The following is a 72,089-nucleotide window of genomic DNA, read 5'->3' as shown; positions in this document are numbered from 1 at the left end:
CAGGAAGCTCAAGATGGCATGTAATAAAAATAACATTAGTAGTCATAGTAGGAAGAGGGATGCCGATATATGCTTTACCGTTCATGCTTGGAATTAATTTAGAAACCTTGAATAATTTCAAATTAATCACATTCAAATGTTAGACCTAATGTTGACCAAATGACCCACTTCTAAGGTGCAACAATTTTTAGTTAGACACCAATTGATCCCAGTTTTGCCGTCCAGCCTCTGGCACCTTTAACCAGAACCTTTTTTTCAATGAGCAAACAACAATAAGCAAACAAACCTTTGGTGTTTTATTTACCGTATTTTCACGACCATTCGACGCACCGTATGGTTGGGCGCAGTCTCATTAATGGGTGCTATTTCTGTATTTTACACATAGACAAAACGCACTGTATTATTGGGCGCAATTTTAAAGTGGTAAAACATACGCCAGCTTAAACATACGGCATGCATGCGCGCACGCTAAAAACACGTTAGCTTGTAGCATACGGTAGCATGCCAAGACATACAGATACAAGCTAAAAACACGTTTTTAAAAAGGCAACGGAAAACTGAGTTCCGTTGTATTTTATTTAGCCATCGTACAATGTACTCACGTTTTTCGATCAATCATCACCCAGAAATCCATCAAAGTCCTCATCCTCTGTATCAGAATTGAACAATTGTGCAAGTACCGGTAATCCATCAAAAACGCAGTGTTCCCTCTCGTTGTCAGTCACTCTCATTGCCATGTGGCTCCACAGAAATGATGCCGGCTTTGCAAAAAACTCGAACAACAGTGCAAGCAGACACGTTCGTCCAAGCAGCCACAATCCATTTGCAAATTGTGGCGTAACTCGCCCGGCGCTGCCTCTCACTCTTTGTAAAGTTGTGTTTGCCATCGATCATTCATTGTTCCCATGCCGTTCGCAACTTTACTTTGAACGCCCGGTTGATGCCGATGTCCAGCGGTTGGAGTTCTTTAGTCAAGCCTCCGGGAATAACGGCAAGCTCAGAGTTCATTTGCTTGACTTGGTTTTTCACCGCTGCTGTGAGATGGGCACGCATGCCAAAAGCATAACCGATGGCTTGAAGTTTGAACTGAGCTTCGTAGGCGTGTCTCTTTGTAGAATTTATTTTCGGGGGTTCTTAGAAACCAAAACCAAAGTTGTTTTGCAACAATGCACATAGCCACACTTACACGCCCACCCTTCACTCATTGGCGGACTTCTTCCCCGCATGCCTGTCACTCACGTCTGCCTTTTCTCTCTCTTTCTCTCCATATATGTATATATACACGCCCACCCTTCACTGATTGGCCAACTTCTTTGCCGCATGCCTGTCCACAGTCACTTCCGCCTTTTCTCTATATAAACAGCGTGTCGGCTGTCAGTCAGGTTTTGGAACTCAGCGCATAGACAAGACGCTCCACATCATAAGGCGTCCTGTCCATTTTGGAGAAAATTTTAGACTTTTAATGGCACCTTATAGTCGTGAAAATACGGTAATCTAAAGCAATGTATTGGCTAAGGGCGCCCTCCTGTGTCTAGAAATGTCTTTTTCATTCCTTTGTCAAGCAGAAAGGGTGGTCCTCGCTTTGTAGGCCTTTTTACTTGGTCCTCGCTGTGCCACAAGTGCAGGAATGTGTGTGTGTGTGTTATTATATAGTTTGGGTTTGTTTACATGACAGCCTATTGGATGTGCCCTATCATTCTCACATCCGCAAAAAAATGTGATCGAAAAAATGTATTTGTAAGAAATTTAATCTGGAGCGGCATTTTAAAACGGTACACAAAAGATACAGTATGGATGTTCCTTTGAAAATGGCTTTACACGTAGCAGTGCTTCACTACCCACCACGGACAAATGATATGGAATGTCATTTACTTCTTCATTCAAGAATTGATGGGTGGATGGATGGATGGATGGATGGATGGATGTGACAGCATACATTACAAAATGCATTGATGTCACCAAATGGTCCCGTGGAATCAGCAAAACATCAACACGCGATGAGGGAAGCAAAACAGATGGCCAGTGAGTGTGTCATCACTGGTTGCATCACTCTGTGGTATGGAAACTGCATTGCCAGTTGCCACCCAGGGAAAGACTCACAACACCGTCAACACAGCTGGCAAGATTTTCACTGTGCCTGCACAGCCTCACAGACATTTTAGACTTCCACGTGCCCTGCAGGGCCATGAGCATTACCGACGACACCTCCATCTGCTCACGCACCCACTTCAGTCTCCTGCCTTCAAAAAGATGGTACCAGTGCCTCCAGGCCCAATCTACAAGATTTGTTGACAGCACAATCTCATCAAGCTGTCAAGATGCTGAGTTGTGTCCACTTCTTCCCACTGGCCTTCTAAACAAATAATGACATAAAGAAAAAACACTTATTTGTGCCTAACAGATTGTGGATGTTGCTGGAATTATTGTTTTCTGTGTCTGTTGGAAGGAAATGTAAGGAGCCGTATTGAGCTTTGTGGTTGCTCTATTTCTAAGTGCTGTTTAAGGAAGTGATCGTGAAAATCATCAGGATCAATATATCTCTGCAGCACTGTGCATTTTTTACTGTTGGTTTCATTGGTCGATGAACCATTTCGCTTAGTTTGTATGTACAATAGAAATTGTGAAAGTGAATTCATGTGTAGCGCAGTGCATTAGTGGTCAGCACGTCTGCTTCATAGTCGAGAGATTCTGTGTTTGTTTCATCGATGGAGTCTGCATGTTTACACAATACCTACATGGGTTGACCGGATTTCTCCTACACGCCAAAAGTCATACGTTAGGTTGATGCAAGCCTGAATTGTTTGTCTAATTGCCTGGCAACCAGTCAAGCGAGAATACCCCTCTCTCACCCAAAGCCAGCTGGGATACACTCCAGCATACCCACAACCATAAAGCGTGATATGCAAAATAGACAGATGTTTTCACCACATTAACCCAAGGATAAAGAAACAGACATATTTTACAGCATATTTCTTACCGTGGTGAAATTTGCTTATTTTAGGAGCGGATGTGTTTCTGTCATCCCATCATATATACGGTACTGCTACACTAATGGCGAGTCCAGCTTTAGCAGGACAGTCTCATTGCAACGTTCTCATTGCCACTCAGCGACGAGTATTTGCGGCAGCCAACTGTTTGCCTCTCGTCGCGGAATCAGCTCAGAGTGAGAAAAACAAGAGAGTGATGTATTTTTCTATCCTTTTTTTATTTTCACTGGTGTTACATGTACACGGTATGTTCATAAAATACATACTGACTTGAATTTGAAAACAGAAACATCCATACAAGAAATGCTGACTGCCACTGAGAAGGATAGATAGATAGATAGATACATAGATATATAGACAAGGATGCCATATGTTTTATGTATTACCATATATGTCGGTAACAGATCTATGTACAGCCTATGCCGTTAAAGGCATCTGTCAGTTTTTAGGCTCTTAAACGCACATGCGATTGACCCAACATGACTGCCAGGCAAAGAGTATACATGATGCACGCTTGTGTAGTTTGCTGACTATTCCAAATCCCAGTAAGAGCATTTAGCCTACAGCTCACTTAACCAGTGTAGAATAATTGAGTTTCTGCTGATTCTTTTCCTTCCTGCAATATTTACAGCTGAAAAAAAAAGTTGAAGCTGCATAATTTATGGTGGACAATAGCATTAATGCGTAACTATAAAAGCCTTTTAATGTTAAAACAGAGGCAGCAGGAAGTGATTTCTTTTAATTAGTAGTAACCTAATGGACCATTGGAACAGCAATTTGCTTTCAGTTCAGTAGAACAGGGAATTTCATGACACTTTATTCTCTTGGCGTGGCATTCAAAATGCTGAGAAAACAAGGCGTAGTCACAACAAGGAAAAACTCAACAGAGTAATTTAAAATGTTAATTTAAAAGGGTTACAAGGAATGATTGGAAAGGGACATACATATAGTACATGGCTGGTGCGTTGGCCTCTGCTCTGTGCCAAATCTGTGGAGCGAGCGCCGCGGTGTCATGGAGCGACTGGCGTAAGTCTTTCTTCAATCTCTGAGTAGACTGAGCAGTCCTGGTCCTTTACTAACATCTTATCGTTCTGTGTCTTGGACCAGGCGAAACGTCATACTACAAATCCATCACCGACCACATCCTGCCCAATCGTTCCTTGCTTCCATCAAGATTCAGTCTGTCCTGGAAGCAGGACAAGCAGGTGTCAAAGTTACACTGCCCATTCCCGTCCCTCCACCAGCAACTGTGTGCAGACAGGAAATCAACGCTGTTTGTCAATAAAGTTGTATTCAATTCAATCAGTGGAAAGCAGATGTCAGCTGGGACAAAGTCCTATTCAACATTGGCATTTAAAGTCTCCAGTCTTTGTGCTGTACGAGTGGATCAAGGGTGGGCAATGTGTCTCACTGGTAGCGCCGCTCGCTGTGACTGACATTGCACTCAGAGGAAATTGAGGCCGTAGATCAGGGGTCCCCAAACCTTTTCCTGTGAGGGCCACATAACTTTTCCCTTCTCTGATGGGGGGCCGGTGTCAGTTTGTAACAGAAAAAGTGTGACGATCGTAGGGGAGCTTAAAAAATTTATTGTTTTCCAGAAAGCCACACATAGCCAAATAACCCTTTCCAGGTTCTTTACAGAAAAAAAGTCAGGAAACAAATAACACTATTAATGAAATAAATAATAACTAAATAACCCTCTCTGAGTTCTTCACAGAAAAAACAGGAAATAAATAATAACTAAATAACTCTCTCTGGGTTCTTCATAGAAAAAAAAAGCCATGGAACATTAACTTTCTGTTGTGCCATGCACAATCTTAACAGATAAAAGTTCAGCTCAGTTGTCAGAGCAGAATCTCTCTGACACATATGAGCAGTCTCTTAAAGTGCTTGTAGGTTCCAGTAGGCTTGTAGACACCGCTGTTTGCAGTTAGGGGGTTTTTGGGGCGTTTTTAACACAGTGATGGGTCATTTTGACCCGAGGACAACAGGAGGGTTAGAGGGCCGGGCCAAATGTGCTGACGGGCCGTATCCGGCCCGCGGGCCGTAGTTTTGGGGACACCTGCCATAGATGGTCCAAGCATAAGTTGTACCACTTTCATGCATATGGTAAGGATGTAACAATTCATTGAAAAAAAGACTTCAAATCGATTTCAAAAGCTTACAATATGAACTGATGCACTGAAAAAAAATAAAAGAATCAATTTGCAATGCCACGTTAACCATAGCCGCTCTCTCGTGTCTCTGCTGTAAACAAACTGCATCCACACAATGCGTAAATGACTTGACTTGACACGCCTGCGCCAAACATCATTGCATATTCCGTTTGTGGATGGCTGCAGCTCCAAACTAGCAAACAGAGACAAGCATAGTAGCAGGAGCAAGCAACTTCGAAATAGAGCACCCTCCAGCAGCTCATTTAGGTAGCAGGTAACGAGCTATCACGCCTAAAAAATGAAATGGATAACAAAAAAAAAAGTTCAGTTTGTTTCAATTTACTAACTTGTGTTTTCAGGAAGAAAAGCATTGCATGAGTTCTTTTCATGAATCCACATGCTCTGGTTTTATAATATCAGAACGAGTATGAGTCATTTGTTCCAATTGTTCCACTCTTCATGTTTATCTGCCCCTAGCAACGGTTTTTGCTTTTGTATCTGAATATAGTGACCATTATTCAACAAACGCATTCCACTTTGAAGTGTTAGTGTGATTCAATTCAAAAGGTATAATTGTCAGTACACAGTTAGCCAAATTGACAGAATGAGCCATTATTGTAATGTTAATATTGTGAATTAATTAATTAACATTAGGATTGTGAATGAAAATAAAAACTATGAACACTAAATGAAGTTATAAATGAGCTCCACCAAAAGCATCAATGAACAGCAAAACACACGACAGCATCACACACACCCATCATCAAATGAGTTCATAATGTTATGTTCGAATAAATTGGATTTTGCTTTGAGATACTATCAGCTTTTAAGTCGCAACAATTTTAATTTACTTTGTGTTGACAGATTGTTATCTGCTATCACTTGTCTCTTATCAGTGCTATGAAATGGGTTTTCAGGTGACCATATAGGTGATTTTGAAGGAGCAAATATGTCATCGTCTGGGGCTGCCTTATCTGTCATCAGCTTCGCCTTTATTTCGGATTCGTCGGCTTTTACCTGGTGAAATGTTTGGTTTTTAAGACCATGCAAAAGTGATTTGTCTCTCTATCTAGCTGAAGTAAATATGATATTCAAAGAAAGGCAATATAAGACAAGATGAATAAAATACAAATAAATGTGACTTGACTGAGAAGTATATTCAGCCTTGATCCGGTAAAGAGAACGTATTGGATAATAGAAAGGGAACGCAAAACTCGAGAGGTTGGCCATTTCACACAGTCACAATGTGTTATTTTCTTTATTTTAACATACATTTAAAATGAAAAATGGATGGATGAACAATAAATAAGTAAAAACACTAAACAAAACAGAATGGAGATAAAACGGACATTATTACGATTACATACAAAATGAGATTTCATTACAATGATAGTGAAGGGGGGATGCGGGGGATATATATATATATATATATATATATATATATATATATATATATATATATATTACAGTATATATAAACTGGTAATGAACATGTGCTTTACCTTTCTATATTAAAGTCAGAAAAATGCTTACTAAGATACTCAGTACATTGGTGTCTAAAAAAGCATGCAGCCGGCAGAAATCCCCCCCCTCCCTCACTTTACCCACTAGTTATGAGCTTATCTTATTCAAGGAAACCAAATGTGACACCTCATTCCACAGGCACAATCGTGTGCCACCGTTAGAACAAATGTGTGCAATACAGATTGGTTTGGCAGTTCACAGAAGGCTGCACCATATCTGCAGCTGACCTTGACTTTTTTTCTTCCGTGATCAAATACTTTTATTTTTAAACACTCCTGTCCCTCTTTTTTTTTCTTCTTTTTTTTTGCAGTTGCCTACATACTTTAAACAGAATACAGTATACCGGTCGGTACTGCTTTTCTTCTTTCTATAGTTAAATATTCTGGAATGTTGACAGTGCACCAAAAGGGAGCTATTCATTATCTGTCATCGTATTCATTTCTATGCTAATGTGAAGCTAGTTTCAAACGAAAATCTATTTTGAGTCCCTCAAATAAATATAAGTGGCTCTCGCACGTTGTTTTTGAGACTTACCTTAAAATGAGAGAAGACATTTCCAACCATGTGCTATTCCCAGGCCATATTCCATAAATCATAACGTATGCAATGCAAATGCTTGTCTGTTTCTCGCAGCCATCAATGCAACTTGACCCCTTTCAGCGCTCAGATGTTTCATTTATTCAACGATTCAAACAGAGAGGGTAAGAAAAGGCGGGACTGATAAGCATTGAATGATGGGGGCAGCTCAGGCTAATCAATACATTCCTAAAATGTTGCTTTGTTTTGTTTTATTCTAAAGTTACAAAGAATGAAAAATGAGCCAGGTGGGGATGAATACACAAATTAAGGACATCAGTGTATTTGATATATTTCCAGCTTTGTTCATGGTGTTGAACACATGCAGTGTCAACAGACTAAGGGCCTGATTTCAATGGATACTAAATTCACAGGTTCACGAAGACTCCAACAGAAGGTGTGCACTGCTGTTGGGTGTTTTGCATGTGACCTAAGTGTGTGACCTTTCCCAAAAAGCAAAATGGTGTGTTCATTCGAACAGTGTCATTTTTTTTCTGTTGCCCGGTTGTGTGGACGGAGGAAGCCTCCTGAGCACACAGGCTCTGTATAATCAACAGCCACGTTCTTAAGCGCTGGACATAGAGGACGTAGACGCCACCATTTTGTCTACCTTGTGCTTTTTTTCTCTGTCCATCCACTTTTGCTTTTAATTCTGGCTACTTGGTCTTTTCCTTGTCAACATTTTGGTGGCGTAGTTTATCCATGCCATGCAACTACTTACCCTGACATCTGTTTCAGGAGAGAGTCGCAGCATGCAAGACGCTGCTGATACTGTGCATCATATAACTGCAAACATCTGGAAGAGCCCAAGGCTCAAGCCTGAGTTTTGTTTGCAGATTTTAGTCCTGCTTTTGATGTGTTTTTGTTTGTTTGTTTGTTTAACTGTACAGACCTTCAGGTAAATTCTGTCATTAAATTCCAGGATGCCCTGATTTCAATGAAGAAACTAACCAGTTATTAATAGATGCACTCATCTGAACTTGTCTACTATTTTTAAATATATCACTTTTTAATTGTTCTTCTTTCAGTGAACATTGCAATGAATTTCATTTATTATGGTTCACAGTTATTTTTAACCATTAATATCAAACCTATAAATTTGACTATACATATGGATATTCCCTGTTCACATTTTTCAAAATGTGAACAGCTGCTGCGAAGATGGACAAAAGCAGAGCGATTTGGCCAACTCAGTTCAGATTAACAGCAAGTACAGTAGGTGTGTGTGTGTGTGTGTGTGTGTGTGTACGTGTACATTGTGCCTTTTGTGGACACAGTTGTATGTCTTACTGCAGATGAGAACCCATGCTCGCTTGGTCGAGAAAATACATATGCTAATGTTAGCTGATTATTTGCATTTGAGATGAGCTAATGTGTAGTTAATCGATCGGCATATTTAAGTTAATCGGCATATTTTTTTTAACCCTGCCAATTTTACTATTTCATGGAAAATCTGTGAGCTAGGCTGAGGCTCAGAACGTGAGGAAGCACCAAGATGGTCAGACATGGCACTCTTTTAATGTCGGCATGTCGTGCAACTTGCTTTGCACACGACAAGACTATCTTATTGTCAATTTTGCACACTTTGAATAGTACTGTGTGCGCACTTCTTCGTTGGATTTAGCAGGATTCTTCTTTGGGTTGGAGTGGAGGGCACTGAAAGGGGAACCAGAAAGTTTAAAATAAGAACAATTCCAGGAGAGTTGGAATGCTAATCCCGGTTTCAATAGATTCTCAAGACTCCTTGCCCAACCCTACAAGAAACCATTTTGTTCCAATCCACTTCCAGCTTGCTTATTAGTGCTGCGCCATGTACCCAAATTTAGTGACGTGTTTGATTAAGGATAGCTGCTCTCCAGTGGTTTATCTGTCTCCTTTTCATGGGAAACATTTTTTGCCATTGCCTTGGGGTCACTTGTATTACTCAATTTTGTTGAATATTCTTTCGTCAAATTCAGATAAAACTACTTCAAATGTAAGGGGGGTGGGGGGCCTCCTTAGAAACACACTGAAGTCATGAAAACTGATTATTTTCTCATCACTCCACATACTAGTTAAGCACCCCCCCCCCCCCCCCACACACACACACACAAATCCTGGAGTGTTGTTAGGGGTACATTACAGTCAACGTTTGAAAGTTATTGTCTAATTTCCACCAATTTTGACCCTGCACACATTTCTGTCTTGGAAAAGAAAGAGGGAGGATTAGCTGAAAGATGCCATCTTCTTCAATCAGCTGTGCAATCAGACACCTGCTCAGATCCTGACAGTGACAAATGTGTCTTTTAATGTCCTGCTGCATGCTGATTCCATTGTAATTGCATTTTTCTGCAAGGTAGATGAGTGTCATACAGAGTGACAATGGGTGTTATAATTAACACCGAATAGTGTGATGGTCGGTGGCTCACTGTGCTGGAAGTCTGTGGAGGCATTTAGGTTAGGTGTGCAAGGTTTAGTAGATGGGGAAAACAATGCTATCCAGTCGTAGCAATTGCAATTACAGACCATCACAATGTACAATTATTGCTCAGAGGGAATAGTTAAAAGGTATTCGGGGTGAATCCACGATCAGAGGCTCTGTTTAGTCCCCGATTTCTCCACTAGTGTCTGGTCCGCTGAATCGAGGCACCGGCGAGGACTGTAAGGATGGAATGGTTCGGAAAGGTCATCTTATACACAACTTACAAAATAGCACCTTTTGTTTAAACACAGCCATACATCAATTCTCAATTATGTGATCGATGGTTGTGTTTTCTTTCCCGGATGTATTCTATTACCGTATTTCCGGACAATAAGTCGCTCCTGAGTATAAGTCGCACCAGGCATAAAATGCATAATAAAGAACCAAAAAAAAACATACATAAGTCGCACTGGAGTATAAGTCGCATTTTGGGGGTAAATTTACGTGATAAAATCCAACCCCAAGAATAGACATGTCATCTTGAAAGGCAATTAAAAAAAAAAAGAAAGAAAACAACACGCTGAATAAGTGTACAATATGCTAACGTTACATGACGCATAAACGACAAACTGAGAACGTGCCTGGTATGTTCAAGTAACATATTAAGAGTTATTCAGATAACTATAGCATAAAGAAAATGACAACAAGTTCACCAAACCATCAATGTCACTCCAACTCACTAAAGCCAATGGAATCTTCATCCTCTGTGTCACTTTAAAGCAACTCCACCAACTCCGGAGGTAGAAGATGCAGCGCTTCCTCTTCTACGTTGCTTACGTCAGACTCATCGTGGTTTTATCAACACAGGTCTAGAGCGGCCTCTTGCGGTTTAATGTTAAAATAACATGTGAAATGATATATAATGTGTAAATAATTTCACCCATAAATCGCTCCAGTGTATAAGTCGCACCCCCAGCCAAACTACAAAAAAACTGTGATTTATAGTCCGGAAAATACGGTACACTGATTATTCAATGACTATGCTCACTTTCAGCTTTGAGTAACCCAATGACAATCGTCAAGCTATCTATGGTTGGAAACGTAAGCAATTGTAAGACTGCGATAAGATGGAAATTCAATCAATCCTTAACAGTCGCCAGTCCAACAATTTGGAATAATCTGAAAAGGAAGCCACTGGTGTTTGTGCAAAATTGTGCTATTGATCATGATGTGTTTTCGAAAGATGTTTTTGTGAAAAATTCCCGCTTGTGTTGTCAGAGAACTAACATTTGTTATATCCCATGTGCAGGATGGTAAACCAACTATGACTGGTATTTACTGGGTCTCTAATCAAGTTTTGGCTCCGCGTCAGATGCCTCGCTCCTCTGTATGAGCCCGAGGCAAGCTCGAAGGCATTCATGCTGCTTTAAACCTGCTGTTTGCCACTGGGTTTGAGGATTCTATAAAACTGGGTCAGCAGATCCATCAATATTACAAGAAGTGGGCCCTATTAGCAGATTAATTCTTAATAGAACAAAGATGTGAGTTTTATTGATGAGCTTTTCTATCCATAACCAAATACACATGTACACACATAAGAAGGTGTGGGCCATGGAGGTGGAAGGTACATACATTCATATATACACACAGACATACATACATACATTTTTTATATATACTGTATGTATATATATATATATATATATATATATTAGTAGTCCCTCGTTTATCGCGGGCGTTACATTCCAAAACAACCAGTGATAAGTGAAATCCGTGAAGTTGTGAACTTTATTTTTTTACAGTTATTATACAATACTTAACTACCGGTATATATACAATGGAATCAAAGACCAAAACCTGTTTTCAGGCCCAATTACAAAAAAAAAAAACAAACGTTCTCAACAAATGACTGTAATAATGTTTCTAAATATTGTACTGTTGACACGTGGCGCCGCGGCGTTCTGGTTTAAAGGGTTAAAAGCATTAAAAAAACGGCACTAAAAAAATCCGTGAAACAGCAAAGCTGCGGAAAGTGAACTGCGTTAGAGCGAGGGATCACTGCATATATAGATATATATGAATGGCAACAGGTGGCTACACCGGTTTATTTTAGTTGTTCTGCCTTTCTAGTCTCACAGTGAGCAATGGAAGCGGCTGAATGCCACAGTCATGTCGTGCAGAGTGCTGGGTTCTGAAAACTAGTTTTGATGAGTTGCTGACTATGTCTGCAATTAGTTATATACTGTATATACAGAGTGCGTGTGTGTGTGTATATACATATATACAGACTTTCTAGGCACCGCTGAGGCATTGAAGGGGTTGGGTTTGGTGCATTTTCTGCATTGCGTAAATGATGTTTGTGCTGGCTTCACAAAACCAGAATTTTAAAAGGAAAGCTGATTGCAGCCAAGTGTAAAGCAGTTGGGATGACATCTGCAACTGTAAGGCCACGGTTCTCAGTCAGAAAAGGGTGGAGTGCCCTCTCCAGAGCTTGAGCCCCAAGTGGAGGAGTTAAGAAAAAAAAAGTGGAGGACTTCATTTATCTCGGGGTCTTCACAAGTGAGGGAAGATTGAAGCTGTAGATCAGCAAGCAAAAATGGTACAGCGTGTGCAGTGATGCAAATTATGGATTGGTCTGTCATGCTAAAGAAGGAGCTGATCAGAAAGGCAAGGCTCTTGATTTACCTGTTAATCTACATTTCTACCCTCTGTGGTCATAAGCTCTGGGTTGTGATGGAAAGAACATGATTATGTATACAAGTGGCCAAAATGAGTTTCTTCTACAGGGGTGTGCAAGCTCTCCCTTTGATAAAGTATGATGCTGGCTCATCCGGGAGGGACCAGAGAGATGAGCCACTGCTCCGCTGCATCAAGAGGAGCATCGGTTGAGCATGCTTACAAGACACCTCCCTGATGAAGTATTCACGGCATGTCACACCAGGCAGGAGGGGGCCTTACTAGGGAAGACTCAGAACACACCGGACCTGACAACACCTTGGGATCCCCCTGTATGAGCTTCACAAAGATTCGGGTGATAGAAAATTCTGGCCTTGTCTTCTGAGATCGCTGCAGAAAATGGATAAATGGCTGCCTTTCTGATTTGAATAAACTTGGAATTTACTGTTGAGAGAGAAAACTTTGAAAGACCATCCAAATGCAAATTAACCTCAACATGCTTTTATTGGACACAGTGATGGAAAGTGTGGATGCAGATTTTTTTTGTCAAATTGAGTTGGAAAAAGTCATCTAAATATGGCTAGTGGATCTGGCAAGCATGAAATGTCAATACTGTACTCGATTTTTTTTTTTTTGACACGGTTTAACCATCGTCACATTTTGGAGCAATTCAGAAAGGGGTGGATCCCAAAAAACGCGGACAAGGATAAAAATCTCTTTTGACGAAGGGTTTATTTCCAACGAAGGTCGCAATACCAACAAAGCACAAATGGATAACAAAAAGGGCATGCACAAGGCAAGGGAAAAATGAACAACGTAAATTGCTTGTCAAAAGGACAAGAAAATCCAAAAGTGAATGAAACAAAACAAACGACCCTATAATTAAGAAACTAAAATAGAATAACTAACCAAGTCAATGGCAAGAACGAGAGCGTCAAGACAATTGTACTGAGTACGAAGAACGAGAGCAAGGCGAATATCGGAGAGCGAGATGAGCGCAAGGCAGTCCTTAAGTAGTCCAAGAGGTTGATTGCAGAATGCAAAACAGCTGCGTCACTGAAGGGAGCGCCCTCCGCTCCAGCTGCAGCTAAAAACCAAAACACAAAAACAGATCAAGAGGTGGCAACCATCTTGTCATGCGACGCTTTTCAAAGTGACACTATGGCAATTTTTAAACACCCAAACTTGGTAAATTAATCAGATGCCTGGAAAACCAGCCTTTTTTCTCAAGTGGTCAACAACTCAAATAAAAGCTTCAGGAGAGGTTATATTTGAAATAAAAACATGACATCAATATGGGGTGCCCTTTCATGTAAGAATTATAATTGATTAAAAACCAAATACAGTACCGGTACAATGTATTTTTTTTTTCACTTCTGAAGAAATTAGTCATTTGTGCTTGTTCAATTAACTGTTCATTATCTTATTTACCCCCTGAAATCATGCAAACATCAGTATGTCCAGTTAACTTAGCTACATTGCAAAATCAATTCACCAGTTTTTTTTTTTTTTTTTTTCAAAAACACAGAGAGCAAAGGAATTTGCAACTTATTGCATCCTTAGGAACAGGTGCTTCGGCAAAAGAGCATCTGACATTACAACTTAATTCCTCTGTAAAACAAAATAGAGGAACGACGCCTGCTGTTGTCCTCCACGCTTCCAACATTCACAGAGGCAATTTTACTAAGTGCCTGTCGCTGTCAGGGCTCATTCACAACTCTGTCAGACATCCCGGAGCAAACATGTCAGACAACAAAATAGACGGAAGAAAAGCTGTAGCTGACAACCATGTTTTGGAGGTTTGTGCCCAACGTGTCAAGGTCAAATGAGCCTAAAACGTGTTACTTTACTCAAGATACTTGTTAAAATGTAATTTTGCTAACGCATGTTTTCATTTTTTCCATCCATCCATATTCTGAACCACTCCATCCTCACAAGTATTGCGGGGCATGCTGGAGCCTATCCCAGCTGTCTTCGGGCAGTAGGCGGGACACCCTGAACCAATTGCAGGGCACACGGAGAAAAACAACCATTTGCGCTCACACTCACAACTAGGTACAATTTTGAGTGTTCAACCAACCATCTGTTTTTTTGTAATGTGGGCGGAAACCGGCGTACCCGGTGAAACCCCACGCAGGCACGAGGAGAACATGCAAACTCCACACAGGAAGGCCAGAGCTGGGATCGAACTGTGAGGCCGCTGCTTTCCCTTTTTGCACCCCCTATTTGAAGTTCTTGAAACTCACAAAACTGGAGTGACCTTCCTTCTTGATCTTAACATTGACCAGTGACAAGTGCTGTGGAACAAGCATACAATGAATCAAGGCGTATTCATGTCAAATTGAATTATCAGAAGAATATGACAATGTTGTACATGAAAACCACATATTTTCAACAGTTAATTTAAATTCAGGAACAAGAAATTAAATCCACAAATATTTGGTCAAAAAAGAAATACAGTAACCTGGAATCCGAAATGCACTATTGTATATGTTCACTGTCATTGTGGGATGCACAGTACATTGTTTTTAGTGTAAAGTGTTGTAAATTGACTAGCTGGACTATCTATGTTCAAATGTTTGTGTAGAGTTTTAATAACATGTTCCAAAAGACAGAAGCAGGCGGTATCCAGGTAATTTTTCTCACAGCTGCATGACACTACGTGGATGAATACTTAGACTAAAGAATGAGTGACATTCATTGACTAGAAAGTAACTTAGTTATTCCTGATATTGAGTAGTATGTTTAAAGTTAATTCTTTCACAGTACTTGATTTATGAAGACAATAAAATGTTTGTTCCTTTTATTGTGACTACATTGTGTAACAGTGACTGTGCTGCAAGTCTTTGGTCATGGAAATGGAAGGGGATGGTATATAGTCATCGAATGAGAAGGAATTATGGTTAGACAAACACGCATGAAGCAAATTGGAATACAACTTGTGTTATAGCAAATCTCATTTGAAATTGGAAAGTAGATAAAGATCTGAAGAAAAACAAAGGATCCTCGCTCCTCAAGCTGTGGTTGCATTACATTTCTCAGATGCCTTCTACCAGTCCCAGCGAGCCTGAGGAGGCGAACGCTTCTAAAATGAAGTGTCATTGCGAATTACATGAGCAGCTGAGGCCCAGCACCATCCCATCGCCTCGGTTCATTCATCCAGGTGACGCCCAAGGTAATTGCTCATGAGCTGGCACAGTTAAGTGACAGAAATCGGTGCTGATATGGTGCGTGTGTCAAAGGTAGAGGAGTGTGTGTGTGTGTGTGTGTGTTTGCTTTGAAATAAAAGGCACATGCATTCCTCCTTCATTGTCATGAGCTTCACCAAATTGCCGAAACAAACAAACATTGGTACAATCACAGTCTAAAAGCATTCCAAGTATGCGTGTGTGATTTTTGCTGGTGGTGTATTTAATTCTAAGCATTTTCGAATTATGTGCTAATGGTGGGTCGACTGGTTAGCACATCTGCCTCACAGTCCAGAGGTCATGAGTTTGATTCTGGGCCGGGCCCTTCCTGTGTAGAGTTTCATGTTATCCCTACTTGAATTTGCACATTGCAAAAACACGCATGGTTGGTTGATTGAATGCTCTAAATTGTCCCTTGGCGTGATTGTGAGCGCGGATGGTTGTTCGTCTATGTTTGCCCTGCGATTGGCTAGCAACCAGTTCAGGGTGTACCCCGCCTAGCACCCGCATAATTCCAGCAATAAAGACCATGGTGCCAATCATCAATTCACAATCAGCGTAATGCATCATAACTGTACAACAATGACATTTGTGTGATAAATGAACTGGACTCTTGTGCCGAAAACAACATTGACCCTGTGAAGATTTTTAGGACGAAGACAATGATATGGCGGCTAGGGGTGACAGTCAATGCCACAGGGGACAATACAGTGTGAGTGAAAGCCTTTTATCCCCAGTGTCACCTGAATGCGTGCTTACTCAGTCTAGTGTCGGATCATCATTCTACCCCCTGCCTTTCCTCAACATATCCTGATCTCATCAGACATTGTAATCAATCTGCCTCCCTGGGAGCGCGTGATGAGGTGGTGCATATCTCCAGGAACTCACAACTACATGATACACACTGCATGTGCATTCCAAGTCTGTCTCATATACAATATTCTAATGACAGGATGACGAAAAAAACCCACAAACCTATATGCCGCAATAGTTTAAAATGTTCACATACTACAAACTATAACCCCGAAGTATTCAAAGTAACAAAACATGACATGTTCAGAAATCACAAACCCTCCACCCTCTGGTAACACATATCAATCAAATACCCAGAACCAAGTTCATTTTAATCCCGGTATATTGTTTTATGTCCAGTGCTAAAACTAACCAAATAGATAAATGAAAGTTCTAATCATTCGAGTGTGACTAAAAAAGGATCCAGTTCAATCATTTGAAAAGCCTCACTTTGCCCGGACAGGAACCACAGTTGATCAACTCTTGCTTTCTTTTGTAGGTAGCCTTCCACAGGGATTGATTTCCTTATTATGTATAGTGTATGCATCAAAACTCTATTTGAGGCTCGAGGACATGAATGAATGAATTATTAATGTTGTTATATGATGCAAATCTAGCTGGCAGTGCCCCCCCCCCCCCACACACACACCTGAATGTCTTTCTTTAACTGCCAGTCCTCAAAGGCTCTGATACCTCCCACTCTCCAATCGGTCAGTCAGCATCAGCATATTATCTCTATATACAGTATATAGCTATTTAGATATACAGGTATATCTATATATCAATCTCTCTCTCTCGATATCTATCTATCTATCTATCTATCTATAATAGATAGATAGATAGATATTGATATCTATATATCTATAGATAGATAGATAGATAGATAGATAGATAGACATATCCTTCACATGTAATCCAATTTAATTACATTCTTTCAAGGTGATAGGTCTGTCAAAAATGTCTCTCAGGAAATCGGGGGGGGGGGGGGGGTAGGGGGGTGTCCTGGAGAGGAAGTCAATGAATAGTTCAAAGAAAATTAAAAGCTAATATTCTGAATTTAGGATGTCTTGCAGCAAGCAGCTAGCTTTTTGTCGCAGCATGCTTCCTTGGAAAGAAAATAGCTCACTGACAGTATGACAGACAAGGGCAATTAGCATGTTCTCTCATGTCGCTGACTGAAAATATTATTTATGTGACATTAAATAATGGCTTTTTTTCAGCTAAATTTCCATGAATGTTTTTATAAGCCTCTGCTTGAAAATACATAGTTCCAAATAGTAAGCTTGAAGGCATCCATGTGACCATTTTTAACGGAAAAGTTGCGTAGCTGTTGTATAAACCAACACATGATCAATAGTGATGCCGGAAACCTCTCAACCATAAGGTGGTCTTATTGATCCGTATCTTCATCAATACAGTAGGTGCCATTCGTGAGAACCGTCCATCCATCCATCCATCCATCATCTACCGCTTATCCGGGGCCGGGTCGCGGGGGCAACAGCTTTAGCAGGGAAGCCCAGACTTCCCTCTCCCTAGCTACTTCTTCCAGCTCTCCCCGGGGGATCCCGAGACGTTCCCAGGCCAGCTGGGTGACATAGTCTCTCCAGCGTGTCCTGGGTCTTCCTCGGGGTCTCCTCCCGGTGGGACATGCCCGGAACACCTCACCAGGGAGGCGCTCAGGAGGCATCCGAATCAGATGCCCAAGCCACCTCATCTGGCTCCTCTCGATGTGGAGGAGAAGCGGCTCAACTCTGAGCCCCTCCCGGATGACCGAGCTTCTCACCTTATCTCTAAGGGAGAGCCCGGACACCCTGCGGAGAAAACTAATTTCGGCCGCTTGTAACCGGGATCTCGTTCTTTCGGTCACGACCCATAGCTCGTGACCATAGATGAGGGTTGGAACGTAGATCGACCGGTAAATTGAGAGCTTCGCCCTTTGGCTCAGCTCCTTCTTCACCACGACAGACCGATACAACGTCCGCATCACAGCAGACGCTGCACCTATCCGCCTGTCGATCTCTCGTTCCCTCCTGCCCCCACTCGTGAACAAGACCCCAAGATACTTGAACTCCTCCACTTGGGGCAAGATCTCCTCCCCGACCCAGAGGGGGCACTCCACCCTTTTCCGACTGAGGACCATGGTTTCAGATTTGGAGGTGCTGATCTTCATCCCAGCCGCTTCACACTCGGCTGCGAAACGCTCCAGTGAGAGTTGGAGAGCCCTGTTTGAAGCAGCCAACAGCACCACATCATCTGCAAAAAGCAGGGATGCAATACTGAGGCCCCCAAAACGGACCCCCTCAACGCTTCGGCTGCGCCTAGAAATTCTGTCCATAAAGGTTATGAACAGAATCGGCGACAAAGGGCAGCCTTGGCGGAGTCCTACCCCCACTGGAAACGATTCCGACTTACTGCCGGCAATGTGAACAAAACTCTGACATCGGTGGTATAGTGACCGAACCGCCCGTATCAGGAGGTTCGGTACCCCATACCCACGAAGCACCCCCCACAGAACTCCCTGAGGGACACGGTCAAAGGCCTTCTCCAAGTCCACAAAACACATGTAGACTGGTTGGGCGAATTCCCACATACCCTCGAGGACCCTGCTAAGGGTGTAGAGCTGGTCCACTGTTCCACGGCCGGGACGAAAACCACACTGCTCCTCCTCAATCTGAGGCTCGACTTCCTGACGGACCCTCCTCTCCAGCACCCCTGAATAGACCTTACCAGGGAGGCTGAGGAGTGTGATCCCTCTGTAGTTGGAACACACCCTCCGGTCCCCCTTTTTAAAAAGAGGGACTACCACCCCGGACTGCCAATCCAGAGGCACACTCCCTGTTGACCACGCGATGTTGCAGAGGCGTGTCAACCAGGACAGCCCCACAACATCCAGAGCCTTGAGGAACTCCGGGCGGATCTCATCCACCCCTGGGGCCTTGCCACCGAGGAGCTTTTTAACCACATCGGTGACTTCAACCACAGAGATAGGAGAGCCCACCTCAGAGTCCCCAGGCTCTGCTTCCTCCAAGGAAGGCGTGTTGGTGGAGTTGAGGAGGTCTTCGAAGTACTCTGCCCACCGGTTCACAACGTCCCGAGTCGAAGTCAGCAGCGCCCCATCCCCACTGTACACAGTGTTAGTGGTGCACTGCTTCCCCCTCCTGAGACGTCGGATGGTGGACCAGAATTTCCTCGAAGCCGTCCAGAAGTCGGCTTCCATGGCCTCACCGAACTCTTCCCACGCTCTGTTTTTTGCCTCGGCGACCGCCGAAGCTGCGTTCCGCTTGGCCAGTCGATACCCGTCAGCTGCCTCTGGGGTCCCACAGGCCATAAAGGCTCGATAGGACTCCTTCTTCAGCTTGACGGCATCCCTTACTGCTGGTGTCCACCAGCGAGTACGGGGGTTGCCGCCACGACAGGCACCAACCACCTTACGGCCACAACTCAGATTGGCCGCCTCAACAATAGAGGCACGGAACATGGTCCACTCGGGCTCAATGTCCCCCGCCTCTCCCGGAACATGGGAAAAGCTCTGTTGGAGGTGGGAGTTGAAACTCCTTCTGACAGGGGATTCCGCCAGACGCTCCCAACAAACCCTCACAATATGTTTGGGTCTGCCAGGACGGACCCCCACCATCGGAGCCTACTCACCACCAGGTGGTGATCAGTTGACAGCTCCGCCCCTCTCTTCACCCGAGTGTCCAGAACATGCGGCCGCAAATCCGATGATACAACTACAAAGTCGATCATCAAACTGCGGCCTAGGGTGTCCTGGTGCCAAGTGCATATATGGACACCCTTATGTTTGAACAAGGTGTTTGTTATGGACAATCTGTGGCGAGCACAGAAGTCCAATAACAAAACACCACTCGAGTTCTGATCGGGGGGGCCGTTCCTCCCAATCACGCCCCTCCAGGTCTCACTGTCATTGCCCACGTGAGCATTGAAGTCCCCCAGCAGAACAAGGGAGTCCCCAGCAGGAGTACTCTCCAGCACACCCTCCAAGGACTCCAAAAAGGGTGGGTATGCTGAGCTGCTGTTTGGTGCATTTCCACAAACAACAGTCAGGACCCGTCCCCCCACCCGAAGGCGGAGGGAGGCAACCCTCTCGTCTACCGGTGTGAACCCCAATGTACAGGCACTGAGCCGGGGGGCAATGAGTATGCCCACACCTGCTCTGCGCCTCTCACCGTGAGCAACTCCAGAGTGGAAGAGAGTCCAACCCCTCTCGAGAGAACTGGTACCAGAACCCAGGCTGTGTGTGGAGGCAAGTCCGACTATATCGAGTCGGAAATTCTCTGCCTCACACACCAGCTCGGGCTCCTTCCCTGCCAGAGAGGTGACATTCCATGTCCCAAGAGCTAGCTTCTGCAGCCGAGGATTGGACCGCCAGGGTCCCCGCCTTTGGCTGCCGCCCAGCTGACATTGCACCCGACCCCTTTGGCCCCTCTCATGGGTGGTGAGCCCATGGGAAGGGGGACCCACGTTGCCTCTTCGGGCTGTGCCCGGCCGGGCCCCATGGGTGTAGGCCCGGCCACCAGGTGCTTGCCAACGAGCCCCGCCTCCAGGCCTGGCTCCAGAGGGGGGCCCCGGTGACCCGCGTCCGGGCAAGGGAAACCTTGGTCCATATATTTTTTTCATCATAAGGGTCTTTGAGCCGTGCTTTGTCTGGCCCCTCACCTAGAACCTGTTTGCCATGGGTGACCCTGCCAGGGGCATAAAGCCCCAGACAACTTAGCTCCTAGGATCATTGGGACACACAAACCCCTCCACCACGGTAAGGTGACGACTCACGGAGGGGTCGTGAGAACCGTACTTACGCGAAATATATTCAGAAAAGTAAGAAAGAAACACGCAGGTAAAGAACATATGCCACAAAAATATATTTCGCGTGAGAACCGTACTCACGCGAAATATATTTTTGTGGCATATGTTCTTTACCTGCGTGTTTCTTTCTTACTTTTCTGAAGACTTTGTCAATTTGAAAACATATCTATACTTTGTACTTTGTACAGACTTGCATTTTTTTCCATGAACGGTGTAAAAATAATATGGAAATGGATATAGGTCAAGTAAACTGGGACAAATAATGTTGGTTCGAATCTTGGCTCCAGCCTTCCTTTGTGGAATTTGTAGGTTCTTTCCATGCCCTCTCCGGGTACTCCGGTTTTCTCCCACATTCCAAGGGCATGATAGGTTTACTGGACATCGCATATTGTCACTCGGTGTGATGGTGAGTGTGAAAGATTGTTGTTAGTTTATGTGTGCCCTGCGATTGGCAAGATTTTTTTTAGGGGGGGGGGGGGTTCTAAAAGAAGACTTTGAAGTCTTCTTTCATCTTGGAACAAGCACGCCTGCTGCCATTATTGCATCCGTATAGTAAAGAAAACATCCAGATGAGGTCCCTAATCAGAACATGGATTCCCTGACTCAATCATCCCTGTCAGAAGGAATGATTATGCTACCATCATCTTTATTAAAACTCAGCCTTATAATTAAAAGTCATTGTTTACCTTGCAGGGGCAGCATTGATATGCGTGGCTTCAAACTATTTCTGGCATCCCCCCCCCCTCCTCCCACTCTTTCTTCAATTTGCTTCTGCTGCAAGCTAAGAGGCTGTCATTCACTTCTCCTTTTGGTTCTGCTCTCCCCTGTCAGAAAGGCACTATGGGCTTGAGGGAAACCTCAGACGACACCCAATTATCTAATGTTTACTGATAGTACCAAAATGACCGTTGATGGACACCTTTGATGTGTAGAAGTCCTTCCCAGGAGGCGAGCTCGTGGCAGAAGGGGAGTACAGAGTAAATGAAGGGGGAAATAAGGGTCATAGATGGTAAAATGAGAAGGACAGAAAAAGCGAGGAGAGAGATGCAGCAAGGTGAAAGGGAGAGAACTATCAGTGGGAATTTCTCAGGTTTCTAAGGCTTTGGCAAAATTGCGGAACAGACGTAAACTATAGGCTTGCAAGATTTTTGTTTTACACACTTTTCAGAGGTGGGGGTTAGCTCCTTTGATTTGAAATTTTAATGGGGCTTTTTTGCAGGGAGGGGGGCATTTTACTTTTTGATTGGGTGCAGGAGTTCATGCTCATGTTTTTGTTGTTCATTAAAATAATTGTTCATTGTTCAATTTTGAAAACTAAAGGTCTACTCAAATAAATCTGTTGAAATATTATGGTTTTTAGCGTATTATTTTCTATGGATTTTTTTGGTGACAAAATAAAAATAATCTTTTCATTCAGGTTTGCATAAGATACTTTTGTTTAAATTCCTCCGATTTCCAGTGAATTCTCATAATTTCCCCCAAATTCCCATAGATTCCCATAGAAACTTTCCAATTTGGAATATTTCCAAAATTGCCCATCTTAACTTCCCGTGGGAAGCTTCCAAAACGTTTTCTGTATAGAAAGCATAATCATTTTTTCCCCACCTGTCAAATCTGTCCAATAAATGTCATTCATCATGTCATGTAAATCAAATACTTAATTTTTCGCCACGCTGCAACAACCACGGATGCCCATCCTCATATCATTTTGACCATTTTGCCCTGTCCACCTGTGGGCACCCAGAGAAGGTAATTCCGACTCCATCCATCCATCCATTTTCTGATCCGCTTATCTTCACAAGGGTCGCGGGGCGTGCTGGAGCCTATCCCAGCTGTCATCGGGCATTAGGCAGGATACACCCTGAACTGGTTGCCAGCCGATCGCAGGACTTGAAAACATTTAGCGAATACCCTCTCCGAAGATGCTTTGTGACCCTGACACAGATGTGTTCAAAATGCTTTTTATTTTGGGTTGAAGGAAAAAAAAAAAAACAATTGCAAATAGTTTAAAAAAATAATCAAAAACCCAAATAGGTTTCCCAGGGCTCTGTGAGGGAGATTGTTGCTGAAGCAGTTCCTCCTTATGCACCATCTTCGTAGCGACGTAAGCGTTAGCCAACTCTCCTGCGAGGTCAACCAGGAAGTCCGGCCGCCTCTCCTGCTTGTTGACTGTGCCGAGAATGGTGGTTTTCCAGGCTGAGAGATCATCGCGCAAGTGACAGTGATGTGATCAAAATTGTCCTTGATGACAGTTCTGCCGTTGTCCAGGAATGGGTCCATGCGCCTCATCACCATGTCCTCAGACAGTTCTCCCTACTTGGATGACTAGTGTCCAAGATTTGGTGGGACATTGCAAATGTTCTTTGATTTCAAGCCACCCCGATTTTAGCTCTAAACGTGGTCTTGTTTCATTGTGATGTACTGCAAAAAAAAAAGCAGCGGGTCTTTGATGGATACAGCTGTTTATCAATGGTGATGTGTGTAGGATTTGATGCAATTGGTGACAAACGATCAGAAATTGCAGCAAGTCTAACGGTCTCTCCTCACTCACTGCATGTGTACCTGTCATCAAAGCGGAGGTGCCGCATGATCTCTTGGTCGTGGTTTTGAGGTTTAATCTCAGTGATCCGTGGATTTCCCGCTTTCGCTTACCAGCTATTACGCAGGGATAGACGCTTCATCACCCCCCACAAGTTGAGGATGAGCGATGAATGCCATCAGTTCAGGAATCCCCACGAACAAGTCCACCTGCCCCATTTGCCATGCGTGCTGAAAAGGCCATCCTTCAAAGCTGCAAACAACAGTGACGAAACAGAGAAAGCTAAGTTAAATGACTCAAGACACTTCTCTTGGCATTAGATGTTGGCTCTCCATCGGCATCATATGGCTCTGCTCGGGTGAAATGAAAACATGTTCTTGATCTCACACCTCAAATTTTGCTGTAACTGTCGGCACAGTTCACGCAGTCTCTAAACAAGCTGATGAGTCGTCTCCTCATCTGCAAAATAAACAAATACAATATATGAGCACATGGAAAGTCAAACTATGACATGAATGCACGTATTGTTTATATTATGGTGTTATGTTGCTGTATGTACTGTATGTTATACATACAGCACATTTGACAATAAAGTTGTATCCAATCCAATAGTGGTAATATGCCACGGTCGTACGCCATTTGATTTGCACGGAGCTGCACAGGGCGGCTGCGGACAACTCATCTGGAAAAGAACCACAATATGTCGAGGGGCCACTGTCCATCCAAAATATACTTTTTTGTATCGTAATATTGTCTAAATTGTCTTCTCAAATAAAAGATAGCCAGGAAACCTAAATCGAATGTTTGGTACACTCACCTGAAGGTGACTCAATGTCCAAACTTGGCTGAAAATGTGTATCTTCTCCATCCGAGTCAAAAGGTTTTATTCCATTCAGAAGCAGTTCCCACGCCTGTTCGGTGTTGTAGCTTTTCCACTTTTATTGTCGTATCATGGAGAGGTTTGTTCACCAGACAATTTATGAGGTCACTGAAGGGGTAGGTTATGTGAAGCAAGGTATTTATCCACCCAAGCACAAAAGCGATTGCATCTCATTTGAGAGCAATCTGCATACATCGGGCTATTTCGATGGAATCCGACAGTGCAAATATACCTTCTCCAACTCTAGCATTCAAATCAAAGCTGACACCACAACAGAGTTAAAATTGTGTGTAGGGTAGAGATGACCTTCCTCACTGGAAAAGGAAAACAAATCTGCATCTCATGTCAGCACCCTTGGGGGTGAAGCGGGCGGGGGTGGGGAGGGGGGCAGTCATTGGTGTAGGAGAGCTGAGTAGAGTTTTTGACTGGTGTGTTAGAAGTGGTTTAGGGTTATAATAATTCTATGGAACACCAAAATGCATTGCCCAAAATTCCAGTCTCTTTTAATAGTTTAGACATGATATCGGTAGTGAAAAGAGATTATTCAAAGGAGTTGGAGTCAGTGGAAAAATCTCAAGCACTCCTAATTGCAATTTCAATCCAGTTTTCTTTATTTAAGTCCGAAGACTATTCCTATCTTCCATACAGAACTGTTGGTGAACTAATGGTAGTCAGTCTTGCACAAGTCAGTCCATCAGTTGATTTCATAAAGGAGTGGTGCAGCAAAAAAAAAAAAAAAATCTAAAGCACACACGAGTGGAAGATGGGCAGCCAGGATAATGGCTATGAAATGAAGATGAGATTGTTTGTCACGTTTTGCTTGGTGGTAGTGGGTTGGATCATTCTGTCACGTGTAGTGAGGTGGTAGGTGGAAGGACCCCAAGAACCAGGGAGGCAGGAGCGGTAGGGTGGACAGACCAAGGTGCCCATTTAACAAAAATATAAACAGGAGTACACTGGGAAAAAAACCTAAGTAAAGTATACAAACAAAGTCGTGAAAACCACAGGAGACCAAAGTAACAAACAAAACACAACAGGGGCACATAGACACACGCAATGATCCGAAGAAGACCGTCAGAACCCAGGGAACGAAATACAAGCAAAGTGACAAGACAACGAGAAACACCTGGACAAGACACAAACGGTTGAGGGAGCTGATTGGTTAAACACAAGGGACACGGATGACGAGAACACATGCAGACAAAAAGGCCACATGAGGGCACAAAACCAAATGTAACTGAGACAAAAACATAACGTTGAAAATGAATAAATATAATTTCATTGAAGTTGTAAATGTTGGTCAGAGTGTCTGATAATTTTTACAGTAGGCCATCAGATAAGGCATTGAAGACCGTGACTGCACATCGCTAGACATTTCCAAGTTGGCATAATTGATTCAAAACAAATTGTGGGTGTCGGATAAAAGGAAAAAAAGCAATAATACCCAAGCAAAGGCAAGGTCTTTGTTGAAAAGGACAATCTCAAAAACAACTACTAGCTCTTCTTTTTCAACATAAAGGGTTATTTCAAAAAGAACCTATCATAAATATGTGATATAACGACCGATTATCGCAGTGGAATTCAGGCCATGTTCACTCTGCAGCTCGATACAGATTTGCCCATTTGCAACACACATCAGATTTTTTTTTCTTTCATGCAGTCTCAACAGTAAAATTCAGATGGTTTTTTTTTTCAATTTCAACCTGGTCCTCTTCCATATGTGGAAATAAATATGAATGAGACTCATCTGCACTCTGAACACCCATCCGCACACATCCAGTCTATACGCCACCAAAGGTGCCCACCTTGCAGACTAGCAGAGTGCTTATGAGACTAATTACTGAATCTTTCGTCAATCTATATTGTTTTAAGTAACAGTGTTGACTTCACATTCATTTTTTTTTCAACCCAACTTGAAACATGAAAGACAAAATTGACACTTGTGATATCATCTTTAGTAGATGTCTGTGATGTGATGTCATCTTTCGGAGACATAATATGAAGAGATCGACAAGCGTAGTTTCATTTCTCCAAAATATTTCTACCTCCTGCATGTCACATAACGGATGTGTTTCATTCACGTTAGAAGTCACATTTGTTTTTGTCACGTGAACGAGTACATAAAAATATTGCGCTTAACCAAATACCTGAATTGTGCATCACGCCCTGCAGCATGAACTTGCCATCATAGAACATTTAAATTGATTCAATGTCTTCTCATGTGGGACAATTGCAGTTCATGTGAATGTGCAGTCAAACCTAATAAAAATGTCAGTTCAGGTATTCATTGTAAAATCCCCGATCTGCTGAAATTTGCGGTGTGTTGTAAATTAATAACAGGTCACCACCTTGGCAACAGTCTTTGCTGGCAACACTCAGAGCGGCTGGAGAGGACTGAAAGCCTCCAGACAGGATATTAGGTGTGTTGTTACACAACAAAGCTTAGACAGAGTTGGCAACAGCACTTAAAGAGCAAAATAAATCTAGTAGTTTGTTCTGGGGATTTTAGGCCTGTGAGAAAATGTGAGTTCTACTATACAACAAGGCCGCGGGAACCTCCAAGGGACCAATTTCTGCCTGTTCTGCAGTCCTCAGCTTTGGAGTTAAACTGAGGAGGATCGGCAGACAGCATAACAAGATGTGTGATTCAACTAATTGGTCTGAATGTTAACACTCAGGCAAATGCCATTGTTTGGTCTCTGCCACAATCTTCGCACCTCACTGACCTACCTCCCAGATGTTTCTTCACCTTTGACCGCTACACAGTCATGTCTGTGTAGTGGTCTCACAAGCCCTCTGGAGGCAAAGAATTACAGAACTGTAAGAGAATGTCCGCGAAAGATCTACACCAACTCCATTTATTTATTTTCTTAACTTTTTTCTGCCTTGTTCAGACTTGTACGTTATTGTCTGGAGCAGGAAAAGAGAACCGCTCACTCTTGAGGATACATATGAGCAGGGCCATCCCCTCGTAAACACGGAATTTTAGGAAGGAGAGCAGCAATGAGGAGACTCAACATCCGACCAATCAAAGGGAACACTCCTAGAGAGCAAGACTCGATGCTACGTCCAAACAATAACACGAGTTTGAAAAAAGACTATATGGCTCCATACTTGGCTTCCTGGCAACACTCTTTCTCACACCCGATGATGTCGGCCGCTCTGTCATGAAGCTTGGGAGCACTTATCCACATCCTGCCGTTCGTCGTAGATGATTGTCATTACTGTATTATTATTGTTTTATTACTGTTGTCTTTTATGTTTTTACATCCACAGACCTGATTGCACTGTGAAAAAGCAAATGATCACTTAGGCGACACTTGGATAACTGAAGCACTTAGTACGGTAATACGTCATTTACGGTAACTTGACGGAATTTCAGCAGACTGTGAGTACATTTTAAAGTTTTTCATGCTATCGATATGTGTTAAATTAGTAACCGGAAGTCAGCAAGCCTCCTACCCTAAATGCGGAAATGATACATGCATACGATCCATTAAGTCCCAAACTAAGACTTACGATGATGCTTTGTCAAATTAGGTTCCTGACAATGTTCACTGGAGGCCATAGCACATTTTTTGATGATTGAAAGCTCCCCCCAATTCCTCACGGCTTCCCATCTGCCTCACCCTCCTGTCACAGTACCAAACCAGTGGGGTGGAAAATTGTGTCTTGTCATTTAATTCATTTAAGAAGAATGAGTTATCTCCACAGAATTAATCTTTAAACTTCACTCTGTTTAAGTTCAATGCTCAGCTAAAAACAAAACAAAACAACAACAAAACAAGCATTCATCTTCACTCTCTGTAGATGTGTTTAAGTTAGACATTGAAGGGAAATAATAATAATAACAACAATAACTATCAAGTATTTCTTTTACATTAACATATGGTGCATGTTTTTGGAATGTGGGAGGAAACTAGAGTACCTGGAGAACATCCACACAAGCACAGGCAGAACATACAAACTCCACAAAGGAAGGCCGGACCCGGAATCGAACTCTGCACCTCTGCACTGTGAGGCCGACGTGCTAACCAGTCGAGCACCGTGTCGCCAGTTCTAAACACTTAAAAAAAATGAACACTAATCATTTAACATTTTTAAAGAACTGAATAGTTTATACTGTAGATCCAGCACTGCGCAAAAGACTTGGGCCACCAAAAGATTTGTTTTTTTAGCAATGTTATCATTCATCATACTGCAGATAACCAGAAATGAAATTAAATGAATCCCAAAAATTGTTAGGTTACATATGATACAATTCTTTACATTTTTAACAAAATCACATTTTATTTTCATCAATTACATTTTCAAAATAACAGAAATGTCGGGGGCGGGGGGGGGGGGGGGGGGGGATGGCCACTGCAAAAGTCTGGACACCTTGCAAAGATTAAATTGTGTTCCGTGGGCGATAGCTAACAGCTAAAAAAAAAAAAAAGCACTTCCCTTCATCTTCCTCTCTAACTTTTGCTCCCTGTCGAGCAAATGAGATCGTCTGCAGTTGAAACTAACATGAAAACATGAGATGAAGAACGGCTGCACCATAATTCTGAGAGCGACATAAACTATCAACCTGGACCACATTGTTGACATTGAGAGGTTTGCTACATGTTGCGTCCATAAAGGCGGCAAACTCAATTGTAAATCCAGAGAGATGGTGCATTTACATCAACTACAATTGTTGTAAACATGCTAGGATTGTTTTAAGACGTTGAGCATCAAGCTTTTGACTGCAAATGTCATACCATTCCATCTCGCCAGGGAGTTGACTATTTTACTTTTTCCTCGCACACTCTCCCAATTCTCGCACATCTCAGTCAGAAGGAAAGGAAAGCATTTTGATATGCTCGTCAAGTACCTTAGTGCAGTTTATAGAAGCAATGAAAATCTACAAAAATATTTTAGATCCTGGGGCTGTCTGTTCAAAAAGCTTCATTGAGTCATGGGATCACAGGCAGGAAAACACAGGTGAGGAAGGCCAATCAATGTGAAACCTAAGAGAGACATCCCTGACTGCCAATCAACCTTGTTTGTCCCCTGTAGTCTCATTAAACAGAGTGGATATTCGACAGACATTCGCTTCCTATCTGATTTCTAAATACAGTGGTCACTTTATATGCACACTCAAAAAAAGGTACATTTGTAATGAAAACACATACATCAACGCCAAAGGGTATTCATTAATGTCGAGAGGGATAAGATGGGCAAGGGAGTCTATGAAAAAGGGTTACTTCTTATTATTAACCTTTCTGAAATGGCTTGTGAGCTGAGTCTTTATTGATGACCGGGGTTATGAAGCCACAATCATTTCTCTCAGAGGCTGCAATGAAAGGTTAAACTATTCACATTCATTAAGCTACAAGGTTTCTTATCGGCAGACTTAAGCTTCAGCAGAGCAAAGATAGTAGTCATGAGATGTTGCCGCAAGTTATCAGGAAACCATTTTGAAAGACCAATGGAATCGAAAGTCTCTCACCGTAGCTATGACAAACTTAAAAAAAAAAATCAAGTCAAGTCAAATTTATTTATATGGCACGTAACCCTTTCATGTACCATGTAACCCGAGAACATGAAACTGTCCACTGTGGTAACCGCCATCCCTGAAAGAGTTAATCACAGAAAAGTCTCAAAGTGCTCCACATGCCCACAGTTGACAAATACTTTTTTTTTTGTACCTTTCATTTGTTATGACAAAAACTCATCATGTGGAAAGGTTTCAAAGACTTTCGGGAAGCTAGAAAATGAAATATTCATTCATTCATTTTCCGAACCGCTTAATCCTCACTAGGGTCGCGGGGGGTGCTGGAGCCTATCACAGCCGTCTTTGGGCAGTAGGCGCGGGGCACCCTGAACCGGTTGCCAGCCAATCGCAGAGAAAATGAAATAATCTCATGGAATGGTCATCTATCTGTCTATCTAATCTCTGCGGAATTGTGCAGAAGCCGTCAGAATGGGAGTGGGCAACTCCGCTCATCGACGGCCACTATCCTGCACGTTTTCGATGTTTCCCTCGCCCAACATTCAGGTGATCAGGTTTTCAGCAAAATCTGCAGAATTAGGTGTGTTGGAGGAGGAAAAAATTGGAAAACATGCAGGGTAGTGGTCCCCGGATTTGCCCACCTCTGGGTTTGCATGTCTGCCTCACAGTTTTTGTGCTTTGGATTTGAATTGTGGGTGCTCAGGCTTCTTGCCACATTCCAAAACCATCCACCTTCAACATCCATAACAGAGAAAAGACCAGACAAATATATAAAATAAACATGGTATTGATCTTTTCATTTTATTATATTCATGGAATTGAAGTAATCCAAAAGTAAATATAAGTCATCAAGTGGCATTATTTTAATATTATGGTACTGTACTTGGATTACATTACTAAGTGCACCACATTCTCTCACAGGTATCGAACAAGTAACTGTATTGGAATACATTTTTAAATTAACCCTTCCAACCCAGCTCTTTACATACTTGAAGCTGCTGCATGAAAGTGCATATTTGTAGCGAACATAAACAGACAATAAAACACAGATTTAACTCAATATGTCAGATGGGTCATTCCCATAGAGACAATCCCAAGAGACACATGCTATACAAAACATATTTGATATGTAATAAAATGCTACTAAACTGGTAAATCATCGATTTTACTTTTTTTTCTCTGACACAATACCTGGTCTCCATGGCAACACCTCACAAATAATGGACTGTACACTACTTTCAAGATGTTTGCCGTGGCAACTACTTGTCATCCAATTAGTCTGGCATTGCCATGGTCACTTAACGGTTTCCTGCTGGCAAACCAGAAAAGAGACACAACAAATGTCAGGAATTCTCAAAAATCTGTTTATCTTGAACCTGCAGGTGAGTTTCAAGTTGAAATGTGGTTCAAGTGTATAATTTGTAGTGTTTTGTGTTAATACTATATACTGTCATTTGGGATCAGGGTAGTGATTCCTTGTTTTCCACGCTACACAGCTTCGGATAACCACCCTTTTTTCCAGGTCTTAAGACTCTGTATTGCCACACTGCATAGAAGAAAAAATGACATTGCTCTCTCCGGGGTCAGGAAGGTGCCCGGATTTCATTTAACATACATCTGTCAAGGCATGGAGACCCCGACTGTAAGTACAAATAAATATAATCCGTAGCTCTATGCACAGTCTTTCAATTCTCTCTTCCAAGATCTCATGGTTGTTGGATCTTGCATCCACCCATCCACTTTCCTCATCTGCTTATCCTCATGAGGGTCGCTGGAGCCTATGCTAGCTGTCTTCGGGCAGTCGGCTGGGGAAACCCAGAACCAATTGCCAGCCAATCACAGGGCACACAGAAACGAACAACCATCCGCACTCACACCAAGGGACAATTTAGAGCACTGGTGTCAAAGTGAAGGCCTGGAGGCCAGATCTGGCCCGCTACATCATTTTATGTGGCCCGCGAAAGCAAATCAAAGATGGCAACTCTTATGATGCTTGCTAAAATGTCTACCAAAATTTAAAATTCTAATTTGTAATAAATAAGAGTGATATTGTAAGCATTTTCTTGTGAACAAACACCACATTTCAGTAACTCAAACAACAGCTGAATAAACCGTTATTCTTGACTTCTTTACATAGTTTCAGTCATAACGAGCCCTAAGGGAAACTGCAACTAAGATCTGGCCCGCGAAAAAAATGAGTTTGACACCCCTGATTTAGAGTGTTCAATCAGCCTTGTTTTTTTGAGAAGCTCTCATTATTCCATACAGGGATTCTAGTGGTTTGATCTAAAAAACAAAACAAACAAACAAACAAAAACCAGAAGTTGTCAGGAATGGTGGCAAAGCAAGATGGCTGGCTCCTGGCTTCATTTGCCAGCGACCGATTAATACTCCACACATATAGAAATTCATGGCCTGAGGGTCCTCCCTGAGAGGGGACCTGTTCTGCCTCTCGTCCAGGCTAGTCTGCTAAAATGTGGCGGATTGATCTTTGTAGCTTTAGTTGAATCTAGTCGGTGCCACGTAAGCGGCTTCTTATCAAATGTAACATTCATGCCGCTAACTTCCTAACTACAACACCACGTGTTAGTCTGCTCCAAAGTTATTATGATAATATCTGTTTTTTACTTACTGGTGAAAAAGACATTACAAAGTTGATCAAGTTGTTCCTGCTGTAATAAATGACCACCGTACATCTGCAAGCCAGGTAAGCGTGCTTGTGCACGTTGGTGAGGAGCGTGACTTTGGTCAGAGTCTCATGGTTAGTGAAGTGAAATTTTGCAAGTAGTTTAAAAACTGCAAATTCCCCCTTTGAGGTAGGTTTGAAGTCACGCTTCGGTGTTTAGCTAACCCTTTGTTGGCACAATTTGCACACAACCGTACACAGCTAGTCGTAGAAAAAAAATCACTTGTGTCTTTATTTCCCTGAAAACTTTACTGTTCAACATTTAATTGTATATTGAATGTCCTTGATACAACAGATGACTGACTATTCGTCTTATTTCAATTTTTAAACGTTATTTCTCCATGCTGTGTATAGAAACACAAAACACTCTAAATATGTGACTTGAGAGGAATATTTGCAATTGACCATGGTCATTTACCTGAGCAACTAATGCAGCTTGTTTTTATATCCCGGTATATCTTTTTCTCTTTGCACCACATATTTGCGACACTGACAGAGTCGCTTCTATGGCTTCTTCCTATCGAGTTATTACATCTGCATCCACACAGGCAGATTACATCTGTTTTACTCAATGCTCTCTCACACATTGTAGCTCTCCTGCACAATGCCGTGTTTCATTCCGCAAAAGACCCAGTGCCATTTAATGCTGTTCATTCCCTATCATTGCATTCGCTTTCTGCCTTCATTTCACGCGCACGCACGCACACACACACGCACACATACAAAATCGTAAATCCACATTGTTGCTATTCCGCCAAAAGACTGAATTATGTTGAGGGCAGTTAGTCATTGCACAGACTGTTTGTCTTTGCTTGAAGCAGTTCAAAGCAATGAGGCTGAAGATGTGCTTGTGGATTATGTGACTTCCTCAAACTCTCAAGGCCACTTATTCTGATTCGGGCCAAGGATTGCTGAAGCCCATGCCAGCGGAGTTTGGGTGAAAGTTGGACTACATACTGAACTGGTCGCCAGTTGGTCGCAAGAGACGGACAACCATTCACACTGTCAGTGGGAAGTGAAGCCACGCTCCCTTCATTGAAGTCAGGTGAATGTAGCACTACGCCATCAGTGACGTAGCTGCGGGAGTGTGAACCTTCATTCGTGGCATTTCCCAACAGCGGGGCTGTTTTCTTGGTTCTTCAAGTTTGCCGAGGCCATCGTTATCCCAAAGCCACACAGCAGAGTTTTGCTCAACAAAACAAACAATTCCTTTTATCAGTTTAAGAGGCAGTTGTTTGTGCTCGCAGTTCCCTGTGCCACTGCAAATCTCCTCTCAAATCCTAAGATTTCTGTGTAATCGGTTCTGTCAACTCAAGCTGTCTGGCTGAGGGAAAAAACAACAACACATTAAAAAACATTTTTATGAGGAAGTGACCTTTGTGGTCTGTGTAGGAAACAGATTTGGAGACATACAGTAGTATAAATGGAGGTTGACTATGTAAACCAATCTGTATTGCATTTAATGATGTGCTATTCAAAAATAAGACTCATGCTTTGAGCAATAATCGATTTTTTAAACTCCCCCAACACGTGTTTTGTTTTAATTCTCAATGTGTGGCATTTGGATGTCTCGAGCCATCTTGCATAACATCGCGTTTCAAACGTGGGAGGGCACAAAACAGCTCTGGGTGTGCTGAAATGACCCGGATGTTGGGAAATCCAAAGTTTCTAGTTTGCTCGTAGAGATCCCCATTTCTTCATCATAAAATGTTCTCAATTATTCCGATAATGTACTGTATTCATTTTGAACCAAACGCTAATAAAAACAAGGTAAATATAGCTTGGCTCTGGGGCCAAGCTATATTTCCATTCATTTCAACGCTCTTGGAATGAATTCCACTTGATACAGGAAAGTGTTGCAATTTTTAAGTGTACTAGAGAGCCGAACAGTTCTTTTTTCATTAAACCCTAAGGAAACAAAACCTACATGTACTGTATAGCATTATAAATAAAAACATATATTCCACCATGCAGAACATTATAAAGTGTACTTTATGTCCATTGTTGTTGACGATTTAATTTGTTTCGGGAAATATCCGTTTCCCTGCGATTGGTTCAGGGTGTCCCCCGCCTATTGCCCCAAGACGACTGGCATAGGCTCCGGCATGCCCCGCGACCCTTGTGAGGATAAGTGGATTCGAAACCGGATGGATGTAAATATTAGTACACTGTCTTCTCGCACTGTGTTGGTTAGCCTTGGATAGTTTATGCAACATTACTTGTGCAAATATTTAAATGAACAATTCTAGAGCATAATGTAGAAACTCCGGGATGAAAAAAAAAGGTCTGTGTCAATCCAATGTGTGTCCTGGTGGCTGCGCTCCTTCGAGGGCAGCATAGATTTGGAGAACAAATGCCCCGGGTTATGTTCTTCATGCATGGCTCCACCTCCTCTTCTTTCTAGGCTACTTGATCTCAAAGAAAGGTCACCGTAATGGTCAGGGTCATTCTCCTTGTATTCCTTTTTTTTTTTGCTTGCCTAGAGAATTATGAAAGAGTAAAACCATCAAAGTGTAGATTAACTACTCTACAGTGCGTTTTGTGTGTGTGTGTGTGGATTCCATCCCGTGTTGGCCTTGTCTCAGAGTCATGAATACACATCAGTATTGGAGCTTGTTGGAGGGGTCGGCAGTTCAAAGCGATAATCATGTTTCTGGGTTTGAAATCTCTCCAGCTCTGTTTGACATTGGCTGTGATGTTGCCCCTCATGGAGCAAGCAGGGCTGCCATAATCACCCCCACACTCTTCTCACACTTCAGTCTTTGGAGATGGCCCTGAGGGTGCCTTAACAGGCCTGCAGGCTGCTGACATGTCCGATTGATCTCGGAGCAACCTTTTTCCAGCTTCATCTTGGGCATTTTCATACTGTTTAGCCCTGCGAAGCCAAATTTCCTTCTTCCCACATGGCTTGCAGATATCTGGCTATGTTGTTATTGCATTTGTTCTGCATAAATCATTTTATCTTCAGCAATCATTTCCTAAACATTCTTCATAAGGCTTTGAGAACTTCAATCCAATTTCTTGTTTTGAAACTGCAGCCAAAACAGAATGGTGCTGGGGAAACAACGTCCCCATTAACAATTTCTTGAGAAAATCAAGATGATGTACTGTATGTACATGCATGTTGCTTTACAGCCACCTTTAACTCGTGGCAAAGGTTTGAGGAGATATCAAACTTGTATTCGTGATGGAAGCGATGCTAACATGCAAGAATATGCTTTGTACATGGGAACCCCGACAGACACTTATTGCACTGGGTGGACTGGCAATATCTGGCGTATTCCCTACAGATGGTGACAGAGGCTTCTGATTAATGTTCCTGCGAGCATCAGTATGTGGCTGTGGTGAAAACTTGCGATAAAAAATGTTAAAAAGACAATTTTTCTCACCACAGCATTGAGTGGATCGAATAAGTGCAGCTTTAGGCAAAATGCAACAACCTCTTGTATTCAAACACATTTTATTCCTTTGCTCTCATCGTTCCTGCTTTCTTCAGCAGCTTTCAACAAGATAAGAACAAAATTAATAGTGGGAGTGCTAATGAAACTAATAAAAAGTCTATCTGGTTTCAAGGTGGACGAGAACAAATGAGTAAGACAGTGTAGATTTTTTTTTTTTTGAAAGGCCTTTGTTTCTTTTCTGCTCCTTGTCTTTTTATTGGTTGCTTTGATAGAAACAGTAAAATGTGCTAATTACTATTTGACTCAAAAGGAACACTCCTGGCAAATTTCTGGTTTATACACGATTCTTTTGAACAAAACCATGCAGATAGGCCCTTTGGTGGCCTTCTGTAAAAATCCCTGCCAAATAGATTTTTTCTTTTTGTCACTGGCACTCTTTTCTGAAAAAGTGAATAATAAGGAATACTTACGCCAAATGACATGATTGTAGCACAATGTATGATGGTTTGTCCAACCTGCCCGACTGCATTGGCTCCCGGTCCACTTGAGATGTGATTTCAAGGTTTTGCTACGCAGCTATAAAATATTAGCAGCTTCCTATCTCGTTGATTTTACGGTACAGTAAGTTCTGTCCCAAAAGCTTCGTTCACACTACGCTCATCTTTTGGTGATCCAAAGTGCCAAAAAGAAGTCCGCACATTCTAGAGCGTTTTCAATTTGGGCACCAGCGGACTGGAACGCCGCCACCTCATTGGAAATGATTGACTCAACTTGAGAATTATTTGCATTTGGTTGAACGAAATGTTGGCCTGTTTGAGTGCCGCTGCTTTTCTTTCTCCAGCACCCTCCAGCTTGGAGTGGGGACAAGGTGACGATGACCCGATTTGATGTCGCCGTACGGATTCTGCATTGACTGATTGACTTTTGTCCCTTTGAGACTTCCGTGATTTAGGGCTATGTAAATACATTTGACTTGATCAACATGTTAATGTAAACTTGCAGAATGCCATGTCAGGGCATTTAGACTGGCACTGTTCATAACTATGTGGAGATTAATTTTACACTCCCTTTTCCTCTACCGTTTGAGCTGCTTATAGTCGTAAAATATTGCATCTCAGTTAAAACACAAAGATGACTGAAATATTGAAACTCTATTTTTACCATGTATTCTCAATATGTACAGTACATATGCAGTATCATCCTGCCTCATCGATAAATGCTTTATATTATAACTCTATCATAAAACATTTGGATCATTGTCAAATGTGTAAAAAAAACAGCAAAAACAGACAAGAAGGCGTGATCCAAAGGGGTTGACAGGCAGGCAGGAGTGAGGATGGAGGGATTCCAGAGGCAACTCAGCTCTCCTCTCTTCAATCTGATGATCAATCTCTTAACTTTTGTTTCTCAACAAATCTGGATTTCCCTTTTTTTTTTGTCCAGCAAAAATAGCGAGTGAATTCAAAGACATTGTCTGGAGGGGAAAGAGTTCATGACTTTGCAGACTCTTCGAGCAGCACAACTGATGTTTATGCCATAGTATACCCGTAGCTCCCACAATGCAACGCTACCAGGAGGCGATCTCTCAGGATCTCCTGGCTGGGGTATTCGGGCAGTTTCAGCATGTTGATACTGGAAATGGGAGACATATCAAGGAAACACGGTCAGAATGGTAGAACTCAGATCATAGCAGCATATGTGCAACTGGAGGACTGCTGGTGTCTCATATCTGTCCAGAAGGGGGGAAAAAAAGTGTCCATATTTTACAATGGATATTTAAAAATAAAAGCCTCCATCTGCTGCTTATCCGGGTTCAGGCTGTGGGGGCAGAGGGGAAGGGGGAAAGTCTGGGCTTCCCTGCTAAAGCTCTTGCCCCCGCGACCCAACCCTGGATAAGCGGTCGAAAATGGATGGATGGATGGATAACATGCACGCAGTCACACAAATCTTTTTTTTTTCCATTTCCCCCTACACTCTTTGCTATCAACTTGGGCCCGGTCCGCAGGCTACCGGTCGATCGCGATCGATTAGTTGGGCACCCCTAATGTAGACGGATGTTTATTGAATACAACATGCATTTATAATCTATTTGGAATCAAATAACTGCACGTGTCAAATTGAAGATGCTGAAAATGACATCACCATCACATGGCTCTTTCCCCTATCTTTACATGATGTCCCAAAAGAGATTAGTTGGTCCACTTGATTCAATGGATTCGTTGAATTTTTATTTGTCTACAGGGTAAATCTTGCATTTGTAGACTATGAAGGGACATATAACTGGAATACTTTCATGATTAAATCAATATAACATTTAACAGAGTACCAAACATAATCCAATAAATCACGTTATTATCATAATTTACAGACCATAACCGATATTTCTTAGGCATTGCGATCTTTTTTTTTTTTAGATGAATTGAGTACTCAATGATACCGAAAGTAAACGATATCACTTCTATTTTTGATGAATACAATTTCTATTAAATCAATGACAGATACTTTTAAAGAAAGACTTGTCTTTTATTTTTGACAAAAGGCAGAATTTTGTCATTCTGCAAAAGAGCATTTGTGTCCAAAATAAAACGGAAACAACTACCGTAACTCTAAATTCAGGAGACATTTGTAATAAATTAAAGTGTAAAATAAAGCTGACAACTACCTGACTTTTAGTCTTTGGTCAAAATTAATTCATGTGTGTAAATGACGACATGACTACGCACTTATGTCAAGACAAAGCATGCGCAGATCAGATGCGGCAATCAGTGACTTTTCTGGAAGGCATCTACGTAACTAGGAGTGTTCTGCTTGTTTGGAGGCAAAAAAAAAAAAAGTTAACCAGTGTGAATGGGAATTTAAAATATGTTTTTTTTTGTATTTTTAAATACATCTGCATGACATGTTTCTTTGCAAATATCTCACATTATATTGTGGAGACCTGTGGTCAATATATGTAGAATTGTACATATTTGTTTTTATGGCTAAATGTAGCTGTTCTCGCAGGTCCGTTTTGCAATCCGGAAATTACGGTAAAAAATGTTCACATCTTGACTGTTACTCTGGGATTACCTTAAAAGCCATTTATTTCAAAGGGGACTTGAACAATTGGTAAAAAAGCCGCAGTCATTGTAGGAATGTAACCCTCCTAACACAGATCCACACATTATTAAACAAAAGTGGACTGGGCTGAAAAGAAGTGCAAGGCGGTTACCAAGTGCTGGAGGTAGGCAGGAGGTTTGAGGTGTATGGCACTGCAGCAATAGTGAACTTCTGTAAGCCGCTGCCTCCCATCAAATAGGCAAAGCCACCATGAGGAACTCTGGAACTGATAGTGAAGGATGAAAGTGGGTCAAGGACATTCCTGAAACAGAATCTAAAGCAATTTTCTGAACAGACAAGCGTCAATGGTGCAGACAAACCTTCCAGTGACAAACTGAAGCATGAGAACTCGTTCCTCCTGAGTTAGTTGCTGCACAACTTTCCAAAACCACTGTGAATGATGACAATAGACAGTTTCGTGAGCTGAATGCTAACAAGCAAATAGTAAATTAAAGTCAAATGTGTTCACGTTTCCCCCAACAATCCTCCACATTTCATACATTCAAATAGTTCCTCATACTGTATTGTTGAAAAAGCCCTGAGCTAAAATAAAATGTTTTATTTCATTCATTGGTTGTGCTGCAGCACCTCTTTAGCGGAAACTTCGGATTTAGTGCTTGCGGGCTAAAAGTCGTGTGTTGATTTTGACAACAGCAATGTGACACACGCACACACGCACACACACACCGGTAAAGGATCCAACATATACTGACTAGGCATGGGCCGATATTAACTTCTGACGATATCATAACCATGATGAAAAATATCACCTTATCACTGTATTAAAATGACAGTGCCTAAAATGTTTTTCAACAAATACAAAAAATTGGGTACATTAAGAAACATGTCACATGTTACATTTAAATAAATAAATGTTAACATTGTTCTTCTGTTTTAATTACATTTAGTAAGACACAGTAAGTCCCATCACTGGTGAGCTATTTTTCGAACAGACCTGTGGGCTACTCTTCTTGTCCTTTGGGCACCATGTTGTTGTTGTTGTTGATTTTTTTCAGGACAATGCACATGAATTAACAAAGAAAAAAAGACTTGTATGTTGGAGTTTACAGAAGGAGCTTTCGCATTAGCCCCGCTCCACATCAACAAGGCCTCGCTTGGCCCCGGATATTCTCTTTATCCATTAGACTTTTTCGGGGCCAAGCGGTTGCAAAGGAGCCAGTTTTCAGAACGATCTCGAAGATGGTTCTAAGGCGTCGGCTGTCTGGGGCCGTGTCATCACTGCTATCTGATTGGCCGACAGTGATGCAGCAAGGAACTCTGTTCCACATGCCAATTTCCTGATTTTAGACGAGCAAGTCAGAGCCGCCCGCCAAATTCATAAAAATACAGTAATATACATAATAGTGTTTTTCAACAACGGTGAATCATACTGACAATGCCATGTGTACAAATGAATGAAGCTTGGGTACATTTTTTTACAATTGTATGAACTGCTGGCCAGGTCCCAATCGCTTCTCCAGCTACAGCCAGGAGCCTTGCCGCCTCTGGCTTAACAGTCGTACCTTCAGCCTCGCGGATGGCGGCTTTAGGCGACCGTTGGAGGGCTTCGGGCGCCAGACAGTGAGGACGATGAGCCACTGTCACGGAGAGGTGGCCATATGAATGAGACTGAGCTCTCCATTCAGAATAAATGAGAGCAGGTGGCGAGCGTTGCGTGCCGCTTGCAAAATCCCAATCGCACCGTTTCATCTATGCAGATGAAATTGTAACTATGGTTCAATGTTGATGAAAACACAAAATACCGTACTTTCTGCACTAAAAGGCGCACCTAAAACACTTCCATTTTCTTCAAAGCTCACAGCGCGCCGGAAATTCCGATGCGCCTTGTGTATGGTCATTACGGTAATATTTCGACCCCAAAATGGCTCCTTGCTAGAGACATGCTTACAACGCAAAGTTCAACCTTAAGGCGATTGGTTACACAGTTGAAAACGGAAATAGAGCAGCGGCAAGAGAGTTCAACGTTAAAGAGTCAATGTTATAACATGCTGTTGGTTAAGTCAACTGTGTTGCTGCTTTATTAAATAAGTTTTACTGACATCTGAACGTTCTGTTGGCATTTCCTTGAGTCTAGTGGATGCATTGTAGATTGTGTCTTATAATGCGTTGCGCCCAATGTATGAAGAAAAAATAGGCCATTCATTGAAGGTGCGCCTCATAACCCAGTGCGCCTTTTAGTGTGGAAAATACGGTATGTCTAACTGTATTGACTGTATATTTCGCTTGAAAGTGGGCGGGCAGTGGGCGTATGGCTAGAAAAGTTGGTTTCATGATGAAGTAAAGGATTGTTTCATCAAATCAAATCAGTCCAAGATGCAGTAGTAAATAAAGAGCTCACCTGGATGACTGGCTCCTGAGGGTCGTAGCCGCTGGTGTACTCAGTGTTCCTGCACCAGTCCTGCACATCAATCTCTGGCATCCCTGACAGGAGGAGCTCCTGCACACAAGCACAACATGCAGTGAGGGAAATTTATTTTATACGGTGATTAGTTGCTTGTACGGAACGTATCATCGCCAGTAATATGTCACGGCCATCTTTGTATTTATGGAGCAATTCAGCATTCACTATCAGAGGTATGTGAATCATCAAAAATAAGCTGTACATCTGATCCGGCTGTGCTGTTCACACAAGCAACAATAAGGTGCAGCTATGCCGTTCAGGCTTTGTGCCGCAAACAGTAGCAACGCAAAACAATATTAAGATTATTAATATGAGAAAGCACACAAGAACCACAGGCCGAAGCAGAGGCCCGTCACTGCGTGTCGTGGGATGCTATGCCCATGCTGCAGGACAGCTTCATATAGAATATACTTCACATGTTCTCAGCTTTTTCTCTAAGTAAATATGGAATGTTACACCAAGACTGACATCAGTCCAGTCAGAAACCCTGAATGAACACAGAGGTAAAATCTCTTCTGAAAGCCAGGGTTACCACATTTTGGTCAAATGAAGAAACTGCTCTCAGACCAGCCAGGAAGCAGCTGACTGCAGGCATCAGGTAGTATATTTGGAGAATTCATCCATCCATGCACACCTAAACCGCCAATCCTCATGAAAGTCGCAGGCGTGCTGCAGCCTATCCCAGCTGGCTTTGAGCAGCGTGCGGCTACAACCTGAGATGGTTGGCAGCCAATTGCAGGGTTTGGCGAATCGAGGGTGGCAGGGCTCAGTGGTAGAGTGGTCGTTTCCCAACCCAGAGGTTGGTGGTTTGATCCCTGGCCATTGCAACCATGTCAAAGTGTTATTGAGCAAGATACTGAACTCCCAGTTGCTCCTGATGCTTTGTCCTCAGTAGGTGAATGAGGTAACAGAGTGAAGCCCTTTGAGTACCTGAGGTAGAAAAGCGCTCGGCAAGTGACAATCCATTTACCATTTAGCAAATAAAAAGCCATCACATGATATTACGCTCTCTCCTGACCAATAATCCCTCTCGCACCATCTGGCATACGTGACCCAAACGGCGAGTAATTGTCCACAAAATATTTAAATTTGACCAAGATTTAACAGATACAATATTTTAAGCAGGGCGGCCTGGTAGTCCAGTGGTTAGCACATCGACTTCAGAGTGCAGAGGTACCGGGTTCAATTCCAGCTCCGGCCTCCCTGTGTGGAGTTTGCATGTTCTCCCCGGGCCTGCGTGGATTTTCTCAGGGTACTCCGGTTTCCTCCCACATTCCAAAAACATGCATGGCAGGCTTGTTCAATCAGCCTGCCATGCATGCATGTCTAAATTGCCCCTGGTGTGAGTGCGGGCGTGCGTGGTTGTTCGTCTCTGTATGCCCTGCGATTGGCTGGCAACCGATTCAGGGTGTCCCCCGCCTACTGCCCGAAGTCAGCTGGGATAGGCTCCAGCACCCCCTGCAACCCTAGTGAGGATAAAGCGGTTCGGAAGATGAATGAATGAATATTTTAAGCAGCTTGTAGATTGGTAGGTGCAGTGAAATGAAGAAGCTATAACAAATAAACTGCAGTCTCTGTGTGTGTTCATGGTCGTGACCCTACGACAAAAATATTCGGGAGATACATCAACACATTGCATTTTGTCGTTTGCAATCGGAATTCATCAAATGCAGAATAAGACCTTGCGTTTTGTTTCAAACTGACGTATGTCAGTAGCATTCAGGGTAGCCATGAATAATTTTGTGCTGTGGAAATATAAAACAGGTTTTACAGTCAATACTTTGAAGAGGAGAAATGACAGCGTGACCGAGGTGTGTCTAACAAACGCAGGGTGGAATAATACAATTGATCCATCTGCGAGTGGGAACACTAAATCTGCCGACACACAAACATCTGATAGAGCTAAATAAGGAGGAGGGGCTTCAAGGTGACCTCAGTCTCCTGTTTCCACCCCCAAGCTAGGCATGGCTAATCAGTCCCTACATTAGAGGCAGGTGGAACAAGCCAGCAAAGCAAAGGGGTTCGAACAAGCAGAATGTCAACTGTAACAGATGAGCAGAATAGAAAAAAGAGGCAAGGACAACTACTTACCAATTCGTATTCATCAAAAAGCTGAATTAGCGAGGGCGGGATGAAAGTGTGGAATCCTTGCAAGAAGGCGTTTATCTGAGGCTGGATGGCCCGTGTCATTCTCAGCTCAGTCACCAGCTGGACATACTCAGCCTGGCATGCATGCACATACAGATAGACACGCACATACAAAGATTAAAGTCTTTGGGAAATGTACATAGACAGGTGAAAGACACAAGGCTCATTGTTACCCTGTACTTTCCGCAGCTCATACTTTATAGTACAGTGCCATCAAGAGAAAGAAAAAGGTACTGCCCATGTACCCAACTCCCATTGGAACTTCACACAGTCTTTGATCATCACCTCCAAGTTTCATTCTTATAGCCCGATTTTATAATTAAAAATTATGTATTCAAGTGTTCATGAACTATAACAAAGAACACCAACATTGACAAAAGACCTCCTTCAAAACATTCGCATGTGATTATTTGATAGACGACTAAATTGTACAAATCTTGAATTCTTTATCTCAAATCCTTTATGAGAACTCAAACACTGAAAACAAACACAATACCTCACATACATCAGATAATTAGAGTTATACCCAACTGCATAAATTATGAATGGCTGAATTCGCTTTTCCTCCTCAAAGCTTAAAATAAATAAAAAAATCAACGGTTTCTCTCATTTAGCATTTTTATGTAATTTATTTGGTGGCGGGCTAAAAAAACAACAACAACAACAAAAAAAACTACCGGTTATATTAATTAACAACTGTCCTGCCACTTGCCCATAGAGTCCAACCTCCTGGTGAAAACTAATAGACAGTATCGATAACTGCCAAAATACAAATTCCTTGTCTTATGAAGAAAATTTTGCTTTTGGTGTGCAGATTGGTTAACTATTATTTGTGGATGTGGTTCATCACTGTACCTTATTGTCCTGAGTCACAACAATGCTTATGCCTCCTGGTTTGAGTGGAACTTCCTCCATGGCACCGAACACGTCTGTTTCCACAGAAAAGGTGAGCTCCAGACCCAGATCACTGATGTCATTGTCCAAGATCCACTGCAGGTTCTTTGCATACTCGGGATCAATGGAAGCCACATCCTGGTAGTTCACCGGGATTCCTGAAACAGCCAAATACACACATGCCCCAAAATATAAGTCACATTAGCAGTCATTTAAGGGAAGCTAGACATTTGTAAGACTGCAACCCCTGCAAAAATGGCGGAGAATTCTGTTATCGTTTTATTGGTATGAGCTGGACTGGAGGGAATTCGGTTCTGTCCAGAAGCTTGTAGTCACAGGCATTCCCTGACAATGTCAACTGCCTCAGGAGTGCGGGACATCAACAGGGAGGTGAAGTCTAATGATAACATCTAGTTTCATCTGGAGATAGCCTAAGGTTGCACTCACACGAGGCGATTTGAACCGTACGGGATTAGGATCACCCCCTCCACCCCCAACCCCGACACATACACACAAACACACTTCACAACAGATTAAATTTTGTGTTTGATTTGAAAGAAGCAAACCAATGCGGAGAGATCCTGCAATTCTAAAAGTCTGATGGACTACAGATATTTTTATGTTCATACTGTAGAAATTGTTTTACCCAAGATGTGTTTGTAGAAGGAACGGGTGAAATAGATATTAACCAGCTGCCTGTGATACAGAGCCAAACCCAAGATCTGGCCAGCAAATCGGAAGTAGTTCAGGTGGTCTGGGTTTACTGATGAGTTACTGTTGGGCTGGAAAGTGGTACCTGTAACAAAACAAGCACACAAATATACTCCGTCATTCAGCCCAAAATCTGTCTCATTGTCATTTGGAACACTGTGTACCATCAGCTGACTGAGTGAAGAGAGCATAGTCTGGATTGATGATCTCATTGGACAGGATGTCAAACCATTCCCGAACAACACCCTGACCCTGTAAAAAGACAAAATAGACAAGACAGATCTCTCACCATGCAGCATCAGTGATGATTAATCGATCAATCATTTATTTTCTTGCTCAAACAAAAACCAAAAATATATGAATGCCACCATCTAAAAACCCACCATCCCCTCCTCGCCATGAAATCGGACAGCAATCCCTTGTTTCAGTTTCTCGTTGGTAGACTTTGAAACCATCTCACAGCTGCTCCGAAATATTGAGTCTGCTTTCAGGATTCCAAAAGGGATTTGACAAGAAATGGAAAAATAGGGGAAATACACACGTCAGACAATTACTGAAGCCTAACAAGAACATAAACAAAATTCTTTCATAACATTTCTAGTAATTTGCCTCTCTTCGAGGGTAAAAATGATGAGAGAAACATATCAGTGTGATGCAGTGCAGTTCTTCTCCAAATTCCAACCACAAGAATCAAAGAATCAACCAAAACTGAGCTTTAACTTTACATGGGCAGAATTTTTAAAACTCTTGAATTAAATTTGTTAATGTTTTCTCAATGTTGTGGCTGGAACAGATAAGTCCAAAAGCAACACATATTCATTTTGTTGGGATGTTTCTTCCATAGAAATGTCTGGGCTATGCACCTCGATGGATGAGAAGGATATCACTCTCATTGACCGGACGATGAACCATGTCTGAGTCTGGCTGTCCGGCCAGAAGATGCTCGTAGAACCACTCACAGCGATCCTTGAATGGCTGCAGTAAAGAAAAGAAAACACAACAAATCACAGAGCAACTTCCCCTGTTAAATGTATTTCCACTTCCAATTGTTTTCAGATCTAAGACTCTGAACTTTTAGTTTCAACCAAAAGCCTAAAAGGACTTCATTAGGGAAATACTCCTCCGTAATGCAGTGTTGAAGCTGAGCATTATTTGCATAATGTGTGCCTTTGTTCTCTAAGTGGGAGAGGTAGAGCGAAGGGAAAGCATCGCAGCGAGAGTGGCTTTTTCTCTTGGGCTGTGAGGCGTACCGAAAGAGGAATCAGGTGAAATCAAATGATCAGGTTAAAGTCAGTAATTAAAACAGAGGCCTGTTCCCAGGTGACTCATAATCCATACCGAACAAGGACTGAATACTGCAGCTCAAATATGAATACTGACAAGCAAATAAATAATTAAAAAAAATTTTTAAACAGCCACATATATAGAACTTGATAGTGTTATTAATGTGGATATCAATATCAAATGCTCGTTTAAAACAGCAACACAGTTCTTAGATATATGTTATAAATGTAATTCCGTCAAGCGATTCCATTTTTTAAACGGATTAATCGCAATAGCTTCCATAATTGGTCACGATAAATCACATTTTTCTACTTCTACTATTTTCTTACGAAGCTCCTATCTGACATTTACTTGAATGAAATCTTGGAATAAATGTCAAATAGAAACTACTATATTTAAATTCAAAGAGTGTTCTTGTTTTCTTCGTCCCTGAATACAATATTTCTCTACTAAACACTTTAAATCAGTGGTCCCCAAAGACCTAATACTAGTCGATGTCTTCAGCTAACAGCTATTGCTTACGGTCCTTGCTTATGCACTGCGTAGTTATGCCAATATACGCTATGCCCACCAGGAGTTAAAAGAGAACCATGGCGACTGGCACCTGATACCCGTTTCGGGAACCAGAAGTGACAGCGAGACCCAAGTGTACAAAGTGTCTCCAAGGCAAGATGTCTGGTGCATAGAGAGACTTATTACATAACTTTGACTTTTATTTGGAAAGTATTGCTTAGTTGAGGGCGGCCCGGTAGTCCAGTGGTTAGCGCGTCGACCTCACAGGTCGGGTTCGATACCAGCTTCGGCCTTCCTGTGTGGAGTTTGCATGTTCTCCCCGTGCCTGCGTGGGTTTTCTCCGGATACTCCGGTTTCCTCCCACATTCCAAAAACATGCATGACAGGCTAATTGAACACTCCAAAAAAATTGTCCCTAAGTGTGAGTGTGAGCGCGGATGGTTGTTCGTCGCTGTGTGCCCTGCGATTGCCTGGCAACCAGTTTAAGGGTGGTTTAAGCCGCCTATTACCCGAAGACAGCTGGGATAGGCTCCAGCACGCCCCGCGACCCTTGTGCGGATAAAGCGGATCAGAAAATGGATGAATGGATGGATGCTTTGTTAAGCCAATGTACCGTATTTTCCACACTATATATATACTATAAGGCACTTCGGAGGATAAGATGCACCTTCAATGAATGGCCTATTTTAAAACTGTTTTCATATATACTGTAGAGTGCACCGCATTATAAGGCGCATAGAATAGAAGCTTTCGTAGTGGCTGCTGTTGCATTATGCATCCACTAGATGAAGCTACGGTAAAGGGAATACAATACAACTTTATTTATATAGATATTCTACAACTACTGCAGCTGTAACAAAGCGCTTTACAGACCATTTAAAATGTGTTTTGTTCAAGAAATCACAATATTGATCCATATATGAAGCGCATCGGATTATAAGGCGTACTGTCGGCTTTTGAGAAAATTGAATGCACCTTATAGTGCGGAAAATACGGTATCTGTTTTACATTTGAAAAATCGAATTGCTTACCAGCAATTTTTTTTGAAAAGTACGAATACTGAAATGATACACAGGCTGATTGGACAAACTCCAATTCCAATAAAGTGGAGATGTTGTGTTAAACATAAATAAATATAAAATCCAATGATTTGCAAATCATGTTCAACCTATATTAAATTGAATAAGTAAAGATGTCTGTTTACTGTGTCTTTCTTACCTGGCCCTTAATGATATGCATGAACCGTGACATCAGCTCTGGACATTCCAGCAGGAAGTGGAAGTGGTTAAAGATTATCTTTGGATTTCTATGAAGTGATAAGCACACATGAGCAAAGACAGAAATAAGATGTGAGCAGTGGGCAAAGGGACAATAGCTGAAGTAAACGGATTGACGTTATATACTTTTTCTTTTTTTGGTCCTTAAATCAACGATAAAGAGCCTGATGTGTGACTTGGTCCTACATTGACTCACCTGTTTACAAAACATTTCAGCACCTCATCATGCTTGCAGACAAACTCAATAAAGTGGGGAGATGTCATTCTGGGTGAGGAAAGAGAACAAATGAGTCAAGTCAAGTCAACAGTATTTATAGAGCACTTTCGAACAGCCATCGCTGCATACAAAGTGCTGTACATGGAGCAATTTAACATGCACAATAAACAGTAAGACAAATCGGTAATAAAGGCGGTAGAAAGCACCAAACAGTAAAACCAAGAACAAATCTAAGTCATGCCGAGTCGAATGCCAAAGAATACAAGTGAGTTTTGAGGAGGGTTTTGAAGATGGGCAGCGAGGAGGCTTGCCGAATGTTCAGTGGGAGGTCATTCCAGAGAGAGGGATCAGCAACAGAAAAGGCTCGATCCCCTCCGAGCCTCAGTTTAGTTCTTGGTACTTCTAATAAGGTCTGGTCCACAGACCTGAGGCGCCGGGCAGGTGTGTAGGGGCGGATGAGCTCAGAGAGGTAAGGTGGCGCGAGATTATTCAGAGATTTGAAAACAAATAAGAGGATCTTGAAAATAACTCTAAAATGAATGGGGAGCCAGTGAAGGGATGCCAGAGTAGGAGTTATGTGCTCCCTCTTACGGGTACCAGTCAAGAGGCGAGCAGCGGCATTCTGGACCAGCTGAAGGCGCTTAATGGAGGACTGGCTGACTCCAAAGTAAAGGGCATTGCAGTAATCGAGCCGGGATGTGACAAAGGCATGAATTACTGTCTCAAAGTGTTCATGTGAGAGGAGAGGTTTTATTTTGGCCTGCTGTCTAAGGTGAAAGAAGCTGGATTTAACAACGGCACCAATTTGCCGATCGAGTTTGAAATCACTGTCCAGTTTAAGGCCCAAGTTTGAGACTGTGAGTGAAATGAGTGAAAAAGGGGAGCGAAATGGACAGCAGCAACAATTCTGTGGCAGCCTCTGCTTTCCAATTAGAGATATATTACTCATCTGAAACAGCCAAATGTCTACACTGAATATGATGCATTGCCATTGCAGACAAAACTAGACCAGACTCCTAATCAAGAGCAGGGGGAAAAACACATCAAAGACAGGAAGACAAGCATCTTATTCCGGCAGGCATGTCAATACTGGAATTCCATCGGCTGTTAATTAAGTATACGTAATGATCTAATGGAGCGTAATTACAGACTGGGGGAGAGTTTAATGTCATAATGTGTGGAGGTAAACAAGGACATAGATAAGACAACTCAAACAGAGGGCAAGGGGAGGGGAAAACAATATTCCAAGTCCTGAGAGTATTCAAAGATGCAGTTGTGCCCCTCTCATAATAGCAATAGAGTATCAATGGTAGTTTACCAAATACAATCTTCAAACTGTCCATCATATAATTGTTACAATCCCCTAAGAGGCCTACTGCTTAACATTTAATTTTAAAGACCACAACAACACTCCACTAACTCCTTATATCGTGAAAACTGTCCAGTCTTTACATCACAAGTTCACCATCCCCTGTGGAACAGCAGTGAATATTCAGTAATTGTTGGAGGTTAGCTCCTTCCAATAAAAATAACGTAAAAGCTACTCTTCATTAGCATTTTGAAATGGGATGAAATCATTCTGCATAAATTAGTTAAGACTCCAGTTCAGAGATTCATTGTTGCTCAACTGGATCATTTACAACAAAAGAAATGCCTGCACTGTGGTCTTAATACGCTTCAAAACCGCCCCATGCGTTGTGTTTGTCAGTCACAGTTCTTTTATCTGTATTCTCTGCGCATGCACAATTTGCATTGTATTTGTATTAACATATCATCACTGACAACTATTGATCATTTATTTTCACGCTTGCCAAACCGTCTGTGTTTCCTCTCCATCTCTCTCTCCTTTTTGTCACTCTCATCTCAACCTTTTGTGGCAGATGGACGCCCTTACAACAGAGGTGTCCAAAGTCGATCCTCAAGGGCCGCTGTCTTACCTGTTTTCCAGCTCTCCCAGGAGCAACACACCTGATTCAAATCATCAGGATCGTTCTACTGCTGCTTCAGAGCTGGCTGATAAACTGATCATCTGAATCAGGTGTGTTGTGATAAGCTGATCATCTGAATCAGGTGTGTTGCAGGCGGGAGAGCTGGAAAACAGGCAGGACGGTGGCCCTCCAGGCATAAATTACTATTAGTCTGCCCTACAATCTTTTGTTCGGGTCCTGTTTAAGATTCTATGTCCTTGCTTTTGTTTTAAAAGTGCTTGCTCATGAGACGTTCAGTAGGCTTTCTTTGGTTCCGGTCTTGTCCCATACGAAAAATGACTTCAGGTCACTTCTGTTTTTTGAGCAATGTTGAGCTGTCAGATCGAGCAAAACCTCTGCCCGCCTAAACATCGCGCACTGTTGGCAAGAGGTGAAAAAGTGGTGTCCACTGCTGTATTTAAATTTTTGGCGTGATGATTGTTTTCACCAGTGAACATTTGGGAGAGCCGTGAAAAGGCAAATTGAAGTTTGAAGTGTTGGAATTGTGTTCGTGAAAGACAAACTAAGTCACGTCGATAATTTTGATGATCACATTACATATGTTTAATGAATCAATTTGCATACACCCCATTACGTAATCCGCAAAATGAAGAGCACGGCAATACTGCTGGTTTGGCAGAGGCAATCTTGGGTGCACTCAGTACATCAAGTTCCGTATCTGTTGAAAACGTTTTGGAAACAATGTTTAATTTATAGTGGTTGATGAGTATTGCTGGTGTTTGTTGTTATGCTGTGGGCCAAAGTGTGTCCCCTACGTTAGACTGGGGCTTTCACCTTTACCTTGTGTAATTCTGCACCACTACAAGTCCCCTACAGTAAAAACCATGCCTTCTCTGTCGATTGGTAGTCATTGCAGGAGACAAACCCTTGTGGCATCTGGCAAGAGCAGCACATGTAGAAGGCCTGGATCACAGCGCTGAGCCGATTGGCGGTCATGGAGATAACGTCTTCCCCATCAGCATACACTTCTGTTTCCATGACAATCTGAGGGTCCAGGGAGGTGGGGAGCTTTGGTGTGGTGCTAGAGTGTTCGACTTCCCGCTGCTTTAGAAGCAGGGAGGCTATCTCGCTGTTGGAAGAGCTGGATGAGGGATTCCTGTTTCTGTCTAGTTCGGTGGAGATCAGTACGAGCCACTCGTCCAGAGAGTGCCAAAGCAGCTCCAATGGCTGTAAACACAAACAAAATGTGAGAGGTGAATGGGATCAACCAAAAAAAAAAAAAAAAAAAAAGCACAGGGAATGTTTCATGACAATATTATAAAAGAGGAACTGATTTTGCTTTCAGGGTATCTTCAGGTATCACAGCTGAATTCTAACCTTGAGTTCATTTTTCATCATATCTGAATTGAGAGCATTCCAAAGGAAGCTCTTTCTCCATTAAAGGCCAGTGCTAAAACATTTTCAATACTAACAAGGTCCTGAAGATTACCTGTCATGCAGCACCACCCCACACATTTTAAAATCAAGATTTTTGCAAATAAACAGGGGAAAAGAAAAAGAAAATCACATTTATTCCTAATGTTGTGAACATTTGTAATCATACTCAAAATGAACACAAAGTCAATGTTGCTCTTTTGGTTTCATTTAATCCAGGGCAGTACAACTGGATAACAACACACTGTTCCTCTGCTAGACGTCTTATCATTTATTTTTGTTTGTTTTCAATGCATGTTAACATGTATATATAAATTCTTATCAGGGATACTTAAAGCCAGACAAAACACCAATGCGTTTTAGCAATGCTTGAAAAATGTTGCATCAATTAGGCTGCAATGAATAGTACTAATATAATGGGAGTGTATAATTCCCATTGAAACGGCGCATGATTACAACTGAGGAGAGAGCGGCTCGAAATGTCAACTGTTGACATACCGCTGACATGGAACATGGATGTGATTTTTGACACCAGCATGTGCAAGCATCTTGGAGTGCCAAAAAGGAAACAAGACTGTGGCAACCATACTCGGTGCCAATTGGCTGTTTATGTATTGCGCAACATTTTGGGACTATTAAAATCATGCTAGATTTAACTCATCTTATATTCTTAAAAAAATATAAAATAAATAAAATAAACCCATGTCTGATTTATAACATCATAACTACACATTAGCATTCATATCCATGTAAATAATGCTTAAAATAATGACAGGAGTGCTCCTTTGACCTTCGATGAATTTTTTAAAATTAATTAATTACTTGATGTTTTAATTCATTCATTCTATTTCCTATACTGACGAAAAAAAGCAATTGTGTCATTTGAGTGTAACAGAGTACTATGAGAGCACACCTCCAAAAAAAACAAAACCAATTTTTTTCACGACATTTTTTTTTTTTTTACTGTCAATTTGCGTGAATGTGTTTGTGTCTATAAATATTCTGCAAGGCTTGCACACACGTGCCGAATGGTGTCTGTTAGTATCTTCACACGGAGAAGATACCAGTGCTGGCACCAGAGACAGCCAAACCAAAGTTCTGACATTAGGTCACCAACATAACGTCCTTGTGGCATCAAATATGTATGTTGTATGTATTTTTACCATAACAAATTTTGACCCAAATGAGGGCTGAATACTGACACTTTGCTTAAGTTTGAACTACATTTGTTGTCCACTCAATATGCACCTGCCATTCACCTACAAAACTTGATTTGAGAACAATAAATTAATACATTATGAATGACTGTTGTGTTACTGGCTACAATGCATTTTGTGCAATCATTCTGTGCAGAAATGCCAAAACACATGAGACACTAAACGCTGAACATTTCCAGAACATTAATGTTTCATCTGGTGAATCCAAAACTCTGATCACAACTGTATTGAGCAGTCAATAAAATCCAATGCACGCGACTCCTCAAATTGCCGTCAATGAGTATCGTGGGTTCAATCTGGACATTATTGTGCCGTTATACTGTACAAGTTCACTGTGATCAGTTAATACAAAGACCGATGGATGTAGATGATGAACTGAAGAAATTTGCACATTTTTCATTTAAAAAAATGGAGGTTGTCCCTCAGATTTCGTAAATGGATACTTCTTTAAATGTAAAGTTTTTCATAATGCACCGGGAGTTGCTTTGCAATTGTATGTGGATAGCATTAAAACAAAGGGGGAAACAGATTGTGATTTACAGTTATTAGGCTTTGATTTGACCGGTTTGGCCCACTTGACCTGAAATTATGCTCTATGTTGCCCCGGAGGGACAAAGACTTTGGACACCACTGGATTATAAAATGTACATGGATACTTCATGATATGTTTCTTCACACGTGCGGAAAGGTGCTATAAAGTTGACAGCTTTGCATTGCCACAAAGCCTTCACAAGTATTTTTTCGGAGGCTCTTTGAACGCTATTTTAATTCTTAATCAGATAGAGTTGTGAATAGAATCAAGCAATCATACAAATCAAGGAAGACAAAGCTTTGGGTTAGGCGATAGGACAACATTTAGTGTTTTTTTTTTTGTTTCATCTTGTTTTTTTGATTCTTGACTGATGGCTTGCAGTTTTATTTCAATTTGGAATAATGCTGAATGATTGTACTTGAGCTAGTACTGTAAAAAGATAAAATACGGCCCTTATTGCCTAATCCAAATCTTATTTTCAAATGGTTGTATTTGAAAATAATCAATGCAAGAGAAAAGAGGTTAAATCAAAAAGCCCAGTTCATTGATTGTATGAAATGAAAACTCCCAATTAGGGTCCATTCATAAAACGATTAAATAAAAATGAAGGAAATGGAAATGTCCATGGCTCACATCTAATATAGCAGAAGCTGTCCAAGTGTCTTTTGGTACAGCCTCCCCTGGTCTCATACGCATCTGCAACCAGCAGTAAAATGCAACCAGATGACAGTTATTGGAGGATATTGATGCATAATGTATATAACATGAAAAATTTGTTACTACAGTATTAGTAATGTTATAATAAACATATTGGATGCTCAAATGTTTGCTTCCATGTGACAATGGTCTCTGGCAGTTTAACAAGCGTTGAGTATCTGAATGCGGAAGTCTCTCTACGGTTTTGTGTAGAAATCATTTCGGATGACTCCACTTGGTTCGATGACAACACTGGAGACGTTTTATTTTCGCTAGGTCGCTACCACTGTATCGCTGAACTCTCGACGTGCATCAGCGCACCGTCGCTGTCAGACGAACACAGAGAAGCTCCACCCGCTTTATTTATAGACACGGAACACTGTAACCTTCCACACAAAATAGTTCCAAACAAGTAACAATCGCGTCAGTGGCATACATCGTATTCGACAGGCTACCTGCTCTTTATTCACCAGAGGCTCATCAACCTAGTCTCTTATTTCTCTCCCGAAACAGTGTCTTCTCCCGCTTGGTGTACCTTCTTAGCCTTCTCCGCTACGTACAATCTCTGTACACTGCTTGTAATGGAGGTTCTCGCTGGCAATGCGTAGTGGAGTCTTTAAATGCAATGCGAATGATTTCAGCTTGAGTCGAGCTGTGGACAATGTTGACAGGCTTGCATGCAGTAGCCATACATTTAGCTATGGCTTCAGCAAATTTGTTCTTCGTCGTGTCATCCATTTTCATCGCTTTGAAATGATCCATAGCTGTCTGTCTGAGACGAGGGGGCCTCGTACTCACGTCAGCTGTGTGCTTGGCCATTAAGTGGTATTTCAGACTCGACGTGCTATGATGATAGCTCAGTTTACGACTGCAAAACATACAGGTAACTTTGGTCTTGTCAGTGGAGCAATCTGGCAACTTTTTAAAAGTAAACTCTTTAAGTATCCATTTTCGGTGTCTCGCTCTGCCGTGGCTGGCAAAACAAACGTGTGTGGACCTGTGCAGCGCGCTTGTTGTTTTGTTTCTGGTTTATTTATAGAGCAACGTAACATCCGCTGTGACGTGTGACGTGTTAATCTCGCGAGAAAAAAATTTAATCCCGTTAAAATTAATTGAAATGAATGCCAATAAAAACGCGCTAAACTGACAGCTCTAATATATACAGTATATATATATATATATATATATATACACACACACATATTTTTTTAAGTGTTTTGTGAACCACCTATCAAGCAACCAGTTAACATCAGTAACATGCCTCCAACCTATGTTATGTAGTCTGCTGGGATCTGATCAACTTTTTTGTTTTTTAACAAGAAACTGTGGATCATTCATAATCACAGCATGTACAGTTATTGTCAAACTTGTAATATAAATAAGGAACAATATACTCTTAGATTAAAAATGGCAACATTTTATCTGCAGGTTGTTATAGATTCCCAAACACAATCATTTGGTCCTCTTACACCAAAATTCGATTTTTCAAGTATTCTTGGAGGTACGCAATAAGTCATCTTTCGCCGTCCTCAGTCTGAACATGCTTTGATACTTGGCAATGAGGGCTTGCCAAATGAGAGTGCTTTACTGCCATCTCTCGGTCACAAGTATACTGATGCGCACAGACACACACACACACACACACACACACACACACACACACACACGCACACACACACACACACACGCACACACACACACACACACAGTGGCCTTGAAGCAGCATGTGTGTGACAGCAGGCATACATTTAGGACATGTAACACTTTACAGATTACAGTACACTGCACCACCAGTACAAGGCACCAACCTTAAAGACCTGACTACGGGGAGTCTTGTTGCCGTTGTAGCCCATATCATTGCCATTATTGGGTGACGAAGGCCCCAGGCGGAATACATGGCAGAAAATGCGAACAATCCTCAATAGACTCTTCATCTGAGCATCATAGCTGCTGGATAGGCTGTGGGAGGAAGGAGATAGGATGATATCATGAGAATTTGCTGTTTACGTAATTCCTCAACGAATGGTCGAAAGCATTCATTTACTCATTTGTAAAGAGTGCCAATTATTTACTTGGAAAAGGTGTTTATCTGAAAGGGTGCCTGTATGGATGCAGATGCTTGTGCAGGCATGAAACCAGGTATGCTGCTCTCGAGATTACTATGGGATTGGAATCTGTTTTGCATTAACCCCTTCTGTGCAGGTATCTTATTATTCTACAAATAATTGTAACCCGACATGTTGTTTCTGCAAATGCGAGGGCTCCAATTACACTACCTCAATTCCGTATTTTTAATTCCTACGGTGCCGTATAAGGACCAAGCTGATTCTGTGGGTTATACAAAAAGTTTGGTTTGCATCTGTTCATAGGCACACGCAACTCTTTTTCTCATTTATTAATGAACCACGGCAGTGTATAATAGTAGCACCAATAATAGCCATGGAGCATTAATGCTAGCCGGTGCGAACATGCGCATTTGCTTATTGCTTGCTTATGCACCACTGGTTCTGCAAATATTCATGACGCTCACCAGGAAATAAAAGAGAATGGCGACCAGCAGCACCTATCTGATTCGAGTGCCAGAATTGATAGCGTGGCCAGTGTAACTTGTCTGTATCTCTGCAATGCTAGTGGGTCAAGAGAGCGTTAAACACGTTAGTTTATGTGCATTGTATCAGATTTATTTATTAGGGCTTTGATTTAGGTGAACGTTAATGAGATTAGTTGGAAAACAACCATTGCTGAGCCAAGGTATGTATTTTTCATTACAAAAACTCACGGTTAGCCAGTAAACAAAAACATCAAAAAAATATGAAGACTGTACTGAAACAATGATCTTGTCTACTCTCATTTTAGTCACGAATGCACTTAAATGCACTTCAAAAGGATATACTTCAATTACCTTTGCTCGAAAATAATCACTATATCAGTGACTAAAAAAACAACGGAACTATTGTTTATTGTGCTACTGTCTGGGAATATATCATCAGAAAAAATTGTCATCATGACAGGCCAAATTTGTTGTATTTATTATGAATTGAATGATGGTATGAGAAGCAGTGAACTTCACGTGGTTTACACGACAAGAAACTATTCCCACAATCGCCATCAACCATATTAGTGCGGTATAAAAGGAGAAATGACTGGCAAATCACATGCTGTATTGCTGCTATGACGTCACATGATTTACAGAACTCACGGCCATATTAGCGTGGTATGGACCCACATGCAGCGGAAAACGCAAACTGGAGTGTGCATATCAATTAGGGCACACTTGACTCATGCAAAACTGTACCACGAATTGAAAATGTGGCTAAAAAGGTATTTCTTAATTTTATGTTGGTTTTCTTTTTTTTTTTTTTTAATGCTTTGGGTAAAAAAAAAAAAAAAAAAAAAGAGGTATTTGGTGGTGTCGTTTGTTTAAGTAAACTCAATTGAGATAGAAAGAGCGTATGAAACCAAGTTTCTCGGATTAGTAATAGACTCAAAACTATGTTGGAAGCCACATATCGATAACGTAAAAAGAAAAATAGCCAAAACCGTAGGGATCCTCTACAAAACCAAGGAAGTGCTAAATAAGAGATCTTTGTACACATTATACACTTCATTATTATTACCATATATGACCTACTGTGTGGAAATATGGGGAAATGCCTGCAAAACAAACACACTCCCTATTCTCAACCTACAAAAAAAAGCAATTCGAATTATTAATAGATCAAAATATACGGAACCCACAAATCCACTATTTATCAAATTAAATACGATGAAATTTTATGACCTGGTTGACTTTAAAATCGCCCAATTAATGTACAAAGCACACAATAACCTGCTCTGCCAAAACATTCAGAAGTTTTTCGAAATTCGAGAAAGCAGCTATGATTTAAGAGGTACCAACTTATTCAAAAAACTCAAAACAAGAACAAACATCAAGCAAAGAAGTGTATCTATCAAAGGTGTTAATCTGTGGAATAATCTCGAAACGGACCTGAAAATGAGTAAATCGCTTGCTGAGTTCAAAAACAAATTCAAAAAAATAGTACAAACAACCTACATCAATCAGAGTTAAAATGATAAATTCAAAACATTAAATATAATGATAAATCAGAACTAAGTTGATAAATAGAGAAAGGTATATAAATACCATTATGAATACAAGAGAAAATTGACACAAGAGTGTCAGGGTGTGGAAGTATATAATCCCGATACAAACCAAAAGTTGTAAAAATATCACAGTTAAGGGTAAAGTATGAGCCTTAATGGAGACTTCTTTCTTCTTACTTTTTTCTTTTCTGATTGATATAAAAATGATTTATTAGATACAATCACATAACGGGGTAGGACTAGATACGCTTTTTACTTCTTCCTACTGCCTTGAACATAACTGTGTTGAATGAAGATTGATTTCTTTCTTTTTACTTTTTTTATCTACCTTATTTTCTGTCAAATTATTACTGTATATATGTTTTATGTTCAATAAACAAACAAACAAAAGTGGATGCTCTGGAATCAACTGAGACATCTAGTAAAGGACATTAGTTGAAGATGCATTTTACTGTCTGCATTTGTAAAATAATCAGAATATACAGGTATTTAATTTTGTTCAACAGTCGCAAAGCTATTGACTTAGATGACTTTAAAATCCTACCTGAGCAGCTTATGTCCATTAGTGGTGGCAACTTCAGCCAGACTCGTCAAGATTCTCTGATAATTACTGTCACTCTGCTGAGACACATGCTCCAAAACCTGCCTGAGCTACACACACAAATTTCTTTTAACATGTACTCGGGAAGAATGTTGAATGAAAGAATTCCCCAGTCCCAAATTTATCCAACCATATTCTCTTTTATGTCGTCATTCTGTGTCATCTGAATGAGTATCTGGAAGAGTCTGCTGTGGTGCTGAATGAGGATTTCACAGGTCTCCCCGTATCCACCCTTCCAAAAAAAAAAAGAGAAATGTACAAACAGTCGCAGAAACTGAACAGAGCAAGGGAAATGGGGAGCTGGGTAAGTTGCAATGCTAACCTGCACACAGAGATCGAGAGGAGTGATTCCATTCTTGTCAGCAAGGTATTTGGCTCCACGAGAAAGCAGGATCTGTGCTGTGTCTCTTTGGCCATGACTGCACAGTTATTTGAGTATAAAGGTTAGTGTACTCACCAAAACTGAAATACTTCTTTTTTTTTTCACAAGAGGATTTTAATTGAAGATAATATTTCTATCAGTGCATATACATAACATGAACATGAATTGACTGTTGGCAAACCTGCAGGCAAAGTAAAGAGGTGTGGCCCCTGAGACGTTTGGTCGGTTGATGTTAGCTCCACTGTCCAGGAGGCATAACACCGTCTGACAGGACATGACACACATTGGTCATACTTGGGGAATTTGGGAGAAGGATAGAACTGAAGTATTGCCATTTGAGCTGGGAAGAAAATATATATATGGGGGCGGGGGCATCAACATTTGATTATTTTTAAAAAGTCACTCACCCTGATTCGCAGGCTGCCGAATTACAATTGCCAATTTGGGTGCAGATCTGTGTGTACGGTTTATGCAACGGCACATCACTAATCACCGTCACGACGGGGCCAAATTCATAATGGTTTGTTCACAGACACATATTGAGAAATAGGCATCTCACTAAAGATGTACTCAGTTGTGTAATTTCACACTTAATCGGTGGGTAGGCACTCAAAAAAAATGTATGAAGCAATTAGAATTTCCATATGTACCCTATAAAACTAAGGCATATAAAATAATGCTATCAGAAACATTTAAAACTTGAAAGTAGCTTACAGTTTTGTGCCCATTCTGACATGCTACATGCAATGCAGTTTGCCCCATGGCATCTTCAACATCGACGTTGGACACATGCTGGACAAGATCGTACAGCAGCTCAGTCCGCCCATTCACTGCCAACCAATGAATCTAAATCAGAAAGGCGCACGAACAGACAGACAGTGAGAGAGATCTGTCGACTGGTGAGTAGATAAAATAAAACAACTTCAGTGACCGCATTTTCTACCCAATAAGGAGCACCTAAAAGCATTAGATTTTCCCAAAAGCCGATGCACTCGATAATCCGATGCGCCTTATATATGGTGTTAGGTACAATCTCTCTATAGTCCCCATTGAGTTGTTTCCCTGTTCATGTTCTTATGCCACCTAGTGGTGATTATTAGCAGGAAACAATTGTAACCTAATAAGGGTTCTGCCCAACACGAATTGACATGTGCATTCGCGAACACACTCAAACACTTTGAAGAAGATAATACCAAAAGCATAGTTAATTACTGACATAACGAAGGAAGAAGGAGACTTCTAAGGATATTTAGCCCCTTGTGGATGTGAGCCCACGAGGTTTGTGTGCCTTTTTGTTTCATCAATTGTCTTCATAACTTTTGTCTTTTATTTATTGTTTTGTAAAGCCATATGTATTCATATGTTTCATGTCTGTGTTTGTGACTAGTTCTATGGCTTTATTACAGCTGCAGCGGTTGTGAAGGCTCTATGTAAATAAAGCTGTATTGTATTGTACTGTATTCCCTTTAGCGTAGGTCTATCTAGTAGATGCCATTATTGTAGCTTCTATTCTATGGACCGAAATAGGCCGTTCATTGAAGGTGCGCTTTATAATCCAAAACCCCTTATAGTGCAGAAAATACGGTAATTAAATAACAGCGATGATTACTCGGATTTTGACATAAACCAGATGATTATGGGTCACTCACAGCAGTCAGTCCCTCATTGTTGCATATGTTGACGTCAGCATTATATTCCAGTAGTTTGCCCATACATTTCTTCTGGCTGAAAGAAACAGTTGGAGTTCAGATTACCAAAATGTTCTCTGCTTTTAACAGAGATATTTTCTCTACTTAGTATATTTTTACACCCTTCAATCAAGCACTGATTTGCCGCCCTTGCCCTCACCATTTTTTTTCCTTTTTAAAAAAATACGAAGATAGGTCGGACCAGGAAATGAGAGTATGTATAAGCCAAGATAAAATAGATTTTGAAATTTGGGATTTAATTCTTCAGGATCAAGACAGATTTATTTGAATTCTTTCTGTCTTCAAACTTTAAGAATGAAGGAATGTAAGAATGTAACTAAGAATTCAAACCCAGTTATGAGTTGTCATTTTCTTATTGATGCTGGATAGCAGTTGTCCATACAGTTTGATATTTTGATCCTTAATATATTTTTATCAAAAACTATCAGCTTTTTTTCTTTTGTTCTCAGGCAGATTCTACTCTTACAAATCACTGCTTTTCTTTTTACCCTCCAAAATTTACAGTACTCCAACTGTTGTCTTTTTCTGTTTTGAGATTTAACTGTTGGACTGTATACTAGTCGTTGTTGTTTTTTTGTTTGTTTTTTGTTTTTTTGATTTTAACAATTATAAAGGACACAGTTCATGTCAATTCTTAGGATGTACAGCAGGGGTGTAAAACTAGTTTTTATCACGGGCCACAATGTCGCCATCGTTTCTCTTGGAGGGCCATCAAACCATATAAGGAAGTAAAAAATAATGATTTATTCAACTATTGTTTAAGTGACTATAATGAGGGGTTTGGTAACAAGAAAATGCTGACAAATTATCTATTACATATGAGAATTTTAGATTTTGTAAGATTTGAGCAAGCATCAAGCATGGATGACGTTTGTTTTCACAGGCCACATTAAATGATGTGGCGGGTCAAATCTGGCTCCCGGGGGCCTTAATTTGATAGCACTGATGTAGAGCATCCTCCTTAAATTTGGAATATTAGTATGGAGTATGAAAAATTATGGACCTAGAACTACCAATTTAACCAATAGAAGTGCCGGTAATCCAAAAAAATTCAATCTTGACCGAGGTTTGAATAATCTGGCTCTTAATTACAGCTATTGTTCATCCTGGGATGTTTATAAGTGAATTCACAGGACTTTCATTCAAACACCAACTGAGTGACTCTTACCCATTCCTGGCAGCAAGATGCAGTGGGGTACAGCCTGAGATATCCTGGTAGTTTGGGTTGGCACCTCGCTTCAGTAGTAGAACAAGACACTCCACTGATCCACAGCTATGTTGAGACAAAAATAATAATAATAATGTCAGCAGAAGGTCAAACAAACATGAAGATTCAAAAAGCACTAAACTAATTAAAAATTGCATATGCAAAAAAAATTATATATATATATATATATATATATATATACTGTATATATATATATATATATAAGACCTGTAAAACGATTAAAATATTTAATCTAATTAAAAATGCAACTGTCATAATTACAACTGTCACTGCACCGCTGAACTTTCGTTGTTATGTCACCGCTTCAGCGCACCGTCACTGTCAGACGAACACAGAGAAGCTCCACCCGCTCTATTTATATGGACACGGAACACTGTAACCTTCCACACAAAATAGTTCCAAACAAGTAACAATCGTGTCAGTGGCATACATCGTATACCTGTATGATACAGGTAACTTTGGTCTTGTCAGTGGAGCAATCTGGCAACTTTTTAAAAGTAAACTTTCCATTCATAAACTCTTTAAGTATCCGTTTTCGGGGTCTCGCACTGCCGTGGCTGGCAAAACAAACGTGCGTGGACCTGTGCAGCACGCTTGTTGTTTTGTTTCTGGTTTATTTATAGAGTAACGTAACATCCGCTGTGACGTGTGCCGTGTTAATCTCGCGAGAAAGAATTTAATCCCGTTAAAATTCATTTAAATTAAGGCCAATAAATGCGCTAAACTGCGCTAAACTGACAGCTCATATATATATATCTTCAATCCAGCTTGCAGTTCCTTTTCTCACATTTTTACATTCCGTTTTCGTTTCAACCTCAAACTTCCTTCTGTCAAGAAATGTCATGAAAATTTTGCTTTTTTGTAATCATATACTGTAAATTTACAGAATAGCATTCTATTTGAACAGTACATTGAGGCTATAGTGTAGCTCTTATGAAATATTTTCCCTAGTCTTACATTTATAAAATAAATACAGGCACTTTTTGCAGGTTTTCCATTGAACAGTACTGTTTGGGTTCAGCTCTACTCTTAAAAACAGGACCACGAAAATCTGTGAAAATCAAACCATAGTGAATACAGAATTTGGAACAAGGACAGTAAAAAGCAAGAAAAGAAAAGTAAAAAGGTTCACAATGGATGAACATTAATTATTTTGAAGTTTTGACACGGGGAAAGACCTGGCTTCCTGGCTCCAATAAACCAAGACAAAACTCCAAAAGACTAGTATTACAGTTTCAATTTTTAATTATCACCACTGGCCTATTTCGTATCTCTGACAGGAGTCAAAGCGTTTTGGCTTCGCCCACCCAGTGTACTGTCACCACAACGGCAAAAAAACAAAAAAATCGGTGAACCAGAGAAAACAAAAATGAGGAAGCCCCGACTCAAACTGTGAAGATGAGAAAACTAAACACTGAAGATCTACATTTTTTAAAATTAAGAATAAAACCCGCTGCTATTATTCAAGTGTGCGTCTGTATTGTTGTTGACGTTTCAATTTGCATCGATACTGTGATAATGGCGTGGTAATTTTGGTCCCGATAATTGTGACGTGAAATTTTCAAAACCCTTTCATATCCACAAACTACCAATTATAAATCATTCGTACCAAGACTCGTATTGAGCCTAATATGTGCTGAACAGTGGGAAAAGTGCAATTTGACAGAAAGAAGAAGGTCTTACTTGGCAGCAATGTGAAGCAGGCTTCTCTTTACACGTCCAAAGGCATAGTTTACATCAAACTTGGAATTGAGTAGCAACTCTGACACTGACCTTTAGGAAGGGCGGGGGGGGGGGGAGATTTTGTTTTCTGAGGTAACATCACACTCTCGACTTCAACGTGCAGAATAAAGAGACCAAAGATAGTGAGATACTGTACAATGGAGCTATCGTGGGTAAACCTGTTATGTAACAAATGGGTTATATTATATGTGTCAACACAACAATAAGCTGTCGATGGATTTTATATTTGGTGAATTGCATACCTGTGTTGGTCAGCCATTACCATTGGCATTAGTGTGTACACTGCAGTTTCATTATCTGTGGACGCAAAAATGAAGAAAGGAGGAGAGAATTGTAGATGTCACTTCAAATCAGAACGATGCAAACATTGCTCATCCAAGTTTATTTTCTGCCATGGATGACACAGTGTGACAGCATGAATCCAATCTAGGGGAGTGCTGACGAGTATCGATCGGTCCCCAGGTCATTTGGGGTTGTGTCGCACAGAGAGTGACATGAGTTTTATTTTGCAACCATATGTGCCGATATCAAAACGCTCATTTCTGCCACAAGACATCGGTTTAAAAAAAGCCCACACACTTCCAACATGAGTAAAAAAGCTAATTCAAAAAGGGGAACGGGTCAAATGAAATAGAAAGAGTCTACAGTTCCCAAGAAAAAGAAAACTCCATCCTTACAATATCAGCACGGTCGGTGCACGTTTATTGCAAGGGTGATATGCATGCATCAAATCTGCTTTGAGTAATAGGTAAAGAAACTGTAGGGCAGGGTGATATTGTTGAAAAGTATATGCCAATATGAGTATTTCATATCAGTCAGTGTTGATATTTATTGAATGTTAATAATGTATTTTTTTTTAACTCTTCAAAGTAAGGACCCGAAGAAAAAAGGCTGAATTTAAGTTCGTATCACACTCAAGACCGTTGGCTAGGGTAGCTAATGCGCGTTCATGTCAGCGTTTGTCTTTGTTATTCAAGTTCTCAAATGTCTCAAACTTCCTCCTGCTGTTTGCCAGGCATTCGCATAAATTTAGTTTTTTCTTGTTCTGTCAATAAAGTATAGAAGAACATCTGGCAAACGTTTACGACCTTGAACGAACACTGTATTCATCACCACTCACAGACGTTCGCTCCTCAGTGGGATAAGAGCTTTCGGTAATTTTATTTTTAAGTACGGTACACTGTAGTTAACCTTTTAGTAAGAGGTCAACACAACTATGAAAAAGGCAAATTACTTGGTCAATTTAAAGATTAAATAAGCAATGTGCTGAGTTGGGCTGGACGAATCACAAATGTACATATTTTATATTAGTCTATCAATAATTGTTTTTTTTACATTTATAAAAAAGAAAACCAATTACATTGATTAATGACTCAATTAAAACACAACTATCAAGAAAAATACCATTCAAAATATCTTTTTTTTTCTCAAGGAACGTACATATATATAATGCATAATGTACAATGTTGTTAACATCTATGCTCCTCCAGCAGTGCACTGTAAATGCTTATTTGTGGAAGACGCTACTCCAAAGCAGTATTGTTGACGCAGTTACATTAACCTTCATTTGTTGTTCATACAATGCGAACTAATACTCTCTTGGAGTGCATCCATTACAGTGCATGCACACAGCCCATTGTAGCCTTGTCAGTGTTCTGGGGCAAGATATTGAACCGCCATTTGCTCCTGATGCTGCTGTTGTTGTTCTAGGCCAGGAACAGTTGGACGCTCAGGGCATTGCGAGTCGGCGTATTGTCATGATGAAGACGTCACAAGTTGTCCCGCCACAACACTCCCCTGTTCTTAGACACAGAATGAAGCAAATGTCGCCAGAGCTCTTTAAATATGTGTGGTGAACCTTTTCTATCACACCTTATATTTATGTTTGTTGTGAATTTTATTTGGTCTCAATGCCAGTCCATCAAAATATGTCTCTACCCGAAACTGGTCCATGGCGCAAAAAAGGTTGGAGATCGCTGGTGTCAAGGATATTTGATCAATATGATGAATGCATTACGGTTGGTCTTACATAGCACCTTTCTGTATCAGGTGGAGGGAGGGACAAAACAATTGATTCATTTTTTAAAAGATTGTGTCAAAATGATTGTTGACTCATTGTGTCCTGACGCAAATGAGTCAAATGGCCAACAACCGGCAGTGACAAAGGTGATTGCGTCCCAACCAGTTTTTGGTAAAAAAGAACATTTTAGATATGGGAAATTGAGCAAAGTCCAAAATGACGCATATTTTGGCAAATGCTGCAGACTGGATTATTTTGGTCATTAGGAGATCGCAATAGGGGCTCAGAACATTCACAGAGCTACGAGATTAAGAAAAATCAGTAACTCTAGTCAGGAATTTTCAAAAATATATCAGAACCGGGAAAACGAGTGTAAGTTTTCGAGGAAACACGTCAACAAATGTCCATCACACACTGCTTAAACCCCGATACTATTAAATATTCTCAAGAGCCATTTCAATAGGTGCAATAACTGTATTGGGGGGAAATATCTGCTTTTGGAGGGACACATTTATTTTGTCTCGTCATTTGTTGCCAATGATAGCGACTAAAAGGCAAAATTAATGATACTGTACAACTGGATCGGAGCACATACACTCGGCATTCATATACTGTACAGAAGAAAGCAGTAGAGTGACGTCACTACCTCCACCTGGTGACCATTGCCAAAAGCGCCAATGCGTGTGTTACCTTCGGGGAGTTCCACAGTCCTGGCACGGCGGAGGGAGCGGGTCAGTCGGTTGAGCTGTACGTTAAGCTGCTCCATCGCCCGTTCCATCATAGGTGGGCAGTCCGCTCAGAGAAATTGCGGGGAACCACCGCGTTGCCCGATAAATTTATCTGTTCCAAATTCGAATAAATTGTACCTGGGCGTCGCCCATGGGCGCTGCGGGGACAGGTCTTTTTCCTGATTCACTACACTGCTTTACAGTAACTCATTATTTCCCTGCTGAGCTGCCTTCCTTCACGCCAACGTTTACTGCCCAGTTCCATACTTCCTGTTATGATGACGTTTAACATTCGTAGTCTTCCCTGGGTAATGTAGTCTTTCATGGTTTCTCGGTTTAACGTTTGTGTCCGTACAGGGTTCTCAATTTCCATCCTCTCATGGCTGCCAACTTTATCAAAAATACTGATCATAATTCAAACAACCAATAACTATTTATTCATGTTCCAAATTGAAGTGAAGTGCGTGTCTAAGTGGGTGGGTGTGTGTGTTAAAATATATTCCCAAACAGGTCCACATTAATAAATGACACACAGATTAGCATATGTGGATTGTGGAGGTGGGATGGAGAAGTGTGGGGGGGGGGGGGGGGGGAACATTGCAGCCCAGATGCAGTGAGCAGGTTTCGCAAGTCATGGAGGTACCCCCGCATCCCCTCTGCAATTGCGCTGTAACAGAGAAATGGAGATGGGTTGGGGGGAAGCCAATGCAAAGTGTAAGGTAGCTAGGATTTGCATTGCATTTTTTGGTTTTTTTAAATATCATACGAGTGCGTATGCGTGAGTCTGTGTCCCCTGTCCCAACCTCCATGCTGCCAACACATCATATTGTTCCCGTGGAGATGACCACTGTTGGCTCCCAAATAGGAATGCGGGGTACAGGCGGTTAAGGGGGTAGCGAGATAAGGGGGGCTCCAGCCTCTCAGCATCATCATCTAGGAGATAAATCAGAGTTGTTTTGGAAACAGGTTGGAATCCCATTCGCAAACTGTTTCGGGAATCACATTCAAGGTGCGATTGACTTCACTCATTGCCTGAGTTTGAGTGTTGATCACCCGCCACAAACCATCAAGCATGGCTGGCCACTTGCCCATATCCAATGAAGCTGGCCGCGGATTTTGTGATAAATCAAAACACTCCTAGCTCCAATCAACAGGATATCTGTTCCAATAATGTATGCATCTTCTCCATCCTGCACAGAAAGTAACAACAGGCATACTATCGCCCAGAAGTCCAAAGTATACACAACAGCAACAAACAGCTTTCCCCTTTTCTGCCCTTTTCATTCAGAAAATTGTCGTGAGAGATCAATTGTCTTGAGAGACCAGCTAATCAATTCCATTGTTTAATTTTTGGAAGAAAATGCAGCAGGAGATTGGAATGAAGCCAGAGAATAGGGAAGGTAAGGGCAGGAGAGAAACATATGTGGCGCACACAGAGGATAGCTTGCCCACCATAAAAACCCCTCACTTCCTTCAGTCAACAATCAAGTATGTGCCGCTTACCAGAGGCTAACTTGGTTAGTTATGACTGATCTGTGTATCCAGTGTTATGACGGAATATTTTCCTCTTGGGAGGGGACAGTGTGCAGAGACGACTGACATCAAAAAACACTGAAACTGTGCTAACTTACTGGCCTTGTTTTTAAGATAATGTTGTCCTGCCGTGACATAAAAGCGGAAAATCTTCATTCAATTTAGCTGCCACATCATGGGTGGAGAAAATAGGTGGGTACGGAGAGGCGGGGGAGATTATTATGTACCCATACTGTTATGTCACAATCCCACAAAATTCAGAAGAGCTTTGTCAGGAAGACATTTTCATAAAAGTTAGACAGCTAATAGAATTTAATAAACTTTAATTAACAGGCACTGCACAGACCAAAATATTGCTATTTATTGAAAAATGTCCACAATATAAAGAGTGATGACATCCGATATCTAAAACAAAATACATTTCAATTTACAATTTTACAAACAAACATGACTTGTCTAAATTGTTTCTTTCATCTTTTATTCTTGGCATCGATAATGTAATTTGTCTTGGATGCTGTCTTATTTTCTTGCTGGTGTGTGTGTGTGTGTGTGTGTGTGTGTGTTTGTTTCCCCCAGTTACACTTCCTCAGTGGATGTGCCGGAAGGACGGCAGGGCTTGTTGGGAGGAGAATCAGCAAAAACATCATCCTCCATACCTTCTTCAATCGGCTTCATTTTTGCAGAGTCCTTGACAACTGGTGATTTTTCTAGACAGAGACAACAACACAAAAAATCGTATTTTGATATTAAAACATAATTTACCATTTGTTGCAAGAGCATGACATCTTAGAACAACACAAAACAAGGTAACCCCTTGTCAACACACCAAATAATTCACATTTCAGTGGATTAATATTGACAATGTGTCCACTTCTCGATCTTGGAACATTCTGTTTGATTCATCAATTAACATATTTTCCTCATTACAACGTTAAGAGCCTTTGTGATAAACAAAAAGAGCTCTTCAGTCGTAAAAAGGCTTTTGAAGGGCAATAATCCTCTGTGCTTTTTGACAGAGTGGCTTCACTTGAAACAAATATTTGGTTTAATGTGTGTAAGTGCATAAAAAAGTGCATAATGTATCCATTTAAAAAAATGAGAGGAAAATTGCGGATATCAAAATTTACCCTAAGTGTGTGGATCGCCAGGGCGTGTGGATACAGACATCTGTTTATCGCACAATGCACTACTTTCACGTTAACCCACAATAGTCATAAGTGCCGTTGTTTATATTGCTTTGATTTATATATTTATGCCTTTTTTATACAGTCTATTTTCGGTGCCTTATCTTTAGCTTTGTGTATTTTAATGCACAGCATGTTTGCACTGAGGATTGAGAGGAAAGAAATTTAATCTGTGCTGTATGTTGCACATTGAGCTTATTTGACAATAAAGATGACCTTGACCTTGGTTTTAGCCACCCCTGGCCACCACGTAGACCCACCCCTGAATATTAGTCGGTCTGTTGGTAAACAAAATTGCAAAGTTAGAGGTAATGAAAATAAGCACAAAATGACAAGAATACAGAACAATATTAGGGATTCGGAAGAAGTAATGAATAAATGACTGAGCTAAAAACAAATTGTGGTGGAGGGGGTGGGGGAATTGTGGGGGAGGGGGGCGGGGATAATCAGGGCAAACATTTAGGAAAACATTGTTTAATTCGGTATCTCTTATTAATTCAAACACTTAAATTGTATAATATGACTTACAGAGACTGATTTTTTTTTTTCGAAGCGGAATATCTTCGATTAGCCATATTCTATGTCTCTGGTGGTGTCCCATGAACACCTCACTGTGACTTACGGAGGGAGGATCCAGTAGATCCTCCTCTTAGGATCTGATTAAGGACATCATCACTGTCACTGGTGCTGGCCATGCTGTTCCGCATTTGCATCATAGATAGCTGGGAACAGAGACTGGGCTGGCGGTCCATCTTCTTCACTGCCTGGGAACCAACAAAATAATCATTTTATCATCTGCCATACAATGTTGAATTGTTCCCAATATTATTGTACCGACCTTGTCACTGAGTGTGGGGTCATTGAGAGAGTAGAGCTTGTTGGTAATGTCTTTACCAATGAGGTACCTAAACACCTCATTAAGGAATGTATCTGATTCCAGGAAGTAGGTGAGTCTCTCCCGAGACCAACACAGAAATTTGCAGTCGTCCTCTGCCATAATGGTTACCTATTAGTCATATTATAGAAAGAACGGAACAATTCATAAATGTTTCACCCATTCTTAATTTAGATGGAAAGAGGAACACAAATCAAAGAACTTCATTCATCACTCGTTATTATAAACACATTTGTTCCTTAACATTCGCTTTCAGCATTGTTGAGAAGTGACAGTTTCACCAAAGTTTCTGTGAAAGAACAATTGAGACTTGAACCTGAGCAATATATATTATATTTTTATATATTTTTATATATATATATATTTTTTTGCAAGGATATATGTCATAATAATGCGTTTGTATATGTATGTACAGTTTATAACCAACAGATATGGCTCTCCAACTTTGTCATGGCACACATGAGCAAAAGATCATTCACATCAGAATCACACCTAGGCAATTTCGGATGTTTCATTAATCTGCCATGCATGTTTTTGAAATGTGGGGGTAAACCGGATAACCCACAGAAAACCCAAGCAGGCACGGGGAGAACATGCAAACTACTCCGCTGGAATCGAACCCTGCACTGCTGCACTGCGAAGCAGACGTACTAACCAGTCGAACACCATGTATATAACTGAAGGAAATAGAACATTTAGAATACTGACAAGTTGCACTGTTTATATAGAGGACAATACCGGTACATCTTATGTGTTTTTCATACTACATAAGTGAAGGGTTAGACTTAAAGGTAAAATCGGTTGGCACTTTTATTATAAATAATGTAATATAGACTTGAAAAAATGTGTTATTGGTAATTGTACCCATGTTTATTGACTTTTTTATGTACATCATATCAAAATGAAAAATATGGAATACCTGGAACTTCTCTCCTCTGTGCATTAAAGTGGACCGAAACTCTGGGGAATCAATAAATGCATTGGTGTAGATGTTGTGAAGAAAATGCCCTCGATAGGATACTTCCATCCTGTTACACGGAAAGTTAAGGTCAGAATGAATACTAAAAACTAAAAAGACAGTACAAAACTATGTTTAGCTTACCCCGTTTCCTTCTAAATATATTCATAAACATGTTCAAAGGAAGTGTTTTTATTCTTTCTTAAATATCTGTTTGATCTCTTACTACTTCAGTAAGGTTAAGACACCCAAGTCAGCCATGAAACGGTACATACTTCCCTCTGAGAAGAATGCTGAGTCGTTCGTCCACAGAGGTCTTGTCCTCTGCGGCATAGGCCTGCCCTTTCTTCAGAGCCTGTATGGTGCAGAACTGACCCGTGAGTCGCTGAAACAGAGCCTCATTGACATGTAGGGGTTCAAACATCCGCTTATACACGGACCTCAACTCCCTGTCGATCTTAATCTGAGAAAGCAGAAAAACAGTCTACATTTATTCTTTGCATAACAAGGTCTTATCAAAGTG

The 72,089-nt window shown here is 41.2% G+C and overlaps 2 protein-coding genes across 7 annotated transcripts in view; both read right to left on the bottom strand.

Annotated features, from left to right (window-relative positions):
- Nucleotides 1–36,151: 36,151 nt before the first annotated feature.
- hace1 (HECT domain and ankyrin repeat containing E3 ubiquitin protein ligase 1) lies at nt 36,152–67,263 on the bottom strand. 6 transcript variants are annotated; one of them, XM_086113476.1, is made up of 25 exons: nt 66,959–67,263; nt 64,491–64,545; nt 64,189–64,278; nt 62,446–62,550; nt 61,218–61,293; nt 60,283–60,414; nt 59,750–59,832; nt 59,509–59,605; nt 59,317–59,418; nt 59,130–59,236; nt 56,290–56,440; nt 54,419–54,481; nt 51,528–51,829; nt 48,654–48,722; nt 48,399–48,486; nt 46,247–46,358; nt 45,767–45,867; nt 45,548–45,635; nt 45,319–45,468; nt 44,634–44,830; nt 43,722–43,853; nt 41,568–41,666; nt 39,529–39,599; nt 39,321–39,434; nt 36,152–37,741 (listed from the first exon to the last, which is right to left on the bottom strand). In XM_086113476.1, the coding sequence occupies exons 1-25, from the start codon at nt 67,047–67,049 to the stop codon at nt 37,639–37,641; spliced, it is 2,778 nt and encodes a 925-aa protein (XP_085969602.1). In that variant the 5' UTR covers nt 67,050–67,263; the 3' UTR covers nt 36,152–37,638. The 6 variants fall into 6 exon arrangements, with proteins under 6 accessions (XP_085969602.1, XP_085969603.1, XP_085969606.1 ...); XM_086113477.1 differs by having other exon boundaries at nt 45,767–45,864; XM_086113480.1 differs by lacking the exon at nt 43,722–43,853.
- Nucleotides 67,264–68,872: 1,609 nt separating this feature from the next.
- popdc1 (popeye domain cAMP effector 1) overlaps nt 68,873–72,089 on the bottom strand; it is a 5,312-nt gene continuing 2,095 nt past the window's right edge. Inside the window, exons 4-8 of the mRNA XM_086114691.1 lie at nt 71,842–72,029; nt 71,528–71,636; nt 70,552–70,719; nt 70,336–70,477; nt 68,873–69,236 (exon numbers count right to left, since the gene is read on the bottom strand). Of these exons, the coding sequence (XP_085970817.1) occupies nt 69,106–69,236; nt 70,336–70,477; nt 70,552–70,719; nt 71,528–71,636; nt 71,842–72,029 (738 nt within the window). The 3' untranslated portion in view covers nt 68,873–69,105. The remainder of the gene's footprint in view (nt 69,237–70,335; nt 70,478–70,551; nt 70,720–71,527; nt 71,637–71,841; nt 72,030–72,089) is intronic.

Source organism: Hippocampus guttulatus, chromosome 6 (assembly GCF_054856545.1).
Source record: "Hippocampus guttulatus isolate MCC_2025c chromosome 6, RoL_Hgut_1.0, whole genome shotgun sequence".
Classification (NCBI taxonomy): domain Eukaryota; kingdom Metazoa; phylum Chordata; class Actinopteri; order Syngnathiformes; family Syngnathidae; genus Hippocampus; species Hippocampus guttulatus.
Note: the sequence above shows the minus strand (reverse complement) of the source record. Positions and strands in the feature narration are given on the sequence as shown.

Bases quoted from the DNA above. Each gene is read 5' to 3' on its own strand.
- hace1 (XM_086113476.1), bottom strand. From the start codon at position 67,049: ATGATGGAACGGGCGATGGAGCAGCTTAACGTACAGCTCAACCGACTG. The intron at 45,636-45,766 runs GTGGGTTTTTAG...GTCTTTTTACAG, and splicing joins TTCATGGCGAGGAGGGGATG to GGTCAGGGTGTTGTTCGGGA. The intron at 37,742-39,320 runs GTAACCGCCTTG...TCCCATTTCCAG, and splicing joins CTGCCTACCTCCAGCACTTG to TATCAACATGCTGAAACTGC.